The sequence below is a fragment of the Eubalaena glacialis genome, chromosome 9 (assembly GCF_028564815.1).
Source record: "Eubalaena glacialis isolate mEubGla1 chromosome 9, mEubGla1.1.hap2.+ XY, whole genome shotgun sequence".
Taxonomy (NCBI): domain Eukaryota; kingdom Metazoa; phylum Chordata; class Mammalia; order Artiodactyla; family Balaenidae; genus Eubalaena; species Eubalaena glacialis.
In genome coordinates this window covers 75,666,146-75,738,234 of record NC_083724.1, presented here as the reverse complement: position 1 = coordinate 75,738,234, position 72,089 = coordinate 75,666,146, and the positions used below count along the sequence as shown (strand labels likewise).

Below are 72,089 nucleotides of genomic sequence, written 5' to 3'. Positions count from 1 at the left end.
TTGTATACAATGGCGTAGTATTTGTGTATAACCTACGCACGCTTTCCCATGCACTTTAAATCATCTCTAGATTAAGTATAATACCTAATACAATGTAAATTCTATATACATAGTTATAAATACAGTGTAAATGCTATATGTAAATAGTTGCTGGCATGCAGCAAATTCAAGTTTCAATTTTTGGAACTTTTTGGAATTTTTATCCTCCCAATATTTTCTGTATCTGGTTGATTGAATCCACAGATGGAGAATCTGTGGATGCGGAAGACCAGCTGTACTTACCTGAGCCACTGAGCTAGTTTTGCAAAGGATAAACAAAAGGACAGTTATGACCTTAAGTTACTGTCGTGGCAACATTCTGAAGTTGAATGAGCCTTCCTCCCCACTCCAAAATTGGGTCCCGATGGCAAAACTGATGGCACGATACATATAACAAGAAGATACAAAAGATTTATTACTCACATACTGAAGCTTTCTGAGGAGGGCAGAGCAAGTTTCCCAAATAAGTCCAAACATGGCGTGAGAGAGCAAGAAATGGAGACTAGCCAGGGGTTTTTATGGGGGTTGGGCAGTGGGGATGTGGTGCGTGTTACTTGAACTTCCTGATGGTGCCAAGAGGGCAAAGGAAGGAGTGGGGCTTGAAAGCTGTCAACAGCCAAACATCAAAAATGGAGTCAGACCCTTTATGACAGTTACCAAAACACCTGGGAGTTGAGTTACTCCACTGTGCTCTGGGAGTCCTTAGGTATGGCTTTGCCAACTGTTGGCTGCACACCTCCTTAGAGCACAGTTCCTATAGACTACAGCACAAGTGGAACCCCCAGAGGTGCAGTATGGATGCCCTGTGTGTACTTCTCCCGTTTCTTCTTCCCATGTGCAGACTACGGTAAATGTCCAAATCTTGTTTTAAAAATCTGGGTCTGATATATACACTACCAAATGTAAAATAGATAACTAGTGGGAAGCAGCCGCATAGCACAGGGAGATCAGCTCGGTGCTTTGTGACCACCTAGAGGGGTGGGATAGGGAGGGTGGGAGGGAGATGCAAGAGGGAGGAGATATGGGGATATATGTATATGTATAGCTGATTCACTTTGTTATAAAGCAGAAACTAACACACCATTGTAAAGCAATTATACTTCAATAAAGATGTTTAAAAAAAAAAAAAGAAATAATTAAAAAAAAAAATCTGGGTCTGTGGTCCTTATTGCTGAAAAAACTCAAATGGTTATGAATTCAAACCTTTTACCTAGAAATGATCATTATTCTCAATCCAAACTAGTAGTACTTTATTATACTTGTGTTTATATTTTTTAGATCACTGACACTTATGATATGTTTACTTGCAAAACAGCTTTCAGTTCACAAAATAAATTTAAGTGTACATGTAACAACAACAACAATAATAATAATTGGTGTTTTTCAAATGTGTGTGGCATGCCAGGTACTGTTTTGGATACTTGATGAGTATTATCACATTTAATCCTCACAGCATCTTTATGAAGTTCATACTGTCTCACACCCATCTTACAGATGAAGCAAGTGAGATACTTAGAGGTTATGTAGATCCTTTAAGGTTACCAGGTGGTAGTAGGATTTGAACACAGGTCATCTGACTTCAGAATCTGTACCCTTAACCAGTGGGGGAAATGGGGATGGAAGCTGTTCCTTTATATTTCAGGGCAACTTGTTATTTGGACAAGTGTTATACAAAGGAAAGAAATCTCAATTTAGAATTAGAGGTCCGTTTTCTCACTTATTGTGTGATTGTGGACATTTTTAATCTCTGAAATTCAGTGTCTTCGCTTATCACAATGGACTCATAATTCTTGCTTCCTGGTCATTTTGTGAGAATGTCTTGTTCACTATTTCAGCTCTCAGAGGCTGAGAACAGGGCTAGGTGCTCATGAAGCAATAATGAATACAGATGTACTTGGTGCCTGGATCTACACATGGTAATTATTAGTTTCATATCAGTCCACTTCAAATTTGTCTTCTAAAATTCTGAAATCCTTACATATCATCTTTTACCCCTAAACTACTTCAAGAAAATCTTTTTGTGACTTTGGTGTCAGAATCTAGCAATCTTTCCTGTAGAAAAAATAGTTTTGATTGCCCAGGTTCTGGTCCCTTGTCAACATTAGTCAATGACTTTTGAATTAATTTTCTCTACAGTAGCTCAACAAACTCATTGGACTCAATCTGTTTTCTGCTTTAAAAGATTTGAAAATGCCTATCATTGAATGAGTGTGATCTTGCTTATTAATCTTATCATTTCTAAGACAGGAATGTTGAATCAAGGCTAATCTTCTTCATAATTCATAGTCTTAAAACTTCCTATCCTTTGAGGACATCTGTTCTTGTTCTTTTGCAGCTTTAGCAATATCCTTCCCATTTGTATAGTCAGGCTTAGCATGAAGTGATCGGGTCTTAGGAGTATTAAGCAGAGAGTGTTAGCTATAGGTGTGCTTTTTTGAACATTTATCTTGAATGTGAAGTCTAGAAAAAATAGACTGTGAATACTAAAGATTGAATAGAGCTTTTAAACAGACAACATATCTGGGCTTGATAACAAAGCATCAAGCAGACTGGAGAAAGATGAATTTGCTTTTAGAGAAAATAACTGTATTATTGAACAAGTTGTCAGTTTTCTATGTGTTTTCCAATCCCAGGAAATAATGATTGTGAAACGTATTCTCCTTAATAACTTTGTGATGTGAACTCATTGGATTTTATCAACTTCAAAAGATGTTGGATACAGAAGAAACATAGGATTTAGATTATATGAGGTACTTTTACAGCTGTCTTCCACTGCAATAACACTATCCAAAAGTTTGTGTCAAGTTGTTTTAGATGTTGTATAAGACAAATTTCCAGATGCAGTCTCTGTTCTTGGATACTCTACAGTGTGAGAGAGGTAATGCTGATGCAGAATGAGGAAAAGCGATCCAGGTAGAGAGGCAGAAAGGTGGTCATTGGGTGGATTATAGACCTCTTTAAGAGGTAGGAAGTGCTGTTGAAGTGTGTGTGTGTGTGTGTGTGTGTGTGTGTGTGTATAATGGAATTAGTAACTAATACTTCAGAATAGTCATGTGCTAAACACAGATGTCATCTTATTTATTTCTCACAATAAATCTAGGAAGTAGGTTCTATTTTCCCTACTTTATGAGTAAATAAATATGTTTAGAGAGTTCAAATACCTTGCCTAAATGCATGCAGACTATTTTTCTAGAGCGTGGATTTAGATAGAAGTTTATCTGTCTCCAGAGCCAATGCTATTAGCCAGTCTTCTTTATTACTCTTTAAAGGAAAGTATGTCTCGAAGTAGGGTCCAGGGTTCTCTGGGGGACCTGCCAGGATTCTCTAATAGAATTCTACAATAGAATTCTAAAAAGCAAGCACTCTCATAATTAGTGATGTTGAGCAGCTTTTCAGGTGCATTTTGGCCATCTGTGTGTCTTCTTTGGAGAAATGTCTATTTACATCTTCTGTCCGTAATTCATAAAGATACACTCACCCCAGTGTTCACAGCAGCACTATTTACAACAGCCAAGACATGGAAGCAACCTAAATGTCCATCAACAGAGGAATGGATAAAGAAGATGTGGTACATATATACAATGGAATATTACTCAGCCATATAAAAGAATGAAATAATGCCATTTGCAGCAACATGGATGGACCTAGAGATTATCATACTAAGTGAAGTAAGCCAGACAAAGACAAATATCATATGATATTGCTTATATATGGAATCTTAAAAAAAAGATAGAAATGAACTTATATACAAAACAGAAATAGACCCACAGACATAGAAAACAAACTTAAGGTTACCAAAGGGGAAAAGGGTGGGGGAATGGATAACTTAGGAGCTTGGGATTAACATATACCCACGACTATATATAAAATAGAATACCAACAAGGACCTACTGTATAGCACAGGGAACTATTCTCAATATTTTGGAATAAACTATAAGGGAATAGAATCTGAAAAAAATAGATATTTATGTATGTATAACTGAAGTATTTTGCTGTACACCCGAAACTAATGCAATATTGTAAATCAATTATACTTCAATTTAAAAAAGAGGCAAAAAAAAATTTGGCGGATCATGCAAAAAATTAAATAAAAATAAAAATCATGTCTTCTCTTTGACTTTTTCTACCTTCAAAATAGTGATATTTCAGACATAATTTTTGTGGACTACTAAGGATTATAATGTACAAAGTTGTTATAGTTGGTATTTGTGAAATAAAACAAGTATGTTTTTATAGATTGCTGGAGATTCTATTCTGTTAAGAAGATTAGCTGCTTAGATGTAATCATTTTATATGTGGTGGGGTTAGAATTTGAAACAAGTTGCTTGGCTTCTAAGCTTTTCCCTTTAATCATCTTGCTACATGTCCTGATGCTCTCTGATAAGGCACTGCATCCTTTCAGTGTTGCCTTACTTGACCTCATTTGGTCAAGAACCAAGTGAATCTGTCTAGAACTGACATGCTGCCTTAACTGGCCTAGGCAGGCAGGGGTAAGTTTGAGGCTTTCATAAATCAGATTCCAGAAGGAAGAGAGGCAAAGGACGGTTTTTGAATAGAGATGCTCACCTATTTGCACACTGCTAGAAGTCTCAAATTTCTAAATGTAAATAAAAAAATAATTTGCCTCCTTGACAATCTTATCATTCAGAAAATAGAGGAAACCATTTCAGGAATGGAGAATCTGGAATTAATTTTGACCATGAGGGAGAACTAATCAGTAATGTGAAAGTGATAAGACTCTGGGACAAAGTGACCAAGTCATCTGTTTTGTCATGGTTAAGGAAAAATAGATAAGTTACAAGATTTATTCATATCAATAGTAAACAGGATTGCAAAATCACAATCAAAACAAGGCAAGAACAATGGAGAAAAAGTGTGTGTGTGCGCCTATGCAATAATCCCCAAATTTGGTTTCATTCAAAAAGAATAGGTAGCTATTAAAAAATTTTTTTTGATCGTACTCAAAAATAAGCCCAAAGAGGAAGGGAAGAATAGGTCACCCAAATCAATCAGCACCTATATTTTCTTTATAAATCAATGCTGAGGTCACAGTTGATAAGAATGTTAAAAGGTTCTTTCACAGTTCAGAAGCTAATAGGCTAAATAGATTCTTATCAGTTAACCTGGGAATCCAACTTCCCCTTTATAAAATTAAACTGAGGATGCATCTCTTTTTAACCAAAAAGAACACATTGAAAAATGAACTTTAGTAGTAAAACATACTCTTAAGCTGGAATTTGCATTTGAGTAAGTATAAACACATAACTTCGAGCCATATAAGAAAAATGATTACGTGTATTTCATTTATGTAGAATTCCATAAATACTGAGCACAACCGTCTGTCTGACACATGCTAGACTGATGGATTTTAAGATGATGAAGCCATGATTTCTCTGTGTGTTGCTTTGGAATTGCCCTTAGAATATAAAAATAGAGATGTTTCAGAATAAAACTGTAAAATATATTTTTAAAAAGTAATTGCAGTGTGGAGGCAGAACCCAGCTTCATTCAATTACTTGTACAATAATCATGTATTGAGTGCCTACTATGCGCCAGGCAGTGTTTTAGGAACTAGGGTTATTGCGGGAAATAAAAGAGATGAGGTCTCATCTCACAGGATTTATGTACTGGGAGAAAACAGACAATAAACACATAATTCAGAATGTATCAGATAATATTAAGACCTGTTGAGAACATAAAATAGATGTGATAGAGAGTATCTCGGGCGGCTCCTCTGGCTCTCATGCGGATAGGAGGCTTTCAGAGGCAGTGTCCGTGGAGCTATGCTACCCACGTGAAGATTCGGAAGTAGAGCGTTTCATGCTGAGAGGATGGTCAGTTAAATGGCCTAATTTGACAATTAGCTGCGTGTTCCAGGATCACTGTGGCTGAGGTGCAGTGAGTAAAAGGGAATAGGGAGCAGGTGAGGTTGGAGACATGTGCAGGAACATTCTTCTTGTTAGAAATTATATCACCAAGGCCAGGAAAGGGAGTTTGAATTTAATTCTAAGTGCTGGTGCAAGACCGTTGGAGTAAGTGAATCTGGGAAAGGCCATGTTCTAATTTATGCTCTAAGAAGATCAGTCTGGCTGTTGTATGGAGAATGGATTTGAGGTGGGTGGTGCAGAGTGGAAGCAATTATTACGGGCATTAAGTTGGGGAGCAATAAAAATGCCGTGTCTAAGCAGGATAGACTCAGGCTTCACTGTCTTCATTCTAAGCAGTCAGAGAGGGCTCTGCAGAAGAGAGAGAAATCCTGATGTTTATTTGTTAATGAAGTTTCATGCACCACTGCTATATTGACAATACTGGGCAACATATTATAGAAACATGAAAAAGGAAAGTGACATGCATTTGCCCTCAAGGAATTTACAGGACAGCAGGAGACAAATATCATTTGAACAAGTCATTCTATTACAGATAGAGAAATAGGAAGTGGAAAAGAATTTCCCCTAAGATGGGCAACCAAGCGAATGGCTTTGCTGCTACTTAAATGATGGAAGAAAGAGGATGTAGGAGAGAGAGGAATGAGACAGTACCTGCCCTCAGAGTGGAGTTTAGATCCTCAGAGGGCCTTGATGACTGAACATCTAGCAGCTGAAGGAAATGGGGAAGGGAGGCAGGAGTCCTGACCTCCCGATGAGGGACTTGGACATGGAGATTGGGATCTGACCTGATAGGTTAGTACATGAGCAACACGATCCATAATTGCCATTTTAGAAAATGCATTCTGACCCACGGGCTGAATAGAGGAGGGCTTACCTGTAGTGAGGATCCATCGAGGGGAAGTTTACCCAAATCATTCAGTCCACTTCGCTACCAGTAACCAATTGTTTATGTGCTAATGTCATGTTTCCCCGTTCTTGAAAGTGTTATTAACGTTTATTTTTTAAAATATCTTCGGCAGTGTTATCTGTACTTACTTTTTAGAGAAAAAAATGGATGAAACAGTAATAATTCTTAGGTATTTGAAGGTGACTGTTTAGGCTGGATAGAAACGCACGCATAATCCTTTTACACATTTTCAAAGCACTCATAGGTAACTGTAATCCTCCAAATAGGCCATGAAGAAGGTAGAAAATCATCCCCATTCTAGAGCTGAGAAATGAGCTGTAGAAAGTTTTTCTGCCAACGAATTAGTGGTTGACAGAAGAATAGAGTTAGGACTCTTGCTCTATTTCCAAAATGCATTAGAGTTCATTATAAATGCAATTAAATTGTGGACAATATATCACATGGTTCCCTGAAATGTGGCGGATTACGTTTATGATTTTCACTGTTATATGCCATTTTGGTAATATACAAAGCTTTTAAGGATATTTGATTAAAAAAATATTTCTGTCCTTGCTATTTTCTACTAAGCTGTAATCCATAAATTTTTGCCTGTCAGTGACTTTTGCCTTTATTCTATAACTAAAATCAGTTCTGTTATTTTTCTTTTATCTCTTTTTATAAAAAGAAGGATTGAATTAAGCCCTATGGAGAGAGCCCACACAGGACTGTGTTTTAAGTGTTAAAGCATGGGGTAATATTATCCTCATCTCTGTTCTCACTAAGAAAATAGGAGTTTAGGATCTAAACCTTTATGTACTTTTTAAGGCAGAAACTCTTGTCTGATATTCTATGCTTCTGAAATGATAAGTTGCTTTCAGTGAAGCCCACATGATAAGAGAAATTTCTAACCATTTCTAACCCTCAACCCCCAACTGTCTTCTAATTTCTAAACCTGGTAATCTAAGCATCGGTTTGCCTAATATCTTCAAGGCTTCCTGTGTTTTTGCTTGCATCAACAATTCAAAGACATGCTACTTCAGAAAACTTGTCAATATTTTCAGTTTGTTTTTCCTTTACTGTAACAGACTGTGGTTCTAGATGACCATTGTAAAAGCCTCTGCTCTTTTCCCTGTGTGTGTATTTGAAACGTAGCGTGTATCGTCACCCTTCAGTATGTTTTGGAGAATGAGGAAGGTATTTCAAGCTATTAAAGCTACCATGGCTTTCCAGAAAATGGGATCAGCATGTACAATGGTGCAGAGTAATAAAAGGGCCAGTGATGTTGCATGCAATTCTGTATAACAGCCAGAATGTTCATTACTGTAGATCCTTCCAGACAGGGACCATGATATTCATCTTTGGTGTTGTAAAATCTTAAAACAACTGCTAAATTATAGGTGCTTAAAAAATCAGTTCAATTTATGAAACAGGAATTAATGTGTTTTACTTATTAAAAGATAATAAAAATGCAAATTTTTTTATATTGTTTGTTGAAACTCAGAGTTACTACAAGAAATATGACCCATGTAGAAGAGCTGCATAATCCATTTTCTGATCTAAAAATATTCATTCAAATATTTATGACACATCATCTACATATTAGGGTCTGTGATAAACACGGTGCTTGTTCCATTTAAATGGGGCAGATAAACAACAAAGAAAATAAAGAGGTTTTAGAGAGTATAGCCCAAGCCAGATGCTCTAAATTGGTGGCCTTAATATTTGAGTCCTAAAGGATGAGAAGGAGCTAATTATGTGAAGAGCATTCCAGGCTGGGAGTGTGTTATTCTGATTAGTTGGATTTTACAGTTAATAGAAAATATAAAAACATTGACATTTTGCTTTCTCTTTCCTTATTTGATTTGCAACTTCTAAAATTTTTAAATTCAAAATACAGCACTAGATCCACTATGTCCTTCTGAAAAATGTTCTTTAAGAACAAACAAACCATGTCCAGACGCTCTCCAGGATTAGAACTGTGAATGAAAGATTATATTTCCAGTACAGGTCAAAAAACCTACCTGGGGAACAGGTAGGCTTCAGACTAAGCTGGATTTGGTCTAACTTGGAGGGTGGTATTTGGTCTGGCTTCTTTATGATACAGAGCAGAAAGCTGTGTTCATTAGATTGTCTAATAGATTGGCAATAAGACACAATTCTGCTTCCTAAACAGTAGTGGGAGAAGCTTGACCCTAACCAGTTTCCCATATGAGCAGATTCAGCTTACATTTCCCAATGTTCTCCTTATTGAAGTTCTTCTCCCGTCTTTGCATTGTGGCTCCTCCTGAGACATAGAAATTCCCTTCTCACCTCTTTTCTGCTCCTGTTGCTATGCAGTCATCTTCTCCTGCCTTTACTCCCTTGTTTTTCACAGTCCTTGTATCTCCAGAGAGCAGTTCTCCTGTGGGTTTTAACAGCCTAAGGTGCTGTTATGGAAGGACATATGTTTCCACATGTTCTATGTTTCCACATCTCATGGAAGTCTAGGGGAAAGTGTGCTCACTCTAGGCATCTATGTGGGTGGATATAGCCATGCTGCTCCTGTGTTTTGCCTTCATAGTAAAGTTGCCTGAAACAATCACAACCATATAGAATTCAAATCTCAAGATGCTCAACTTGACTTTATAAACTGGAAATGCAAAAGCAAAATAATAAACTGCTGGTGGGGTCTCTTTAAAACCACACATTTTCCACAGTGCTAAAATTTATAGCAGGAGTAATGGGAACATACTAAAATCACTGAAGTTTTATCCCCCTTATTTACTGCCCTTTTCTTCAGAAGCTATTTTCTTGCTTACTTAACTTTATTTTAAAAAGACACTACATGGAGCAGTAACTTTTTCCATTGCCAACTGTAGGGGGAAAGGAAAGGAAATTCGGGCACTAGGACCAGGAGAAATCTGCCAGACCCACTGAAGTATGGACTCCTTGAGGTAACAAGGCATTCCCCTTCCTGCCCAAATACTCTTCTGTGCCTTTCCACCTAATCAGTTACGATGTGAAGCATTGGGAAGGGCAAAACTCTAGTGCCAGTTGACAACGGCGTCCCTCCATATCTCATTTTTATGTCCATCCTCTGTGGAGATGATCACAGCAAGAGTTGCAAATGGTGCAGACAGCTGCTATGACTGGGTGATTGTAAATGATAGCCAGTGGGTTAAATACAGAAGAATGGGTGTTTCTGGTATTTAAAGTACTCAGACCAGCGCCCAAATGGAAGAGTTAGACTACTTTAGAATATAGGGCACCCAAGTCACTCTGAGACTGACATTTTCCTTATTGTAGGAACAACTAAGACTCTGTTGCAGCATGTTCAATCCTGGATAACTCACAATAATGCTTTTACAGGAATTCTACTCCTTTGCAATGAATCAGTTTCTATAGACTGCGTTATTTCTCGTGTATAGATGACACTTCCTTGTTTATTTGCATATTGTAATTTTTGTTTGAAAAGTGGATATTTTAGATGATATATTGTAGCAACTATGGATTCTGATCTCTTACTTAGGGATCGTAGTTGCTGCTACTGCTGCTGCTGTTTTTTGTTGGATTACTTAATGACTTAATTGGACAAATTCTGTAGAAGAGGTCTCCCATGGATTCTGTGGCCCCTGATGTCTCTGCTAGTTCTTTTTATTCTTGACTGGCTTCTTAGCCGTTGCTTCCTTCCTAGCACAGCTTACAGGTCAGCCAATGGTTGATTAGATGTTGTACTTAGACATTTTGAGCCAGCGGCTTTCCAGCTGTTGCTGAGGGGTTCTATGTTTGGGGTGGGGAATGCATTCAAAGTTCAGACAGTTTACAAGTCTTACTCAGCTTTCGCTTTTTGCTCGTGTAGGTCTCAGATTCAACTAGGGATGAATATATAACTGGGACCTTTTCCAGTCTCTTTTGAACTTCCATGCAACTTTTCCAACCTCTTCCCCTGGGAAGCTTATCAAAGCTTATTTGGGAGCTTATCAAAGCCTGCTATGGCTATCTCATTCCCCTAGATAGCCCTGTTAATTTTTTTGGCTGGTTTGTTACTTTCCCCAACCAGTATTAAAGTCTCAGGCAGTGGTAATGTTGGCCTTCCTTGATTGTTTGCCACTGAGATTGAGATCGCTATCATTTTCAACAAATCACCCAAGCATAGGGCTTCTGTGTAGAGCTCCAAATCAGATCACACCAATACACAGTTGGGGGCGCACTTCTGGAATACTCAAGTAAGGACTTCTGAAAAAATCTCCTCCTTCATAAAAGCAACAAGAACACCAACAAAAATTGTCAAAAAGTCAACTGTTTCAGAACTCTGAAAATTAATGAAAGGCTTGAAACAGTCTGAGGGGCATTTATTCCAAAAAATGTTCAGTATGCTATTTTGAGATTATGTGATTTTGAAAATATATGAGATCTTTAGAAAAAAAATTAATTTTGCCATTATATTGTCCATCTCCGTTTAAGTGAATAGTTGAAGTTATATGACAATCAACTCACCTTAGAGGTTCAATTATTCTGTGTTTTAACTACATTTTTAGCTCTGAATCTGTGGTTCTTAAAATTCTCTTGGTCATAGACAACTTTGAAAATAGATAAGAACTATCAAACTATTCCTCAGCAAAATGTAAAATTTACAAAACTTTGTATATAATTTCCTGAACTTCATGGAGTTCTAAAAGTCCATCAATGGCCCCCCCCAGGGCTTAAGAAAACCTGTTTTAATGGCAAAGTTCATAATGTATGCTGCTTTCTATCCCTTTAAAGTTCTGGCATTAAACATTTTAAATGCTCAGTAAGTACTTAAGTATTTTTAAAAATTATTTTCAGTGTAGGTATCTGAATATTTGCAGTTAAATATTTACTCAACTGGGATGGGATAAAATGATTTTAATATTAATTAATTTCATAATAATTACTTGCTGTGTGACCTTGAAAAAATCTCTTAACCTCAGTTGAACCCTGTTTTTGCCTATCTCCCATAATCATTGTTATGATCACATGAAATGATTTTCTGAAGGAATTTTGAAAATGATACATTATGTACACATGAGGCAGCTCAACCTTTTCCTGCTTAATTAGGTTTCCTATAAATTGTGAAAGATGTACTGAAGGCTTTCTTTGCTTTAAGCCTGAAAGAATCATATCTGTCCTTGGCTACACAAGTTAAAAAAAAAAAAATTGTGAGATCTCTGACATCTGTTTGCCTCTGGATTCTTCTAACCAAAGTTCTCAATTTTAAGAAGCAAGATAAAGAGGAAACGAGTTGATAGAACTAATTTGCATAGTTTGGAAACATTTCTACAACCAGCTGGCCAGCAAGTATTTAAGTGCCTGTGATAATGTTTCAAGGAGGTAGCAGAGGAAGGACATAGGATGGGGAAGCAGGACACAAGACAGAGAGGAAACAAAACATGATGTGGCAGCGGTAAGGTATGAATAAATGTTTTTAGAAAGCAAGAGGAGGGTAGTAGCCCACCCAGACCAGGGCTAAATCTCTTTTAGAGATCTATATTACACTTTCTCTTTGTGGAAGGACAACTTAAACTAAGAAGCAGTGTGATAATACAAGAAGAATACAGGTTTTTGAGCCAGACATCAGTTTGAATACAGGTTCAGTGACTTAATAGCTACATGAACTTGGATAGGTTATTTGACCCTCTGTGCTCAGTTTCCTCATATTTAAACTTATATAAACATATAAACAAATCTTGCTAGATTTCTGTGAGGAAGAACAATGCACTGGCATTGTTCTGGATCCAAGGTTGGTGCTTCATAAATGTAAGGTATTATTTTGTACCAAAGATTGGATAAAGATGGAATTAGAAGATAAAGAGATGTTTAATTACTAGATAAGAGCAAGCATAGTCTTGGGTGGTTATGTGTTGTATATGCAATTGAGAATGCATTCATAATAATGAGTAAAAATCATTTCTGGTAAGAGTGAATATACCAGGTAATTAGAAGTTGATAAAATGAACCATCTTAATTAATTGTTACATGTTTTCATCCACTTTGAAAGTATATGTTGATTATATTACTATAATTACTTTGAAGCTTGAGAGAACCTTGGGGTCACTCACTTCATGGGACTCATTTAGCCATACTCAATTGTCCAAGAATAAATTTGAGCAATGGCATACCACTAGCTATTTGCTATCCCAGGAGATCTTAGTGTGGCCTTTAATTAAGCAATAGCACTGCGCTAAAACTGGTGTCTTGGTGAAATTTTTCACATAGGAAGAAAGACCTATATCATGGATGAATTGGGTAGCTGCACTTAGGTTATAACATGGCATTTAAATATTGTAGAAAAGGATTTAGTTGGGTCACAAAGTTTCCAAGAATTAGGAGAATGTTCAGGAAAATGACCATTGGAGAATTTAGGGTCATGCATCATAGGGATTATAAACTGATTTTCAAGTAGATGTTAAAAAATATATATATATATACTTCTTTCCTAGGCCTTACTAACCATACATATGCTCAGGGAAGCAAGCTTCATGAGTCCAGCACGCTCAGGACTGTTCCTGCAGCTTCCCTCTGGATGCAGACTAGCATGGCTCCCTATCAAGTCATCCTTTCATTCTCCTGTGGGTTTCTAAGACTGATGCTCTTGCCCATGTTTTGGTGTTGTGAGATTTGACTCTCTTAAATGAGAATCTTATCCTTTCTCCATTTGTGTCCCTTTCTGCTCTAGAGACCACGAAGCCATGCTTTCTTGGACTTTTAACATCTTTAGATTCACCTCTTTTTTTTTTTTTCTTCCTGTTTTCTTTGCCTGGCTTTTGACAAAAGTTTCCAGCAGAAAAGTTCAGGCCAGAGAACAGGTGAAACACAATGCTATCACCCAGATCACTTCTCCTCTTTTTTGTGGACTTATTCCCTGACTAGGTTTGGTCTTCTCCCTCTCAGTCTTTCAAGGTGATTTCCCTTGCAGGGAACATTTTGCTCTCTCTTGGAAAAAACACAAACAAACAAACAAAAAAATCCTTGTTGAAGGTTTCTCCTCCAGAAAACCTGATGGACCTATACATTTAAATTCTAAGATGATCAAATATTGGGCCATTTCCGTTTGGTGGTGTTTTAACAGTTTTGAGTTAAAATAGGTCTTTGCCAAATGCTATACATTAACAATAATTTTATATCAAATAAAGGTTTGATAAATCCCTTTACTAAAAAAAATTATTCTTTGTTTTAACAAATATTTTCAACTTTGAGACATATATCCCAAGTAATATTTAATGGAACCTGAGTGAGAAAGAAGAGGATCTTTCTGAAGATGCAGAAAGTAAATTAAATCTGCAAATTAAAAACGAAATGGAATAACAGCATGTTTATAAAAGTTCTTAACATATAATAAACCAAACGTTTAGCTGTGAAGTTAAGTTTGAATTACAAATTGCTTACCTTCAAACAGCAATTTCTGCATTGTGTTTTGGAAAGCTCTGGTTTGCTGCTGGCCACTTCATTAATAAATGCAATTCAGTTTTCCCTTCAATGAGAAATGAAGACATTAAACGTCTGTGGCATGCAGAGCAATGAACATGTCTCCAAATATTGATGGGAGCAATGCCATTTTTCTAGAATCATTCATTCCTTATCTTGTGGATGCATGCCTGCTAAGTAGGCCTTTGTATTTACTTCAAATTCATCAGTTTGAGACACTGCAGTATTCCATTCTTACACACAGAAAAAAAAATGGACTCTTTACTGAGAGGAAAAACACATATTTTTAGTTTTACACAATGCCACATCATTGCTGAGTAGATTTTATGTTTAGTGCTTCAACTCTTGTAAGGTAGATGATCAATCTGAAGTTTACTCAGAAATCATTGAGATGATTATGAACCCGTAAAGAACAGAGAGCTTGTTTTGTTTTTTAAGCACTGAACTTTCACATTAAAGCTGGGCTGTGATGGATGGCATCTTTTTCACAGTTTCCTCAATGTGTCTCCCAAATGGATTGGGCCAGAGGTCCCTACTTTACTAGACAGCCTTACCACTTTAGAGATACGCTGGTTAGTAATGTTAATGAAATGGGCATCAGGTTTTTTTGCCTTTCCTTGAGATACGTGTCCAGGAGAGACTGGTAATTTCTTACATTTTGTACAGTTAGAGCTGAAACAAAGATGTGTTCTTCCCTCTTCTTTAGTTTTCACCTACTCCTATCCTCTCATTTACAAAGGGATAAACAAGGCTCGGAGAATTGCCCAGGATCACATGACCACGTCGTGTCAGAGCCAGGCCTAGGACCAGATTTTCTGGCTCCCAGTTGAGAGCCATTTCATCAAGAATTCCGAAATAACTGGTTTAATATAGCCCCAGGGTAGATTAAACAATATTTAATACACTTGATGTAAAATTTAAAAAAGAATACTTACTAGTAATATGAACTAAGGTAAATAACATAATGGTGATGAGGAGCCCAATCCTGAGATAGATAAGCACTTGGAATAGATAAACTAGTATTTCCAATTAAAGGTATTTATACCACTACCGTGTATTTATAAAAGCAGCAGTTCTTGAAAGTATCCATGTGTTGAAAATGGATACTTATGCAAAATATTACTTCTCAACAACTGTAGTGATTTTGATTAATCCAAGTCTAGATTTACATATCAAGATTCTTATATCTAATGGGCACTTGGCATGGCTATGCTCTAATGCTATGAGGTGAGGGTCGAAGTCTTTTCTTGAGTTCTCCCAGTGGTATATCACAATCAGTTTTGGGTTTTTTTTGGTAATCCTAAAGTCCACCAGTTGACCCAGAGCTGCTTCTTTTGTAGATATTTTGCCTGTTTGGAAAGGTAACATAAGTCCCTTCCATCTATGATCCTGCCAGCCCATATGTCTTTTGGAGAGTCAACACAAAAGAACAGTTTTAAAAAGGAAGCCTACTACTCCATAGTACTTGGTCCATCACATACTTTATAGACTTCATGACATAACAGATGTAAGGTTTGTCCACCTACTCAGCCACCTGTGATCTCCTCCCTCAACACTTTGCAGAAAACAATGAAACAGCCTGAAGGAGGGCCACAGTTTTGTTTCCCTTGCTGTCTAACCTAGGATGATATGTCCATACGGAAGAGGCAAGACATGAAAAAGGTTGGGTTGAAGAGTGGGCTGTAATAGTCAAAACCAAACTATTTCTCAAGTAATGTTCTCAATGTTTATGCCAAATTTTCATTTTCTTTTCATTTATTGTATTTGCTTTTTATGCATAGATTTTTTTTTACTGGGGTATAGTTGCTTTACAATGTTGTGTTAGTTTCTGCTGTACAACAAAGTGATTCAGCTATGGGTATACATATATCCTCTCCCTCTTGGACCTCCCTCCCACTCACCACCCCCCCCACACCATCCCACCCATCTAGATCACCACAGAGCACGGAGCTGAGCTCCCTGCTCTATACAGCAGGTTCCCACTAGCTATATGCATAGATTTTTAGATTCAACACTTGTGTTTTTAATAGTCAAATAGTTTATTGTCTATGTTTTAATTGAGATTGAGGGGGCCAAGTCTGCCTTAGGTTGCAGTAGTGATTCAGTCCAGGGCATGCAATTCTTATTCTCCATAAGGCTGTGACTAAAATTATTAACCTTTTTTAGGTTTCAGACTCGTTAAGTATGTAACTGATATTATGTCTATAAAATCAGGTAAATAATATTACCTATTTACACAAATGATGTAAAAATCAAGTGAGATGCATATCAAAGCCGTATTGCAGTGCCTGGCACATAGTAAGCATTCAATGAATTTAACTATAATAATATTAATAGTAGTAATAATAATAACAATGTCTTTTGCAGTTAGAAGAGGATTGAGGTAATTAAGCTTGTCACTAAGCAAATCTGTGTGTAACTAGGAGGTAAAATTCAATCTGTAGAGAGTATTTTTAATACTGCTATTTTATTCTTTATCATTTTAAGTGCTGTTTCGAACTTATGTGATAAAATCATGCTCTCTTGACAAAGAATTTAAGGAGGATTATAATGAAAACAAGATATCTTGTATACAATAGGAAATCAGGACTAAGAAATAGAAAAATATGATATACCCAGCACAGGGTACTTTGCTGTTGCTCTGTTGAACTTCAGATTGGTTTTGGAACCTGATGCAGCTAGGAAAAAAGGGCTATTTAGTTCAGGCTTCATATCCATGAAAGGCCTCAAGTTTAGACTTGTAACATTATCTACTAATAGTGTACGTATAAAGCGCCATCTCCATTACAGAACTTTAGTTCTGTGTCATTTTGCTGAACCCACTGCCTAAAATGTACTAATTAATTAAATTTTATAAATCCTGCAATTATCTTGGAATAGCATAATTGAGTTTTATTGTATCTCTGTGTGTGTGCCTGAGACAAATCATTAATTTTTAAAATATAAGCATTTTAGATATGCTGCCATTTTTGTAACTCTGCTTTATTGTTTCTTTTTTTTTTTCTTTAATATAAATGGGGCCTCCCAAAGTGGATATGGGCCAGGCTTCTCCTGACCTTTGGGATTGCTTAGCCAAGAGATCCAAATGGGATTGTACTTAACAGGAGAAGAAGGAGAAAGAAACCAGAGAAATTGTGGGGTAGCCATAAAGGCTCATTAACAATTGCTGTAGAAACGAAGATGGTTAGTTCTACTCTGGATGAAGAAAACAGAGAGGCTTCTATAGAATGTAGCAGTAAATACTGCATCCCTCACCGAAAATTATTGAAGACCCTTTCCCTATAGTTTAAAGTCATTAAACCAAACATTTAACCTTCTGTCTCAATGTGCCTAGTTGAGATACACTGCTAAGAGAAAAAATACATAAAGAGAAAAGTGTAAAAATATCAAAGTGCTAGATTTGCCATTGAGATGTATAAATAACTTGAGTTATTCCAGTTTGCAACACAGACAAACAGCCCATTACCTGCCTTGAGTATGACCAGATAGGATGCATAAATAGCAGCAAAATTTATGTTAATTTTAAATATGTAAATTCTCTTTCTAAATACATTGCACTGAATGTGAAATGTGTGCTCCACCACTACAGACCCTTAATAAAAAAAGAGCAACAGAAAACCCATCTTTTATATGATGGACATAAAAATACAAATTAAAAATCTAACAGTAGGGGAAACGGAAAATTGTTAGATGCTGAAAATGAATATATTTATTCAAATATATTTGTCCTTTAGCACTGATAAATTTTGTATCTGCATCAAAGAACAGAAAATATTTTTATTATTTTGCTTTGGGTTAACATAGTCATATGTAGGGCTTGAACAAATTATTGCTAGAAATTACATTCAAATTGATTCCAGTATATTGATATGAAGTTACAAAAAAGAGGTATTACTTAAAACTTGAATTTTTATTGCATTGTTGTCCTAATCTCATGCGAGTTCATTTTAGTAATCTAGAAGTAAAACTCTAATTTATAAAGCTTTAATTTTAATAGGGGCTTATTGAAAGAACTCTTCTAGTTTAGAAGAGTGTGTGTGTGTATATGCATATGTGTATGTATATATAAATGCTGACTATTAAAATATGGGCAGTTGGTATATTTCTATTTAAACAAAGGTGACATAATCAAATGTCTTATGATAGATGGAGACAGAAATGTACTTTCTTATAACAGATACTCAATAATTACTCCTTGAATGCATGCACACCTGAAGGGAAGGATTAGGAAACTGAAGAGGCATGGCAGTACTCAGCATATGTATTGATAAGGTGCTATATGTAAAGGCACTATCATGGGTAAGAAAAAAAGAAACGAGAAGTAGTTGCCCAGGTTATAAGGAACCTGTGGATTCTGCTTCACTATTACTAGAAAAATAACATAAAGGCAAACAGTGTAATAATGCTTAATTTCAACTTTCCAAATAATTGCTAGAACTTTATTTTTCTAAAATCAATGCATTGGGTAACATTATGATTTGTCTCTGGAACAGTTTTATCTCTTAGTAAGTAAAGAAAGCAGTGACATCTTAGAAGGCACATGGACTGTATTTGAATCCTGATTCCATTATTACAACTGTGAATTCTGATCCTAGATCCCCCATCTTTAAAAGGAACCATAGTGGTGTTCAGTCTAGATGAATTTTGTGTCAATTAAACAATAATGCTTTCTTCCACCCAGCTCATAACATGGCATATAAAATTAAAGTAAATGTCAACTATTCTTCTTCCTAAATCAGAAAAAGAAAACCAGTGTGTGCTATGAATAACAGAAACCTTAGGAAAAGTGAAAATGTGACAGTATCATTTGAGATTCTGTTATGGATATATTTATACATGTACCATAGATTTTAGGAGAGTCAATAAAAATGTGCAAATGTCAGTATAATTTCATGGCAAGTGTCACTAAAATAATTGATTCTTTTGTTCTTCATCTTTGCTCTCTTTTATCTTGACAGATGGACCCAGTCAGTGCATACCTGTTGGCTTAGCTTAGAGCCAATTCTATCTCTGTGTGTCTGAGTCATTGGACTCCTTTGTTGCATTGCAGTTTTCTGTTTTATTCTCCAAGTGGCTTCTACTTTGACTTTTATGAATCCTGGTAACTGCATTTTCCATAATCTATTTTAAGTCTTCAAGTTACTGAACATTAGTTCACTTGGTCTCTACTCATTTTTAGATGTTGAGACAGTCATGTTTCTTTTCCTCACCCGACATAGATTTCTGGTATTTGTCCAACTAACTTGATTCCCTCATTGCAGATCGGCTTTCTTTACTCTTGTCCCCAGAATAATGGTGCCTTAAGCCCTTTGCCAAACATTCTTGGCATGATTTGAGTTTGCATGGACTTGACATCTCATGTGTTATAATCTGGAATTAACATTGTTGCCTGAATCCAATTATGACAGGAAGCTGAGACACCTAAGGCCTCAGACTTAGAACCAATAGCCTGAATGTGGCAGGAAATCAGTATACCAGATTTGTAGAGAGAGATCTGTAGTCAATTTTAGATGGTGGGCATCTTTACCTTCTTTGGCTCCTTTGCCTGAGATAGGATTTTCTCTGGTGACTTCCCCATATTATTACAGGAAATGGTACTTCCTTCCTATTCCTTCCAGTACTTTGTTTACTACCAAGAAATTGCTTCCTTTCCACCCTCCTTTAACCCAAGAATTTGGAAATAAAGAATAATTTTCTTTTAGAATTAAACTGAAATATTATATATTAATATGTCATGGGTCACAGTAGAAATATATAATATTACCTTGTAGCATTCAGGACTCATTATTTAATAATGAAAAAAATGTAAGCCCAAATTCAAAGTAATAACATAAAGAGGAATTATTCACTCTTTAGGCATTCCAGAGGTTGGATTGTATATTCTACTTCTAATGGTGTTTAACAAATTAGGCCAAAATTTAGCAGATTAAAACAAACATTTTTTTCCCACAGTTTCTGTGGGTCAGGGATTAGGGAATGATTTTGCTGGGTGGTTCTAGATCAGTTTCTCATGTGGTGCCAATCAAGATGTTGGCTACGGGTGCTGTTATCTCAATGCCTGCCTGGGCTTGGAAATTCTCCTTCTAAGGTAGCTCACTCATGTCATGGTTGGTAGAAGGCATCAACTCCTTCCTCATTCTTAGCAGGAGGCCTCAGTTCCATGCCATGTGGGCCATTCTATAGGCAACTTTGAGTGTCCTCTAGGCATGGCAGCTGCCTTCCCCAAGAACCAGGAGAGAGGGAGGGAGAGAGAGAACAAGGAAGATGCTGCCGTGCTGTCTATGGCCTAGTCTTGAAAGTCACTGTTACTTTTGCCACACTGATTGTTAGAGGTGAGTCACTAAGTTCAGTCAAGGTGAAAGGAGTTAACTCTAGCTATTAAAGGAAGATGTGTCAGATACTTTGTGGACATATTTTAAATCTTCCACAGTTTGATATGCTTAATCAAATCAACCCTGAAGACAGTGATGTTACCTTAGACCAATTTCTACCTTTGGGTTCTGCCTTTTGCAGGATAAGTATCATCCATGGATGGTTCCCTATGGAGTATTAAAATGACCCTAGCCTTAGTATTTGCACATTACACTTTCCAGAAAGAGAATGTGCTCGTAGTTTTCTGAAAGGAACAAGGCATCATCTTTTGCAAAGGATACCAGCACACCACACTTCACTTTTCATTTGCTTAAACTTGTTCATATGCTGTTTTATAAATCAGCTCTATGGAAATGAGGCAATCTTTTTTTAACATCTTTATTGGAATATAATTGCTTTACCATGGTGTGTTAGTTTCTGCTGTATAACAAGGTGAATCAGCTATACGTATACATACATCCCCATATCTCCTCCCTCTTGCGTCTCCCTCCCACCCTCCATATCCCACCCCTCTAGGTGGACACAAAGCACTGAGTTGATCTCCCTGTGCTATGCGGCTGCTTCCCACTAGCTATCTATTTTACATTTGGTAGTGTATATATGTCCATGCCACTCTCTCACTTCATCCCAGCTTACCCTTCCCCCTCCCCATGTCCTCAAGTCCATTCTCTATGCCTGTGTCTTTATTCCTGTCCTGCCCCAGGTTCTTCAGAACCTTTTTTTTTTTTAGATTCCATATATATGTGTTAGCATACAGTATTTGTTTTTCTCTTTCTGACTTACTTCACTCTGTAGGACAGACTCTAGGTCCATCCACCTCACTACAAATAACTCAATTTCATTTCTTTTTATGGCTGAGTAATATTCCATTGTATATATGTGCCACATCTTCTTTATCCATTCATCTGTTGATGGACACATAGGTTGCTTCCATGTCCTGACTATTGTAAATAGAGCTGCAATGAACATTGTGGTACATAACTCTTTTTGAATTATGGTTTTCGCAGGGTATATGCCCAGTAGTGGGATTGCTGGGTCGTACGGTAGTTCTGTTTTTAGTTTTTTGAGGAACCTCCATACTGTTCTCCACAGTGGCTGTATCCATTTACATTCCCACCAGCAGTGCAAGAGGGTTCCTTTTTCTCCACACCCTCTCCAGCATTTATTGTTTGTAGATTTTTTGATGATGGCCATTCTGACTGGTGTTAGGTGATACCTCATTGTAGTTTTGATTTGCATTTCTCTAATGATTAGTGATGTTGAGCATTCTTTCATGTGTTTGTCGGCAATCTGTATATCTTCTTTAGAGAAATGTCTATTTAGGTCTTCTGCCCATTTTTGGATTGGGTTTTTTGTTTTTTTGATATTGAGCTGCATGAGCTGCTTGTAAATTTTGGAGATGAATCCTTTGTCAGTTGCTTCATTAGCAAATATTTTCTCCCATTCTGAGGGTTGTCTTTTCATCTTGTTTATGGTTTCCTTTGCTGTGCAAAAGCTTTTAAGTTTCATTAGGTCCCATTTGTTTATTTTTGTTTTATTTCCATTTCTCTAGGAGGTGGGTCAAAAAGGATTTTGCTGTGATTTATGTCATGGAGTGTTCTGCCTATGTTGGGAATGAGGCATTTTGATCACTGCCTTTGGGATGGGTCATCCGCACCAATCAATATGGCAGAGGAGATGAGAGTATCCTGATTGATTTAGACATACTGTGGTCCAACCCACAACTGGACTGGGGTAATCTCTGTCTCCCCCTGCCGTATTCCTACCCAAACCGCATGGCTGCTCTATGGGGGCGTGGGGGGAGAAGAATTGAACAGATACTAATTGAGCAGAAAATTAAAAATCTCTGTCTAATGTTATAAAGAGATCAGATTCTGGGCTGGTGAGAATAGATTGAATAAAACAAATAGAACACTAAAAAAGAAAATAAGATAGGAGATATACTGAGGGTAGGCATAAGCATGTAAGTTAAGAGATCTAGCCAATGGCAATTAATCTATTATCAAGACCAAATTAGCAATACCATCCCTACTGGGAAGATAGGTATAGAAAGCTCTATCCAAAAGGTTTTTAATATTCCAATGGGAGAGACTTCTTCTATGAGGGAATAGCGTGAGGCCAATAAAATTCAATTAATATAAATCCTGTTCTGAGTCCATGCTTACCAAACACCTATCAGATGATTACTTGGCTCCGAGAATAGAGGTTAAGAATTTACTAGTCTGTATTACCTTTATATTTTTCATCATACCTTAGCAAACTGGAATTCTGTTTTACAGGTCAGATTTATGAACTAAACTAGTTAACATAAGTCTACAGGATTTTACATTCTCTTGGTGTACTGTCAAAATCTGAGCCTAACAGGCAAATTGGCTTGAGATAAATTTTGCTATAGAACATCATGCTTATTGATAATATTTCTGTGGTGGTTAAATATTAACCTTTAAAAAAATCTTAATATCTGCATTGACCATACAACTTTACTCATACTAATAAGGATCTAGAACCTCTAGCTAATACTTATTACCCAAATGCTATATCTAGTTGTTAGTAAAGAAAAATAAATGTAAGCACTTCTCATGGTTTCTTTGACATACAATGTCAAGAAATCATTTTTTTTCTCTTTTTCAAAGTAACTTTATCCATGATTTCTCATGACTTGTGGGGATTATATTTTTCTTCTTTTCCATTGGCTCCTTCACATTCAATAATGGAAGCAAGCAGTTTGACACCATGGGAAAAAAATAAAATGACTCTATCATATCATCTCATAGCTGAAATATTAAATGATTTTTACTTTCTAATGAACAGTGCATAATATATCATACTCAATAATGTTAGATGTCAAATTCTGTCCTGTTCAGATTAATGAATAATGCTAGAGAATAAATAAGTTAATATCTTGATGAAATACACGGAATCCATTTTTGGTTGTTATTTGACCAATGTCATATGATTTTGAGAAGAGGACCTGGATGACGAATTTTGTTACATGAATGACTGATTTGTTCCTAATGTGGGCTACTCTTCATGTTCAGATCTAACAAAAGGCTGTTTATGTTACTAAGGAAGTAGCATTTTAACTACTATTATTGCTACATTTCCCTTATAAAACTATAGTGTCTAAAGTTCTGCCTGAATGAAGTCCTAATATGTTTTAAGAGACATCTGATACCTGTACATAGTACCAGGAATATCAAATATGATAAATTTATATATTTTTGTATGTGTGTATGTATGTTTTGATTTTACCTATTTATAGTTAGTTTTCTATACTTAAATACCCCTAAATCCTAGATATCTCCAACCAATAAACATAGATTTCAAGATTTCTGGTTTACTATAAATACTTTAATTAAAATTTTTTCTTGTCTATAAGTCCATGCCTATGGAGGCAACATACAGGTGTATTGATATATTGATAATATTCATTGAATCAAGTAAAGAGAAAATAATTTTAATCAGTATTGCTCTTAGCTAAATATTCTGCATAAACTCACCTTTTACCCACTTCACCCTTGATCTGTGTAGACAGAGAATAAAAGTCAATGGTAAAGGTCATGTGTACAAAAAAAGTGGATTAATCCTCTTCCCTCCACACAATATAGTTAAATGGACTAGATGAAAGGTTAAACTCTGTTCTCAATAATAGAGGAGGAGAAAAATTGAAACTAATTTAGAAAAGTAAAAATTAATCAAAACATCCAAAATATTGAATAGCAAGTACAAAAGAATTGAAAATATAGCTCTACATATGAATGGAAATACTCTACTTAAAGAGGGGAAGAATCAAAATTCAAAAACTACTTGCCTTATTTTTGAACATACATATTGGGATTTATCTTTTATGCCCCTCCCCATACACATAAATAGTATTGGAAAGAAAGAACTAAATTTAAATTGAACAGCTATTACTTATCGGGCGCATACTCTTCACTAGACACTGGAGTAAGTGCTATATATGCATTATAATATTACATTCTTATCTACATAAGAATGTATCATTGAAATGCATACTGTTTTGACACCACTTTCCTAAATAGCAAACTCATGTTTAGAGAGGGTAGTAAATTGGTGTAAGTTTAAAAACGAGTAATTGTTGGATCTCTGAGGTCTGGACTCAAGCTTAATGAGGTTTTAGTGCCAGAGATCTTTACTCTGACCCCGTATCCATTGCATTTGGGTTGAATATTTTAAAATTCTTTTAAATTAAGACTTTATTTTTTAAGAGCAGTTTTAGGGTTACAGCAAAATTGAAGGGAAGGTACAGAGATTTCTTTTATACCTCCTGTCCTTACCCATGCATAGCTTCCCCCGTTATGAACATCCCCCACCAGAGTTGAACACTTGCTACAACTGATAAACCTACTTTGACACACCATAATCACCCTAAGTCCAGAGGTTATATTATTAGTTCACTCTTGGTGTTGTATATTCTATGGATTTGGACAAATGTATAATGGTGATGTGTCCATCATTATAGTATCATGCAGAGGATTTTCACTGCCCTGAAAATCCTCTGTGCTCCACCTATTCATCCCTCCCCCCACCCTTAACCTCTGGCAACCACTGACCTTTCTGTTGTCCTCACAGTTTAGCCTTCTCCAGAATGTCATTTAGGTGGCATCATATAGTATGTAGTCTTTTTAGACTGACTTCTTATACTTTTTAAAAAGCAGTAAAATTTTTAATAGTTTTGAACATTTTTAAAAAAACATTAAACTTGATTCTAGAGTTCAAATACTACAAAAGAAGACATGTTATAGGTGATTACCTGCATCTGGCAGACCTGCTGAGCATGGGCTGTATGCACCAAAGCAGCTGGTCAATAAAAAGATGTCTGCTTCCTCTTATTTCTGTACATCAGATAATTTTCTTTAACCAGTGCAATGAAGTCTTGTATTAGAAATGCCTTTGAACCTGTATGGTTGGCTGCAAAGGAAGAGAAGTAATTGTTTGGTTCTTAACATTGTTACTGGGTTGGAATTTAGATGTTTTTCTTCCGCTTTTTTCCCCTTTCTTTATTTTTTTATTTATTTATTTTTTTTTAAACATCTTTATTGAAGTATAATTGCTTTACAATGGTGTGCTAGCTTCTGCTTTACAACAAAGTGAATCAGTTACACATATACATATGTTGCCATATCTCTTCCCTCTTGCATCTCCCTCCCTCCCACCCTCCCTATCCCACCCCTCTAGGTGGTCACAAAGCACCGAGCTGATCTCCCTGTGCTATGCGGCTGCTTCCCACTAGTTATCTATTTTACATTTGGTAGTGTATATATGTCCATGACACTCTCTCACCCTGTCACATCTCACCCCTCCCCCTCCCCATATCCTCAAGTCCATTCTCTAGTAGGTCTGTGTCTTTATTCCCATCTTGCCACTAGGTTCTTCATGACCTCTTTTTTTTTTTTTTTTTTTTTTCCCTTAGATTCCATATATATGTGTTAGCATACTGTATTTGTTTTTCTCTTTCTGACTTACTTCACTCTGTATGACAGACTCTAACTCCATCCACCTCATTACAAACACCTCCATTTCATTTCTTTTTATGGCTGAGTAATATTCTATTGTATATATGTGCCACATCTTCTTTATCCATTCATCCGATGATGGACACCTAGGTTGCTTCCATGTCCTGGCTATTGTAAACAGAGCTGCAATGAATATTTTGGTACATGACTCTTTCTGAATTATGGTTTTCTCAAGGTATATGCCCAGTAGTGGGATTGCTGGGTCATATGGTAGTTCTATTTTTAGTTTTTTAAGGAACCTCCATACTGTTCTCCATAGTGGCTGTATCAATTTACATTCCCACCAACAGTGCAAGAGTGTTCCCTTTTCTCCACACCCTCTCCAGCATTTATTGTTTCTAGATTTTTTGATGATGGCCATTCTGACCGGTGTGAGATGATACCTCATTGTAGTTTTGATTTGCATTTCTCTAATGATTAATGATGTTGAGCATTCTTTCATGTGTCTGTTGGCAATCTGTATCTCTTCTTTGGAGAAATGTCTATTTAGGTCTTCTGCCCATTTTTGGATTGGGTTGTTTGTTTTTTTGTTATTGAGCTGCATGAGCTGCTTGTAAATCTTGGAGATTAATCCTTTGTCCGTTGCTTCATTTGCAAATATTTTCTCCCATTCTGAGGGTTGTCTTTTGGTCTTGTTTATGGTTTCCTTTGCTGTGCAAAAGCTTTTAAGTTTCATTAGGTCCCATTTGTTTATTTGTGTTTTTATTTCCATTTCTCTAGGACCTGGGTCAAAAAGGATCTTGCTGTGACTTATGTCATACAGTGTTCTGCCTATGTTTTCCTCTAAGAGTTTGATAGTGTCTGGCCTTACACTTAGGTCTTTAATCCATTTTGAGTTTATTTTTGTGTATGGTGTTAGGGAGTGTTCTAATTTCATACTTTTACATGTACCTGTCCAATTTTCCCAGCACCACTTATTGAAGAGGCTGTCTTTTCTCCACTGTATATGCTTGCCTCCTTTATCAAAGATAAGGTGACCATATGTGCGTGGGCTTATCTCTGGGCTTTCTATCCTGTTCCATTGATCTATATTTCTGTTTTTGTGCCAGTACCAAACTGTCTTGATTACTGTAGCTTTGTAATATAGTCTGAAGTCAGGGAGCCTGATTCCTCCAGCTCCATTTTTCGTTCTCAAGATTGCTTTGGCTATTCGGGGTCTTTTGTGTTTCCATACAAATTGTGAAATTTTTTGTTCTAGTTCTGTGAAAAATGCCAGTGGTAGTTTGATAGGGATTGCATTGAATCTGTAGATTGCTTTGGGTAGCAGAGTCATTTTCACAATGTTGATTCTTCCAATCCAAGAACATGGTATATCTCTCCATCTATTTGTATCATCTTTAATTTCTTTCATCAGTGTCCTATAATTTTCTGCATACAGGTCTTTTGTCTCCTTAGGTAGGTTTATTCCTAGGTATTTTATTCTTTTTGTTGCAATGGTAAACGGGAGTGTTTTCTTAATTTCACTTTCAGATTTTTCATCATTAGTATACAGGAATGCAAGAGATTTCTGTGCATTAATTTTGTATCCTGCTACTTTACCAAATTCATTGATTAGCTCTAGTAGTTTTCTGGTAGCATCTTTTGGATTCTCTATGTATAGTATCATGTCATCTGCAAACAGTGACAGCTTTACTTCTTCTTTTCCAATTTGGATTCCTTTTATTTCTTTTTCGTCTCTGATTGCTGTGGCTAACACTTCCAAAACTATGTTGAATAATAGTGGTGAGAGTGGGCAACCTTGTCTTGTTCCTGATCTTAGTGGAAATGGTTTCAGTTTTTCACCATTGAGGACAATGTTGGCTGTGGGTTTGTCATATACGGCCTTTATTATGTTGAGGAAAGTTCCCTCTATGCCTACTTTCTGCAGGACTTTTATCATAAATGGGTGTTGAATTTTGTCGAAAGCTTTCTCTGCATCTATTGAGATGATCATATGGTTTTTCTCCTTCAATTTGTTAATATGATGTATCACGTTGATTGATTTGCGTATATTGAAGAATCCTTGCATTCCTGGAATAAACCCCACTTGATCATGGTGTATGATCCTTTTAATGTGCTGTTGGATTCTGTTTGCTAGTATTTTGTTGAGGATTTTTGCATCTATGTTCATCAGTGATATTGGCCTGTAGTTTTCTTTCTTTGTGACATCTTTGCCTGGTTTTGGTATCAGGGTGATGGTGGCCTCGTAGAATGAGTTGGGGAGTGTTCCTCCCTCTGCAATATTTTGGAAGAGTTTGAGAAGGATAGGTGTTAGCTCTTCTCTAAATGTTTGATAGAATTCGCCTGTGAAGCCATCTGGTCCTGGGCTTTTGTGTGTTGGAAGATTTTTAATCACAGTTTCAATTTCAGTGCTTGTGATTGGTCTGTTCATATTTTCTATTTCTTCCTGGTTCAGTCTCGGCAGGTTGTGCATTTCTAAGAATCTGTCCATTTCTTCCAGGTTGTCCATTTTATTAGCATAGAGTTGCTTGTAGTAATCTCTTATGATCGTTTGTATTTCTGCAGTGTCAGTGGTTACTTCTCCTTTTTCATTTCTAATTCTATTAATTTGAGTCTTCTCCTTTTTTCTCCTGATGAGTCTGGCTAATGGTTTATCAATTTTGTTTATCTTCTCAAAGAACCAGCTTTTAGTTTCATTGATTTTTGCTATTGTTTCCTTCATTTCTTTTTCATTTATTTCTGATCTGATCTTTATGATTTCTTTCCTTCTGCTAGCTTTGGGGTTTTTTTGTTCTTCTTTCTCTAATTGCTTTAGGTGTAAGGTTAGGTTGTTTATTCGAGATGTTTCCTGTTTCTTGATGTAGGCTTGTATTGCTATAAAATTCCCTCTTAGAACTGCTTTTGCTGCATCCCATAGGTTTTGGATCGTCGTGTCTCCATTGTCATTTGTTTCTAGGTATTTTTTGATTTCCCCTTTGATTTCTTCAGTGATCACTTCATTATTAAGTAGTGTATTGTGTAGCCTCCATGTGTTTGTATTTTTTACAGATCTTTTCCTGTAATTGATATCTAGTCTCATAGCGTTGTGGTCGGAAAAGATACTTGATACGATTTCAATTTTTTTAAATTTACCAAGGCTTGATTTGTGACCCAAGATATGATCTATCCTGGAGAATGTTCCATGAGCACTTGAGAAAAATGTGTATTCTGTTGTTTTTGGGTGGAATGTCCTATAAATATCAATTAAGTCCATCTTGTTTAATGTATCATTTAAAGCTTGTGTTTCCTTATTTATTTTCATTTTGGATGATCTGTCCATTGGTGAAAGTGGGGTGTTAAAGTCCCCTACTATGATTGTGTTACTGTCGATTTCCCCTTTTATGGCTGTTAGTATTTGCCTTATGTATTGAGGTGCTCCTATGTTGGGTGCATAAATATTTACAATTGTTATACCTTCCTCTTGGATCGATCCCTTGATCATTATATAGTGTCCTTCTTTGTCTCTTGTAATAGTCTTTATTTTAAAGTCTATTTTGTCTGATATGAGAATTGCTACTCCAGCTTTCTTTTGATTTCCATTTGCATGGAATATCTTTTTCCATCCCCTCACTTTCAGTCTGTATGTGTCTCTAGGTCTGAAGTGGGTCTCTTGTAGACAGCATATATATGGGTCTTGTTTTTGTATCCATTCAGCCAGTCTGTGTCTTTTGGTGGGAGCATTTAATCCATTTACATTTAAGGTAATTATCGATATGTATGTTCCTATTCCCATTTTCTTAAATGTTTTGGGTTTGTTATTGTAGGTGTTTTCCTTCTCTTGTGTTTCTTGCCTAGAGAAGTTCCTTTAGCATTTGTTGTAAAGCTGGTTTGGTGGTGCTGAACTCTCTCAGCTTTTGCTTGTCTGTAAAGGTTTTAATTTCTCCATCAAATCTGAATGAGATCCTTGCTGGGTAGAGTAATCTTGGTTGTAGGTTTTTCTCCTTCATCACTTTAAGTATATCCTGCCACTCCCTTCTGGCTTGCAGCGTTTCTGCTGAAAGATCAGCTGTTAACCTTATGGGGATGCCCTTGTGTGTTATCTGTTGTTTTTCCCTTGCTGCTTTTAATATGTTTTCTTTGTATTTAATTTTTGATAGTTTGATTAATATGTGTCTTGGTGTGTTTCTCCTTGGATTTATCCTGTATGGGACTCTCTGTGCTTCCAGGACTTGATTAACTATTTCCTTTCCCATATTAGGGAAGTTTTCAACTATAATCTCTTCAAATATTTTCTCAGTCCCTTTCTTTTTCTCTTCTTCTTCTGGGACCCCTATAATTCGAATGTTGGTGCGTTTAATGTTGTCCCAGAGGTCTCTGAGACTGTCCTCAGTTCTTTTCATTCTTTTTTCTTTATTCTGGTCTGCAGTAGTTATTTCCACCATTTTATCTTCCAGGTCACTTATCCGTTCTTCTGCCTCAGTTATTCTGCTATTGATCCCATCTAGAGTATTTTTAATTTCATTTATTGTGCTTGTCATCGTTTCTTGGTTCCTCTTTAGTTCTTCTACGTCCTTGTTAAATGTTTCTTGCATTTTGTCTATTCTATTTCCAAGACTTTGGATCATCCTTACTATCATTATTCTGAATTCTTTTTCAGGTAGACTACCTATTTCCTCTTCATTTGTTAGGTCTGGTGTGTTTTGACCCTGCTCCTTCATCTGCTGTGTGTTTTTCTGTCTTCTCATTTTGCTTATCTTACTGTGTTTGGGGTCTCCTTTTCACAGGCTGCAGGTTCGTAGTTCCCGTTGTTTTTGGTATCTGTCCCCAGTGGCTAAGGTTGGTTCAGTGGGTTGTGTAGGTTTCCTGGTGGAGGGAACTAGTGCCTGTGTTCTGGTGGATGAGGCTGGATGTTGTCTTTCTGGTGGGTTCGTCCACGTCTGGTGGTGTGTTTTGGGGTGTCTGTGGCCTTATTATGATTTTAGGCAGCCTCTCTGTTAATGGATGGGGCTGTGTTCCTCTCTTGCTAGTTGTTTGGCATAGGGTGTCCAGCACTGTAGCTTGCTGGTCGTTGAGTGAAGCTGGGTCTTGATGTTGAGATGGAGATCTGTGAGAGATTTTCGCCGTTTGGTATTACGTGGAGCTGGGAGGTCTCTTGTGGACCAGTGTCCTGAAGTTGGCTCTCCCACCTCAGAGGCACAGCCCTGATGCCTGGCTGGAGCACCAAGAGCCTTTCATCCACACGGCTCAGAATAAAAGGGAGAAAAAATGGAAAGAAAGAAAAAAAGAGGATAAAATAAAATAAAATAAAGCAATTATAATAAAAAATAAGAAAAAAAATTATTAAGAGTAAATTTATTAAGAAAAAAAATTTTTTTTTAATTTTTAAAAATATTAATTTTTTATACTAAAAATAAGAAAAAAATTATTTAGAAAAAATTTATTAAGAAAAAAAATTTTTTAATTTTTTAAAATAAAAAATATGAAAAAACTTATTAAAAATTTTTTTTTAAAAATAGAAAATAAGGAAAAAATTATTAAGAAAACATTTATTAGGGAAAAAAAATTTTTAAGCCAAAAAAAACAAAAAAACAAAAAACAAAAAACAAAAAACAAAAAAAAAAACGGACGGACCTAACCCTAGGACTAACGGTGAGAGCAAAGCTATACAGACAAAATCTCACCCAGAAGCATACACATCTACACTCACAAAAAAAAGGAAAAGGGGAAAAGTTAATATATCCTGCTCCCAAAGTCCATCTCCTAAATTTGGAATGATTCGTTGTCTATTCAGGTATTCAACAGATGCAGGCACATCAAGTTGTTTGTGGAGCTTTAATCCGCTGCTTCTGAGGCTGCTGGGAGAGATTTCCCTTTCTCTTCTTTGTTCGTACAGCTCCCGGGGTTCAGCTTTGGATTTGGACCCGCCTCTGCATGTAGGTCCCCTGAGGGCGTCTGTTCCCCGCCCAGACAGAACGGGGTTAAAGGAGCAGCTGATTCGGGGGCTCTGGCTCAGTCAGGCCGGGGGGAGGGAGCGGTACGGAGGAGGCGGGGCGAGCCTGCGGCGGCCGAGGCCGGCGTGACGTTGCAGCAGCCTGAGGCGCGCCGTGCGCTCTCCCGGGGAAGTTGTCCCCGGATTACGGGAGCCTGGCCGTGGCGGGCTGCACAGGCTCCCGGGAGGGGCGGTGTGGAGAATGACCTGTGCTCGCCCACAGGCTGTTTGGTGGCGGCAGCAGCAGCCTTAGCGTCTCATGCCCGTCTCTGGGGTCCGCGCTGATAGCCGCGGCTCGCGCCCGTCTCTGGAGTTCGTTTAAGTGGCGCTCTGAATCCCCTCTCCTTGCACGCCGCGAAACAAAGAGGCAAGAAAAAGTCTCCTGCCTCTTCGGCAGCTGCAGACTTTTTCTCGTGCACCCTCCCGGCTAGTTGTGGTGCGCTAGACCCTTCAGGCTGTGTTCACGCAGCCAACCCCAGTCCTCTCCCTGGGATCCGACCGAAGCCCGCGCCTCAGCTCCCAGCCCCCGCCCGCCCCGGCAGGTGAGCAGACAAGCCTCTCGGGCTGGTGAGTGCTGCTCGGCGCCGAGCCTCTGTGCGGGAATCTCTCCGTTTTTCCCTCTGCGTCCCTGTTGCTGTGGGATCTGCGCTGATAGCCGCGGCTCGCGCCCGTCTCTGGAGCTCGTTTAGGCGGCGCTCTGAATCCCCTCTCCTTGCGCGCCGCGAAACAAAGAGGCAAGAAAAATTCTCTTGCCTCTTTGGCAGCTGCAGTCTTTTTCCCGGACTCCCTCCCAGCTAGCACCGAAGCCCGAGCCCCAGCTCCCAGCCCCCGCCCGCCCCGGCGGCTGAGCAGACAAGCCTCTCGGGCTGGTGAGTGCTGGTCGGCACCGCTCCTCTGTGCGGGAATCTCCGCTTTGCCCTCCGCACCAATGTGGCTGCGCTCTCCTCCGTGGCTCCGAAGCTTCCCCCCTCTGCTACCCGCAGTCTCTGCCCACGAAGGGGCTTCCTAGTGTGTGGAAACCTTTCCTCCTTCACAGCTCCCTCCCACTGGTGCAGGTCCCGTCCCTATTCTTTTGTCTCTGTTATTTCTTTTTTCTTTTGCCCTACCCAAGTACGTGGGGATTTTCTTGCCTTTTGGGAGGTCTGACGTCTTCTGCCAGCGTTCAGTGGGTGTTCTGTAGGAGCAGTTCCACGTGTAGATGTATTTCTCATGTATCTGTGGGGAGGAAGGTGATCTCCGCGTCTTACTCTTCCGCCATCTTGCCCCTCCCCCCCCTTTCTTTATTTTTATTTATTCCTCATTTTTTTACCCCTTTTTACAAACAGATATTTATTACTATAGCCCCGGAGATTCTGGTTAAAGAGCTGGCTAGCCTAGGTGGGGGCAGAGGATGGGCTTTCTTGTGGCACAGCTCAGGTCAGTGTCCAAGCTGCAGTAGGGCTGGGGTGAGGTCCTGCTCAAAGCTGGCCCCGATTCCTCTGCAGACGCCCTCACTTGATGGTGCTCCTCGGCGTCTCCTATTCCTTGGGGGTGGCACAGATGTCATAGGCGGCCGGGAAGCTGGAGGGCGTGCCGGACCCATCTGCCTGGGCTGCTGCCTTTTCCCCACCCACTCTTGGCACTTTAGCTGCTGGGCAACACCTCCTGCACAGACTGGGCCTTGTTTTTGATAGCTCCCGCACTGAGGGTGAGGAGTGAGCAGAGAGGGCACGGTGGTCCCTGATTCAGGGTCCCCTGGGATTCTCCGGGGGCGACTGCGTAGGGCGTGGATCTGGTAGAGTCCCTGCAGGCCTCGCATCAAGAGGGCCAGGTGGGCAGCCGACTCCTTAATATCCTCTGTGCCCTTCACAGCAAGGAAGCCGTGGACAACCTGAGTATTGGTGGCAGCCGAGGTGGTGCACCGAGCCGGGCTCCGCCACCAGTGCACTCGGTGGCCCAGGCTGCGGCGCTGCAGCTGGAATCATGCTCCCGGAAGTGGTCATCGGTGCCGCCGCTGCGCAGGTCACCCAATCGCCTGCGCTCCACTGTGTGGGCCTGGACCAGCTCCCTGGGCCTCCCTGCTGGGTCTCTGGGCCCGGTCTCCTGCGGCACCCACATGAAGTCCCCACGTGCTGCTTGCGCAGCCTGTGGGTCCCGTGCAGCCCATGCGGCTCCTGGAGCAGCCAGGGCCTCTGCCTAGCGGCCTTGGTCTCGCTGAGGTCCAGTCCGCACACAATAGCATCTGTGCTTCAGGCCCGGCCCAGTGGTGAGCTTTTTGTCCTAAATACAGGATGGCTTTGATTATGCATTATTTCATAACCTAGTTATATCGCATAGAGACGAATGATCTTTGAAAGGTTTTTCACAAATGAGGGCTTTAAATATATATATAGTCATGCATTGTGAACAAAATAACTAAAATAGCATATTATTTAAGGGTCAGTGTCATTGGTTATTTTGTAATTTATCCTGTAGAAGGAGGGCAAAGAACCTAGGAATTAATTAGTGTTTCTCACCAGAGCATATGATTACTACACCCAGTTAACACTGAGGTAAACTTGACTTTCTTTTCTAAATAACATTAAGTAGAAGGTGTATTTTTCCCCCTTCAAGCATGACTTTTCATCGAAAGTTTATCATCAATTTTGGACTCTATAGCCAATATCGAATACATCTGGTTGTCTAATAGATGACTCATAATTGTTGGCTCAGGATAATCTATATTTCTAATTCTACTTAGTCTGAATAAATGCTTTTGGTAATGAGTGTCCGTAGTCAGATATGGATTAACTGAACTCTGGAAAGATTACCTATGCATCTTTTGTGCTTTTTGCGTCATTTAGATGTCACTGATATATTCTCTATAGAGGAAAAAAATGATAGCATTTTGAGATGATTTCTTGTGATTTAGGACTTATGATTTTTTAGTGTAACTTGAATTTATTTCAATAATGAAGTATAGAGAATATGATTAGCCAGGAGAAACTTGAGACCAAAATGATCTTTCCTTTTTGGACCTGATGATCAAAAATCTGAGCAAGAAAGGTACAGAAGTCCTAGGAATTATTTCTGATAAAGTATTCCTGTTCATTCCAGTAGAATTACAAGTAAGGGTATCTCTCACTAGGCACACATGCTCCCAATGATTATTACAATACAAGGAAATCTCTGTAACATGCAAAAAGCTTACTTCCTAGGTTTTGGTGACTTTCTAAAACAATATGAACCAAAAAGTAGCTCCAAAAAATACTTTAGATATTCCCTAGATGTTTTCTGTATTGAAGTACAATCTATATGTCCTTAACATATATTTTATTCTATGAAAGAAAGATATATATATGTATGTATCCTCCCTTAAACTAAACTAGATGGCAAGAATCCAGAAAACCGTGAAAAACATTATAAATTTGCAATAGGAACTCAAGATTTCTTCTTTTAAATTTGGAATGGAATATATGAAGCAAGTATACAGTTTATTCATACTAGAGCTCAAACATTAGGAATTTTTGTTCTGATTTATAGACTCTGTGGTTATTGTTACTTTTTTGCACATTTCTGTAATTACTTTAGCAAAATCCCAAGAAACTTTAGTTTGGAAGTCGGTATGATACAGTGAAATTAACTTTAGTGTTACATGGATTTAACTTTAGAGTTTAACTTGGACTATACTACTCAGTAGCTGAGGGTTTTCTGGCTACACTTAACTTCTCTGAGTATCAAATTTCCAATTGTAAAATGGGAATTATAAATTCTACCTTGTTGAGTTGGAGGATCAAATGAAATCTTGTAGGTGAAACACTTAACAAACACTTGGCAATATATAAATGTTAGTTGCCCTCCTTGCTCCCCCTAATCCTATAAAGTCGTTAAAATCAATGTGGACTATTTCTGATACTAGCATATAATGAACATGTTCATGCAGAGCTAAGGAAAAACCAGAAACCATACACATCTTAATATATATTTTAAATGGAAGCATTTTTACTCTAAGAAGTTGAGGAATCTTGGTATTAGTAACAGCAAATGCTTTTTCTCAAAATGGCCTTTCTAGCGCATAGGATAAGCACCAGATTTTTGCAAATAATCTCCCAAGCCTCTGTCAGATAAGTTTTATTCGTTGTCCTTTTGGAAAACGCCGAAGGGCTACAACTTGTTCATAAATACGTTCAAAGAAAGCGCTCTTTGTTGCTTTCAAAACTTCTACAATTTTTGCCCTTAGATATATCTCATGGGTATTTCATTTCTATTTTTTATTTCCTTTTATTGTGATTTAGTTCTTATCTGGAAAAAGTCTAGTTTACATTTTCTTTTTGGTAAGTTTTTATTTAAGTGAAGCTAGTGTTAGCTCATTATATCTGAATCAGATGATTTTTTACACTTACTGATTGTCCTTAAGGATATATTTGAAAGTTTTGCCTTGAAAAGGAAAATGGGCAATATGTCTACAGATTGTACTAAAATGAGTTGACTTCTGATGAAAAAAAATAAGGTGGTAGTTTTGAACTTTCAGAGTTCAAAGTACAGCATTTCCCTCAATAATTAACTAGAATTTAAGAAAAATTTAAAAAGGAATCAACTTGCTCAAAGTATATTTTAGGGATTTTTTTCCCCCACTGGTATTTTTTTTCCTTTATGTAACAGAAGCTTGAATATCTTTGAGACAGTCTACCTCAATCATCAAATTGGTGAGAGTTCTTATCTCCAAGGCATACTGACATTGGATAAATGCTTTTTGATGAAGTTGGTATCTTAAATTTTAGGAGCAAGACACTTCTAGAATTTTCTATCATTCCTCTGCTGGGCTTCTTACATGGTAGATGATGAAGAAACAAAGTGAGAGAGGGAAATGTAAGTATGATGGCTACCAGGTCTAGTGAATACCCCAAAGCCCAACAAAAGGAAGACAGAGCTGTGGTTCTAACATAATTTAACTGAACAATATGTCTCCAAGGTGAAGGTAGATTTTAATCTGAATAAACAGTGTCAGATATATATATACACACACACACACGTATGTGTGTGTATATATATATATGTAAGTATATATACACTATTTTTGGTTCAAAAGAACTCTAGGGATGGAGAGACTTTATATCTTTTACTCAAGGACAGAAAAGAGAGGACTTAACAACATTTAATATAAAAATGGTTTATCTTAAATCTTTCTGGATTTAATATTACTCCATATGTTTTCTCCAGAAATGGAAAGAGATGGCTTAGCTCTCTTTGTAAAATCTCATATGCCTCAGTTATGAGGCCCATGGATTTCCTGCACTTCCATACAATACACGTCAAAGGTATCTTTTACTTAGCTGAAGTCTCCATATTAGCAAAGAGAGAGGAGCTTGAGTCATACTCTGCATTTAAAAAGTTCTGATAGAAATTTTACTGTTCCTTATGATGAGTTAGCCCCAGCTAAAGAAAACGTCAAGTTACTTTCCTTTTAGCTAGAAGGATATGAATTCAGTGTTGAAATGGTGCTTAATATTAATCATAATGATTAGAGGGCCCAATTGGCAGAACCCTATTAAAAAAGAGATGGACTATCTTTAATAAATAAAATGCAAAAGTGAATTTATTTAATACATACAATTACTGAATGAAATTCATGAAGGATGGACCTGTACCTGGGGCCTGATGAAGGTGAGTCTAAAAGAGTTTTGTGGGGAATAATCTGGGCTACTGACGTAGAGAAGATCCAGGAGTCATGGAATTTTTGGGGGGAAATGAAGTGTTTTATGAGTTAGAGAGTCTTCAGCTTCATGAAAGTGAAACCCCCAGTGATGTGTGGATGCAAAACTCAGATTGAGGAAGAGTTTAAAGAAGGGATGGAGTCTAGAAGGAGCTATGGGAAGATGGAGCATTTGATGGGGAGGGAGTAGTGGTAGGGTGTGAGGTCTATTATGATACACACTGGAGGAATGAACAGGAGAAATTCAGGAAGTCCTCCTGCATCATAACATTGCTCATCATTTATTCATATTGTATCTGAAGGTGGCAAAACCATTAGGTGCTTTGGGAGCCTAGGGAGAATCGACGCCAAGAAGAGTTGCCATTAAGAGAAATCAGTTTCTGTGATCAAGTCAGTAAGAACACTATTGGCACTAGTGGTTAAGGACTTACATGGAGTCTAGGAGAGTCAGATCAGGGACCCTAGCTGCAAGTAAGGACTTGGAGTTTTATGGAAGCATTGGTGAGGGTGGGAAAGTAGAGTGTACAAGTTTTCAGTAAACATAACCCCAGTGGGATCTCTCAGTCAATACACATATTGAGAACAGATAGTGGGTATTTTATACTTGTTAATAGGAATGAATATTTTCTTTTAAGAAACAGGATTGGCAGGACAGCCTCATTTCTCACAGTTGTTCACTGTCTTCTCTCACACCTTATATTCTGGCCACGTTGATCTATTTAACTTGCCGTGTTCTCTCACCACACTTGGTAATATGAAATTGCCGTACCTCTTGCCAAAAACTCTTTCCTTCTCTTCTTTGCTTCTTTCTCTTAGATCACGATGAAGACTCCTCTGAAGCAGGCCTTCCTTGAATCATCCTGGCCAAACCCCTTCTTCATACTCTCTTGATTCTCTGTGCTTCCATTCATCATAACATTGAACACATTGTCTTGTTTTAATAAACTGTGAGTGCTTTCAGAACAGAGGCTGTTTCAGTTCCGTTATTCACATTATGGTGCTTGGTCCTGAGTAGGTGTCCTCAGTAAATATTTGTTAAGTAAATGAATGAGTGAATGAATGAATGAAAATAAGCAGAACCAAGTACTTTCTGGCACTATATGTACTCATAATAGAATTCCATAGCCTTTGAACCATGAAACTAAAATTGTTGCAGATAGAATTTTTTCTGAATTCCATTGTGCAAGGGCTTTTATTCTGACTGAGCATGGGAAAGGCTTCTCTTGACTTCATGCAAATTACACAGGGATAGAACTGGTTATCTGACAGATGAATCAGTGTATCAAATGTCCCAAATTGCTGCATTTGCTTTGCTTTTCTCCCAAGTTAAACAACTAAGTCTCTAACCTAATTAGAGTCTAAGGATTTGTGGATTTTAATAAACTGAGAGTGAATTTAGACACATTATTTTAGTGTTCTATAGCCATGCCCACATTAAGATAATCATATTTCTTTTTTTGTATGCTGCCTCAGAGTCTTTTTAGAAAGAAAGATATAAATAAATTCAGTACAACTACAACATGAACGTTATTCTCTAGGGATAGTTTGGGGGAATTGTGTTTCAGTCTAACCATCTGAGGAATAAAATCCTGCCTTTGGAGTCTTCTGAAGGGAAAAAAAAAACCTGATAGATTCATGAATTATCCAGGTTTCACTGGAGAATATTGACCCATCTAGAGTGAACCCTAGTTGAGTTGTGTCTCCAGCTGTCAAAGTGTCTTCCTCTTCTCCAGTACTCCTCCTCCTCTCTGTCATTCACTTGATTAGAAGAATAGCACTTTGGCTCCTCAATATGATCTTGACCCAAGAGGGGCTAATGATATGGAATTGAGTCTAAGAGATTCTGTTGTCTAAATACATTCTAGTGACTTTGGTATGGAGGAGTTGTATGTACACTAAAGTACTGTTGACAGTAGTGGTTTTCCCTATATAAACCAGTAAACAATAGAATACAGTCTTAACTGAGGGAGAAGAATGAAACAGAAATGAATGAACATAGCAAAGAGGCATACAGAGGACTTCCTGGGTTATCTATAGCCATAAGGTGTTGGTTCATTTTTTCCTGAGGATTTCCCCAGACATTCTGTTTTCCTATAATAATTAAACCCCGATTTTGAGTTCCAGCTCAAGGACATTTCTGTTACCTGCAGCCTAAATAATCTAATTCTCAGATCATTCTTGACTCACTGATCACAGAGACACAAAACTCTGTTTCCTGTCACTGCTGTAGACACAATCCAGAGTGGTAATGACTGTTGAGACTTGAGCCCTACAATGAGGGTACTGTGGATAATGTGTCATCCTTTTCAAAATTTGCTCTTCGGAAAGAGTTGGAAATTAATTCACTATAAGTGAACATGACTGATAGTATTGTCGAACCCAGTCTGCCCCAGTTGAACATTTAAAATTTTTAAGGAATTCAAAATTTGATCTAAAGAAATGGCACTTTGTGAGAAAATTTAGGAATCATGTGTTGTTCCTTTCCTCCCTTCTTCCCTCTCTTCTAACCCTCCTCCTTTTTTCATTGAAAGAATTGGTGGAGAGAGAACGTTGGACCTCTGAACTCATGGCAATACGTAGCTTTCTATCTTGTCTGAGGGTAGAACACACTTGCGAATTCTGAGTCCGTAACTGGCAAAGCAACTTCAATCCCTGTTTCTCTGCATCTGTGAGCAGCGTGGTATAGTGGTTAAGACAGAAACTCAAGGGTCAAGCCACTGATCCATTGTATGACATTTTGCAAGTTACACTTCTGATTCTCAGAATCTTCCTCAGCAAAACAGACACAATTTTACCTATATTTAGGACTACTGTGAAATTAAATGTGATAAAGCATGTAACACGGGAAATAATTGCTCTCATGAACAGCATTGTTTCATCCTAGCACACTCTTGCTCACAGCGCCTCTCCATTCACCTTCCACTTCCAGTTTGAGACCAAATGTCTTCATTTTTACCTCAAGCAGCATAAAAGAGGTACCTCTTCCAGAAGCTCTACATTCCCTACTGCTGCCCATACAGACCATAGATTGGAGTTGAACCTTAGAAGTCTAGCCTGATCACCCTGTTTCTCTGTTGAGGAATGTGAGTGTCAGGGTGAAAACCTGGCCTAACAGCTACTAGTGCAAGGTGTCTTATAAGTAATATTTTCCTGTTGGTGTACCTGGGGAATAGAAAGTTCCAAGATAAAAACTGCCTGTCTTGTGGGGTTTCTCAAGAACGCTTTAGGCCAGTGCTTCCCCAACTTTTGCCCTGGGACACTTCTGGAGGCGATGAGAGAGAAATCATCATTAGGGGCCTGGCAGAAGAAATATCCCAACCCCTTTTCAAATAAAATTTTATTTTATATTGGAGTATAGTTGATTAACAATGTTATGTTAGTTTCAGGTGTACAGCAAAGTGATTGGGTTATAGGTATATGTGTATCTATTCTTTTTCAGTTTCTTTTCCCATTTAGGTTGTTACAGAATATTGAGCAGAGTTCCCTGTGCTATACAGTAGGTCCTTGTTGGTTATCCATTTTAAATATTTTTTGAAGTCACGTTTTATCTTTAAGATTCATATACATTTTGCATTTTTCTGCAGAATATAGCCATGTCTGTTTCAATATAAAAGAGAAGCTTTAAGTGTCATACTATTGAATAGCATTGTTCCATGTAGTGCTAAAATTATCCTGTGGCTTCTATGCTCCCAGGACACTACTGCTACTTACATTTCTACAACTTGAAAAATAAGGCATTTAGATGTCATGTTTTAATAAGATGGTTATTTTCTCCACTTCCCTCCATGTATTCAGAAGACTAGAAAGGCTGACTCTAATAGCAGCTTACCTTACCGGAATAACAGCAGTAAAACAGCTATAAATAGATTGCTGTTTATGCGGTATTTATATTTTGCAATGCTAGTGCTCTAATCTCTCATTTCTTGACTCTGGTGCTTTGGAAATATCATTGCACTAAACGAGTTACTTCCTGGCTCTAATTTATTCCTATTTTAATACCTTTAATATTTATCTATATTATAAACATAATACAGCAGAGGTTGAAAAGTGGAAACTAAATTCATAGTTATTGAACCATGGAGTTAATATGTTGGGTATTGAAAAAATTGGGGGATATTGGTTCCATAACCAGACAGAAAAGGAATAAATTTATTTATAAACTCAGTGAATTGCAAAGGGAACTTTCAGGTAGTCGTTACGGGCTTCTATGCATGGATTCTTCGTTACACAGAGAGTGAATGTAATTAGCAGAATATTTTTTTAAAGTGCACATCAACCCCAAGGATGAAATGCAGCCATGAAATAGGCTTCTCAAGTTCTGGAAGCCATAAATTACCAATGCTTTAACTTAATCTTCTGGATATTCTCCAAATAGCAACCCTGAGTTCCCCGGAGTGATATGCTCTTATTTTCTCCCCATGTGCATTTAACTCTTCTCTTTATTGAATTAAAAAAAAAAGGATTTAAAAAAACGGGCTTGGTTTATTGCCCCTAATAAAATAAATGTAATCTGAATACTCAAGGATATAATCAGATCATAGCACTTCAACTGTATTACTAACACGGCCGTAAAATAAGCTGTACACTGAAAAAAGCCCACCACGCAAGCTCTTCTTGTCACTGTGCCCCATCCATATTTTCTTGCCATTTTCAGTCTGTCAGCACTTTTTCCCCACTCTTTGGGTTGCACCTAGTGATTTTTCACTTATGTCTTGTTACCTTCTAGTTTAATATACAGAGACAGGACGAACCATTTTACCCCATTTATGCATCCTTAGGCTTTGGACTCTAAATCCGTCACCTGACTACTCTGACTGTTCATTTCTATCTATGCTCATTAAATCAGATGCTAATGCAGGAAAATGGGTATTTTTCATGTTGATGTTTCTCAACAATTAATCTTTAAACTCTTTGAACCTTGCAAAGTGAAGTTTGTTCCTGATGATGATCTCTAATAGAAAGATGAAGCAATAGCAAATGTTTTTTAACTTCCTAAGTAAAGTTTGAAATCATAGACAAAAGGTAAGAATTTCCTTATAAAGATTTTAAGTAAGTCTTCATAAGAACTAATTTAACTGGTACTTTAATTTTTAGAGGAGACAGGCTAAGTAATATTATTCTCTTAGCTTTGGAAGGTTTTTATTTATCTGGAGCAGTTTATTTTAAAATATTATAATCTTATTAGATCATCAAAATTTTGACCATTATTAAACTCAATTCTCAGATTTAGTGCAGCACAATTAATTTGAATCTATAGATCTTTACTAAGTAAAAATGTGAGGATTGTTATATAAATTCTATTAAAAGAAAGATTAAGTTCAAAAGTGGTCACAGCATTCACTGATGGTCATTCCTATTGCTCAAGTGAGAAATCTTATTTAATATTATTCAATAAAGAAATCAATATTTTAGAAAAATACATACTTTATTTTTATACTCAATTCTGGAATGATTTTTCTCCTCTCCTTCTTCCTGCCTTGTGGGCACTAGAAGGGAGCCATTTGACAACATAGTTGAGTTATAGCTCTAGTTATTGACCCCTGGGAGCAAATGAGATACACCTGGAGTTGACTGAATCATATGAAAGTCTTCCCAGCCAGAAAGATTTAGGACAAATCTTTCTTTCCTCTATTTTAGTTGAAAAACCACCAAGTTACAATAATGTCTCTAATATACCACATCATTGAGATCTTATTCTTTGAAGCAGCCTCTTTGTAATGTTCTTTTGTCCAAAAATCTTTGTGTTTCCTCTGGAATTGAGGGTGTTCTTTAGTGAAAAAAAACAACCCATGTCTGCTAAGAGCCATGGATAGAACTCTTGTTACTAAAGTATTCAATTCAGTCCAATAAATCATTGAATTGATCCCTCCTCCCCACATTAGGATTGATTTGTAGTTTGCCTGATTTGAAAAGATAGTTGTTATGGCATTATGTGGGCAAAGCCATTGCCACCATAGTGAGTACCCTTAGGAGATACGGCTGTGGTAGTCAAAAGACAAATGAGCATCTCGTATGCACAGGCCTGCTTTAAATCTCACACTGTTAACTATTCACAAATAGCTCAAATGAGCTTAAGTGGTAGAAGGTCTGAAATGGCTCACCAAAGCTGTCTTTTCTGGTGTTCCAAATAGCATGTACATGATAGATGCTTAGTTGGAGAGAGAAATGTTAACTGTCCCACAGATACTTACTCTTGTGGATTCCCTGGCTCTTCAGGTTTCCAGACTCCTCACTCTTGCCCCAGCTTCTCTCCTGAACAGCCATAATTCCCTTTGCTCAGGATTACATGGTCCTTTAGTGATTATATTATTATTATGATTATATTGTTTAGACCAGAGAATCTCTACAAAAGATAGGTGCTTTGAATGTGGGTATAACTGACCTTTGAGAAAGCAAAAAATAAAACTAAAAGCAAACAAAAACAATAAGCAAAAGGAAATTTCCTAGGAAGGAGGAAAAAAGGACAGAAAAAGATTCTGTCAAACAGTATTAAAAAATCAAAGTACGTGAATAAAGACATTGCAACATAAATTGAGAAGGTGGACACAGGAATAAAAAGAGGAGAACTAGAAGGGCTATTCATATTCTGGACTCTTTATCTGGTACTTTAGCTTGGGCATGACCTTGATCAAGATGACTTGGAAAATTAGTTGATGGGGAGGGAACCAGTAGGAAAATACATTGAGCACTAGTGAGCTTGAAACTGAATTTTGAAATCCCTTTACATGAGAGGATAGCCAACAGGCACATAAAAAGATGCTCAACATTGCTAATCAGAGAAATGCAAACCAAAACCACAATGAGATACTACCTCACAGCAATCAGAATGGCTATCATCAAGAAGACCACAAATAACAAATGTTGGAGAGATGTGGAGAAAACGGAACCCTTGTACATTTTGGCTGGGAATGTAAACTGGTGCAGACACTATGGAAAACAGTACAGAGGTACCTCATAAAACTGAAAATAGAACTACCATATAATCCAGCATTTCCACTCCTGGGTATGTATCTGAAGAAAACGAAAACACTAATTCGAAAAAAAACATGTCATGGTGTATGATTCCTCTTATAAATTGTTGGATTCAGTTTGCTAATATTTTGTTGAGGAAATTTGAGTCTGTGTTCAACAGAGATATTGGCCTGCAATTTTCTTTTTTCCTTTTTTTCTTTTTGTAGTGTCTTTGTATGGTTTTGGTATTAGGATAATTTTGGCCTAATAGAATGAATTCTGGAGTATTCCCTTCTCTTCAATTTTTTGGCATAGTTTGAGAAGATAGGTATTAGTTCAGCCAAACTTGCCTAACTCTTGGCTTCATTGATCCTTTCTATGGTTTCTTTTATTGGTCTCTATTTATTTCCTTTCTGATCTTTATTATTTCCTTCCTTCTGCTGACTTTGGGCTTTGTTTGGTCTTCCTTTTGTAATTCCTTTAGATGGTAGGTTAGGTTGGTTGTTTGAGTTTTTTTTGTTTTTTTGTTTTTATTGAAGCAGGCCTGTTTTGCATATACTTCCCTCTTAGATCTGTGTTTGCTGTGTCCTATAGATGTTGGAAAGTTGTATTTTTATTTTCATTTGTCTCAAAGTATTTTCTGATTTCCTCTTTGATTTCTTCATTGACCCAGTGGTTTTTTAGTGGAATGTTGTCAATTCTCTGCATATCTGTGGTTTTCCCATTTTCTTCCTATAATTAATTTTTATTTTCATACCATTGTGGTTGGAAAAGATGCTTGATATAATTTATACCCTCTTAAATATGTTGAGACTTATTTTGTGGCCTAGCATGTGATCTATCCTGGAGAACGTTCTGTGTGCGCTTGAAAAGAATGTGTGTTCTGTTTTTGAATAAAATGTTCTGTAGATATCCATTAAGCCAGCTGGTCTAATGTGTCATATAAGATCATTGTTTCCTTAGTGGTTTTCTGTCCAGATGATCTGTCCATTGACAGTGGGGTGTTAAACTCCCCTACTATTATTGTCTTATTGTCAATTTCTCCCTTTTTGTTAACAGTTACTTTTTATATTTAAGTGCTCCTATATTGGGGGCATATATGTTAATGAATGTTATATCCCATTCTTGTATTGATCTCTTTATCATTATATAATGTCCTTCTTGGTCTTTTGTTATAGACTTTGTTTTATAGTCTGTTATACTTTGTCTGATTTGAGTATTGCTCCCTTAGATTTCTTATTGTTTCCTTTTGCATGGAATATCATTTTTGTTCCCTCATGCTCAGTTTGTGTGTGCCTTGAGCTCTGAAATGAGTTTCTTGTAAGCAGCTTATAAATGGCTCTTTATTTAATCCAATCAGCCACCCCATGTCTTTTGATTGGAGCATTTAGTCCACTGATGTTAAAAGTTACTATATTATATATGAAAGTATTGCCATTTTCTTATTGGGTTGGCCAAAAAGTTCATTTGGGTTTTTCTGTAAGATTTTATGGAAAAACCCAAATGAACTTTTTGGCCAACCCAATACTTCTTTCCTGGTTGTTTTTGTAGTTCTCCTCTGTTCTTCTATTAGTGTCTTCTCTTGTGGTTTGATGATTTTCTTTAGAGGTATGCTTGTGTTGCTCTCTCTCTAGTTTTTGTGTATCTACTGTAGGTTTTTTTTTTTTTTTTAATTTTATTTATTTATTTATGGCTGTGTTGGGTCTTCGTCTCTCTGCGAGGGCCCCCTCCAGTTGCAGCAAGCGGGGGCCACTCTTCATCGCGGTGCGTGGGCCTGTCACTATCGTGGCCTCTCCTGTAGCGGAGCACAGGCTCCAGACGCGCAGGCCCAGCAATTGTGGCCCACAGGCCCAGCTGCTCTGCGGCACGTGGGATCCTCCCAGACCAGGGCCCGAACCCGTGTCCCCCACATTGGCAGGCAGACTCTCAACCACTGCGCCACCAGGGAAGCCCTACTGTAGGTTTTTGATTTGTGGTTACCATGGGGTTCATATATGTTGCCCTATAACTATATCTACTTCTTTTAAACTGGTAGATTTAAGTTCAAACACATTCTAAAAAATCTAAATTGTTTATTCCCCTCCCCCATGTTTTGTGTTTTTGATTTCATACTTTACATCTTCATGTTTATCCCTTAACTGTTTATTGTAGTTCTAATTGACTTGACAATTTTTTGTGTTTTATCATCATACCAGCTTATATAAGTGGTTGATCCATAGCCTTTTCTATATATTTGTCTATAATAGTGGGATTTTTTCTTTCCTATAGATTTTTACTTGTTATATTCTTTTCTTTTCTACTTAGAGAAGACACTTTAACATTTCTTTTAGGGTTGGTTTAATATTGATTGATTCTTTTAGTTTTTGTTTGTCTGAGAAGTTCTTTATCTCTCCTTCAAATCTGAATACTAATTTTACAGGGTAGAGTATGCTAGGTTGAAGGTTTTCCCTTTCAGCACTTTAAATAATCATGCCACTTTCTGGCCTGCAAATTTTCTGCAGAAAAATCAGCTGATAGTCTTATGGGGGTTCCCTTGTATGTGACTCAGTTTTTTCTTGCTGCCTTTAAAATTCTTTATTTTTCACTTTTGCCATTTTAATTATGGTATTGCTTCATGTGAGCCTGTTTAGGGTCATCTTGTTTGGGACTCTCTGCGCTTTCTGTACCTGGATATCTGTTTCCCTTATCAGGTTTGCAGTTTTCAGCCATAATTTCATCAAATATATTTTCGACCCTTTTCTTTCTCCCTCTTCATTCTGGGACCCCTCTATTGAGAATGTTGGTATGCTTGTTGTTTTCATAGAGTTCCCTTTAAACTGTTCTCATTTAACAAATGTCTTTTTGCTGTTCTGATTGGGCAGTTTCCATTTTTTTATCTTCCAGATCACTTACATCTTTTTCTATATTACCTACTCTGTTGTAAATTCCTTCTAGTGTGTTTCTTCATTTCAGTTATTATAATCCTCAGTTCTGACTGGTTCTTTTTTCATATTTTATACTTCCTCACTGAAATTATTGTTGCCTTTGTCTATTCTTTTCCCTAGTTTAGTTAGTGTTCTTATTACTGATGCTTTGAAATATTTATCAGGTAAATTATTTATCTCTGTTAAATTAGTTGTCTTTTTAGGTTTTTTTCTTATTTCATTTGAAACAAAATCCCGTCTTCTCATTTTGCTTAACTTTCACTTTCTCTATGAAGTTAGGTGAAACATTTACCTACCTTGGTCTTGAAGGGGTGTTTTTGTGTGGGAGCATCCCTGTAGAGTCTGCATGTGCACAGTGGCTTTGGTGGGAGAGCTGGACCTGAAGGAAGCATGGATCATGTCTTCCCCCACAATGTCTGGCAGCTATTACCTTGGTACCAGGTGGCGCTGGAGATGGAAGGGTTAGAGCCAGAGCCAGGTGTGAGGCAGGGCTTCTGCTGTGCTCAGTGGCTAACACCACCTTATCAGAGGTAGGCTCAGGTTCCAAATTGCTAGAGCAGAGACCCTGAGAGTTGGGTCTGATCAGGCTCACCCCCTACAAATTTGTACTCTTCTCAGCTGCACTGTGCATCAGGAAGGGCCAGAGGAGTCACTTGGTGTGGGCTGGGGCAAGTGCTGAGGTATTCCTGGCACCAGCCAGAGCTCCAGACTAGTCTTGAACTGTTGCTCTTATGAATGTCAGTAATGGCTGCCCTTGCCCCGTTTGGACGCTATGTCATGGCTGAGCTGGCTCCAGCCCCTATTATTGCACACTTTCTTTGGCCAGCAAAGCCTTTGCCCTATTTTGGATCTGCACCATAGAGCAAGAGGGGCCAGAGCAAGAATTCGGCTCAGGCTGGGTGACTCACTGGGGTGTTCATGGTAGCTGGTTCAGAGTTCCCAGCAGTCTCAGTCTGCTTCCCTTGCATTGTTTCAGTAGTAAGCAAGCATGTGCATGCTCATCATGGGTGGAGTCTAAGTTTCTTACACCCCTGCTGTCATGCCCACTGGTTTTCCAACCAGTTAAGGGCACTCATCCTCCTGGTGTGGGACTCCACAGTTTGGGCATTCAATATGTGGTTCAAACTGCTCACTCCCCAGGGAGGATCTCTGAGCAGGTTGTAATCCCCCTCCTCTTCTGTGTCCCCTCCTAACTGGGCAGGTTCCAAACTGATCTCTTCTCTTCCATTCCTACTCAATTCTGTGTGGATATTTCTTACAGCCTTGGTTGTATGGGAGTTTTTCTGCTAGTCTCCAGTTTGTTTTCAGTGAGAATTGCTCCACATGTAGATGTATCTTTGATGTGTTCGTATGGGGGGTGTGGGGAAGTGAGCTCTGCGTCCTCTTACTCTGCCATTTTGATTTCCTACCCTGTAATTCTTTTTTTTTCAATTATATTTATTTATTTATTTATTTATTTATTTATTTATTTATGGCTGTGTTGGGTCTTCGCTTCTGTGCGAGGGCTTTCTCTAGTTGCGGCAAGCGGGGGGCCACTCTTCATCGCGGTGCGCGGGCCTCTCACCATCGCGGCCTCTCTTGCTGCAGAGCACAGGCTCCAGACGCGCAGGCTCAGTAGTTGTGGCTCACGGGCCTAGTCGCTCCGCGGCATGTGGGATCCTCCCAGACCAGGGCTCGAACCCGTGTCCTCTGCATTGGCAGGCAGATTCTCAACCACTGCGCCACCAGGGAAGCCCCCCTGTAATTCTTGAACTAAAAAATACAGTGCATATTGTTTGAGCATCTAGTATGTGATAGTCTTATATTAATCCATTTATGTACCCAACAAAGTAGTGAAGATCTTAAAGGTTTGCATGAAATTCGAGTAAGCAATAACATAAAATTCTTATTTGAGTTAAAATCTTTGACCTACTTATATTTACTGGTCCCTTTGTCTTTGAAAAGTACTGTAATAAATATTTCGTTCATTTAGCTTATTTTTTGAATAAGAAGATACAGCCAATGAGACTTGCTGAATGTTTTTAGGAAGTGATTGTATAAACAGAGGCTTTAAAGGTGGGAAACCAAGAAACACTCAATTTTCTTCATAAATGACAATTCAGTGGTGTAATTAATTACTGTCAGCTACTGAATCCATATCATAGGATGGTACTGATTTCCTGTTAAGAGAGACAAACATTTGTAGCATGCACACTGTGGCTGTAGAATTTGATTTGGAAACTGTTCAGACAAAAGAGTTCCTGTTAGATTCTCTCAGAATTGACCCTGCGTCCCAAGGCTATTCTGAACAAAGTGTATCTGACTTCTTTAATCCTGAATGGTTTCTAGTCAGGAAATTGTGACTGAGTGTGACCAAGTCTCCTGGCCAAATTAGTCTAAACTCTGAATGCCCTAATTCTTGAATATTTCTGTAGGGATGCAAGGAGACCATTCTTGAGGTCAGTTGGCTTATACAAGATGTCCATAAACCAGAGTACAGCATGCCAAGACATCTGCTCAGTGTTTCACCTCTTAGTGTGTGTATGCCAAGGCAGAATTGAATTCAAAAGAGAGGGACAACAACTCTTGAAATATTTTGAGAAAAAAAGTACTGATACTTTGGCATTCATCTCAGGTAATGGCTGTTCTCCAAAACAGGCGCTGTTCCAAATCACAGACTTTGGAGGAGAAGCAGTACCTTTTTTTGTTTCCTGATGTATAACTGTATCTTATTTTTCTAGACCACATCATCAGTATTGTAAATAAGTAAATGAGTTAGCTATTTTGTATTGATCTCGTAAAGAGTAATTTTCCAATATTAATATATTATTCATGGTGCTAGTGCTTTATTTTATTGCCTAAACCGGATTCAGTTATATTTTTCATAAATTACGGGTGATAACTCTTGAGGTTCAATTGCTCACGAGCAGGTAGGAGCATCTTGTGTATCAGAGACCACCTGGTTTCCTCACAGATCAGTAATGGCTTTGTGTTTTTTCATCTCAATGTCAGAATTCTAGCCGTGGCTAGCAGTTGAAGACTTGTCAACTTTCCTGCTCATTTTCAATCCCAGTAATAGCTCAGCAATTACACAGCAGGTAGGTTGGTATTTTTCTTTCAGATGGTAGTCTCCTCCAAAGGAAAGGTGTCATTTTCAGAAGAGCTAAACACACGAGCTTCAGGATGTAAGACCTTAAATATACAAATATTTTCTTCATGTGTACTTTTACCCCTTCCCCTGAATGAAAATGGCCTGAAGAGAAATGGCGAGACAGATGATTCAGGAAAAACACAAAAACTAAAAAAACTGAAAACATATATATATATGACATTCATAACATTTCAGTTGCTTTGAAATCAAAAGGACCTATGTAAAAGAAAAACCATGTTTGTAGCTTGGCAGGAAATGGAGAAGACAAAAGAAAGGACACAGAAATAAGAGTATGGGAGAAAAGATTGTCCTGAGTAAAGGGGAGAAAAGGAGAATGAAAATATGCACTCCACACCTGTTCCTCTAACATATTTGCTATCCTGAAGCCTCTAGAATATATTAAGAAGTTTTTGCAAGTCAAGAACTAAAGCTGGCCATGATTTTAGATACCATATAGTCCAACCACCTCATCTTACAGAGAAAGTGGACAATGGGGACAGAGTAAAATAAAGTTGAAAATGAGAAGTAAAAAAAAAAAAACATAATAGAGAAGAGAGGAAGAAAAAAAGAAAGAGTCTGATAGACAATCTTCCAGTATGCTTTTCTGGAACTTCTTATTTTTTAATTCTAAAACTCAATATATAAAATTACAAGGGGTGGAAGAGAAGGAAGTTTATATTCATTTTTTTCTCTGCCAGTATGTAACATTTTGGTTTCCAGCTGTTTATTATCCAAATCATTTCCTGCACTAGATAAAGCACTACCAGCAGGACTCTAAGATGTTTTATGCTAATGAGGGGAAAAAATCTTGGACAAGTTGCAAAGCATAGATTTTTGAGTGACATGACAAAATTATCAGAATCTAAATGAAAAGAAACCTTGGGTAACAGCCATTATACTTAATATGCCAAAATAAATGATTGACATTTTAATTAGATGAGAAAATATAATTATATTTTTAACTCCTAAAGGACCCCTTGCAAGAAAGATGGACATTAAATAATAATAATAAAAAAAACTTGCCAGAACACAAAGGAGTACAAAGAATATAAAGATGCACTCAATTTTCAGTGTTCATGACATGAGTTATTAATTCCATGGATCATGAAGCAAAACTTTTAAAAAACTTAACTTGCATTTACCCTTTTGACAACAGTTTGCATCATAGTGATTGCATTTTATTAAGAGAATTGTTTGCTAGAGCTATTTGTCTTCATTTTGGCAGCTCTGGCATAAATATTTAATTTAATTTATGTTCCAAATTTTAAAAAGTCTCATAAAAACTGAGTGGCTGTACTGTACCTGCTCACTATAAAAAAATGAGGCTTACATATTGCTGCACATGATATAAAGTACTCTACTTGAAAGGCGGTTTCGTCTGACTTGAGGACATTAACCATTTCTAAGGTATGTGGAAAAGAAGAGCTTGTAAAGACCAAATATAATCGGGTGATGTTTTGAGCTACAAGTCGTGACTTCTCCAGACTAATCTTGCTTTAAAATTTTTCCGCTTGTCAGATGCTTCTGATTACTACTTAACACAGATGCTATCCTGAAAATAGTTTAGAAAATTTAGATACAGGAAAATGATAATGATTATGCATCTTCTCAAAACAGTGAACTTGCTTGCATTTTAAAACTTCTCTTTTCATTTTCAGTTACCTGTTTATTTGCATTTTCCCTTAGTCTGCATGCCAGTTGTAATTTGGATCCTCAAAGTGGGAATATGTAGAAAATACTTATGTGAGCCTTGAAGATTTTAGATGCTAATGCTGTATGTTCACTTCTAAAGTATAGGTTGTAGTTTCCATTTACAGGAAGGGGATATTGCAGCCATACAATGATTTTGTTCATTGTGCAACAGAATTCATAAGGGAGAATCTAGGCAGTGAGATATAGAAATACATAAGGGACCTGATTGTAAGACGTTACCATAGCCTTGTGTTCAAGTACTGATGTGTGTATATCTTTATATGCATATACACTTTGTAAATCATGGGAGGGTCGTGGCGGATTGTATTTCCAAAGATGGCCACCACAGTATCTCCCATCTCACACGCTCCTGTGCAATGTGATCTCCGCCAAGAGGTGGAGTCTAATTCTCTTTCCTTTGAATTTAGGTTGGTCTTTGTGACTCACTTGTTATGATTAAAATATGGTGAAGGGATACTGGGTGACTTTTGGAGCATGGTGAGGAGAAACCATACAGGTTTCTCCTTGTACTTTTGGAATGCTTGCTCTTGGGACACTCTCTCTCAGGACTCAGCTACCAGGCTGTGAAAAGCCCAAGCCACCTGGAGAGGCTCTGTGTAGATGCTCTGGTTCACAGTCTCAACTGAATCCGACCTTTTAGTCGTCCCAGTCTAGGCACTAGACATGATAGTGAAAACGTTTCCAGGATAGGGCTTGGCAAACTGCAGCCTGTGGACTAAATCTAGCCTGCAGCCTGCTCTTGTGAGACCTATGAGCTAAAATTCATTTTTACATTTAAAGAAAATTGTAAGTAGAAAAAGACAAAAATGCAACAGGCCCTGCATGTGAACCATAAAGCTGAAAATATTAACTATCTGGCCTTTGATAGAGAGAAATTTACTGACTCTTGCCTTAGATGATTCTAGTCCTAAACGTCATGGAGCCAGGATCAGGTCCTCTCTTCTGTGCTCTGTCCAAATGCCTGAACCACAGAATCTCTGAGAATAATAAATTAGTATTGTTATACTGCAGGAAGTTTGGGGTGATTTTTTTATGCATTAGTTGGTAACCACAAGAAGAATTAAGCTACTTTTTACTAAAAAGTGAAGAACTACAAGCATGGCCCCTATGCAGTAGATACTAAGACATGACTGTAATAACAAATTGTCTATGACAGATGATGCCCAAGTTACTTAGATGATACGATCTTGCTATCATAGGGCTGGATTGTTCTTAGCTGAACTTGTATTTTTAGAAGATTGTTCAGCATTAACTATTTAGTGAAAAGTAAATTTTGTATGCCATGTTGTCTTAAATGTTTTAAATGTTTAAACGGACAGTGATAAAGAAGCTCTCCTAACAGATTACTTAATTACAATAATTAAGAGTTACCTGATGCAGCAAAATCTATCTTGTTGGCTATATTATTTGTGAAGCTATACAAACTCAGTTATTGTGCACGTGCCATGAGGCCATTCTTTTCTGCATTGTCTTCATGTCCAATATTGAACTTTCAATATATGAGCTTTCCAGGTAGTAGTAGTTAAAGTATTACCATAGACCAAAAATCCTTTTTAGTAACACGTTGGCCTTCCCTTATTATCCTGGCTCTTTGAGGGGTTAGATGGACCTTCTTAGACTAATACTCTAGTTTAGCCTTTTATATTTTCATAAGAAAATGTCACCTTTGTTACTTTATGAATCAAAAATCTAAACTATATGGATATTGTTTAATCAACACCTCTGACTGGCTGCACTGCAGCCATTTGTAAGTAAATCCTTAATTGAGTTGGTTGTCCATTGCTGAAGAGGTGGCATTTTAACCATTTCTATCTTTTCAGAAACTTTTCTGCATATATAAACTTATCTGCATATTAGTATATCATCTTTTTCTCTCACACAGTTGGGGCATACTATGTATCTGTTCCTCAAATTTACAACCTTTCTAGAATATCTTTCCATATTAACACACACAGATATATTCTTTTTGATGGTTATGTAATTTTCCCGTATATAATTTTGCCAAAATGTATTTAACTAGCCCTGTATTGTTGAACATATTAGGTAGTTTCCATGAGCAGTTTTAAAAGTAACCTTGCCCAGGCCCTAATGAGATGTTTGATTATGTGCCAAAGACTCTTGGTCTGCGTTCTAAATGTCATATTTAATCATTCACATGAATTAAACAGATAAGAAATCTCCACGTGGAATAAGCAGAGTGGACCAAGTTTAAGGCAATATCTATAAAAGGCAAAATATTCAATGGTTTGACTGTTGTAGCCAAAGGTCTTAGAGAAGATCCTTAGGTCGACCAGCAATTTGATTTGATGCTGAAAATAACCCAAATGTTGCATCCTTACTTTTACCAAAACTTGGAAGCTGTTAGGAAAATGTCTTGTGCAGGTATAGACAAGAGCAGCATCAAAGTCCATTTGTTTCCAGTCATAGTGAATGACTCTAGACACATGATTCAGTTTCCATCACACACCTCTCTCCAGACTGTGCTAGTCTCATATGAACCTTTCACCAACGTGTAGCACGATGAGAAAAAGACAGTGTAGTGGGTTTTCCATGAGACTAGATTTAATTGTTCAAGTTAATTGTTCAATTTAAAGGACTTTATTCTGAGATAAAGTACATCTAACCACCAAAATTAGAAAAGACTTAATCATGAATTGATAGTAACTAGTAAGTTGTTGTAGGTCTTTTTTTCCCCAAATGTGCTTGTGAAATATAAATGCTGGGAACCAATGTTATGATCATCTCCTATTCACCTTGTTGGTGAAGGAGGATTCTTTCACCATAGTATGAGATGGCTGAATATATGACACCTGACATTTGACAGATGCTCTTGACAGTAGTTTATTAGTCACACTCATGGCCTGGGGGAAGAGGACACTGCATACCATGCAAAGCCATACAGGGAAAGCAGAAAGGGGTGTTGGAGACACTCCTTGTAGTAACAGGAGGATGGGGTACCCTCTGATTCGTGCAGGAGTATGTAATTGGATTGTTTGAATAACTCCATGGGTTGGCAGAAAATTGAAACTTATTGGTTTAAGGACCATGTGGAGTGAAGCTAATCTGGTTGATGGGTTAAGTAGCCAGGTGAGAAGGCTTTCCCACTGGGTGTGTGTTTGGGGGTGGGGGGCGGTGCATATCTGTTGAGAGTAGAGGTACTCATGGTTAAGCCTTTGTGGCCCTGTGAGGCTCAAAGATGTCAAGGCAGCACTTAAAATTTTAGGTCTTAAAATAAAACCACTCACTTTAATTATGACCAATTCAATGTGCAGTATTAAGTTGGCGGTGAGAGAATTTTTAACTTCTAACCAATTGTGTACATTTTGAGTTGTAGAGTTCACATCATTGCCTCAGGCATTGCCTCTGGAGGATGAGATAAGGAGCTTAACAAGAATCATGTGTGGGGATCAGAGCATCTCTTCAACAGGAACAGAAAGCCTAAAGTGGCTTGGTGAGAATAAGCTGCAGAGTGGTAGTGAGCAAAAGGCTAGAACAAAGTCTCCAAGGCTGTGGGCAGTGTTGGAATTGGTAATGATTTAATAACCAGTGTTCCATGAAGCTAAGGAAAATGTTTTCTTACCACATACACATAGTAAATGGACCTACTATCCACTGTCAAGCCTGGAGAATGTGAGTGGCAGGAAGAGAGATCTATAGATAGGAACACAGACACATACCCACACACACTATTGATGACAGAGTAGAAAGAAAGGGCAGTTTTGCATTTACAGCAGGAGTGTACCATAGCAAATCTGTTGTGTGTGTGCTCGTTATTGACAAGTCTCACTTAGACCAGAAAGATCATGGGCTTTAGAGGCAAGAGCAGTGACTGCACCTCTTTATGTCTTAGTTTTCTCCTGTGCAGCATAGTGATTGATGCTGCTATCAACCTCATAGGGTTGTCCTGAGGAGTGAATAAAATAGCACATGCAGAGTTCTCTACAAGATTGGTTCACAGTAGGCATTCAGTAAAAGGGAGACTTAGACAATGAGACCCAATGGCAAAGTGACACTGATTCTTGGATTTTAAAGTTGCATCCAAATTTTCAGGAATATTTCTCTTCTGAATGTAGAGGTCACAACCATAAAGCTTTTGCAAATAACCCTCTTAAAAGACTTGAATTAATGTCAAGAAGCCAACAAATATATCTGTATATATAAAACTCCTCAGATGCTCATTTCAAAGTGTGAAATGCGCACAGGGTAATTCAAAACAAATTTTAGGGTGTTTCAGCCGATAAATTCCCTTAGCCTAGATCAATGACTCCACTCCACTGCTGCTTTTTTTCACTTTAAACTGGGTTTTGCTAAAGAGGAATTTTTAAAAAATAGAACAGAGCATCCTGATCTATTTTGGAATCAACTTCACACATATTTTAATAATAATTAAATTATCAACAGGCATTTTAGTGTCGCACTCATTTTCTGTAGGTACAGGAGGGCAATGTCTACTTGGCTGTCACAGTTACACAAAATTTGCGTGAGTCATAGATTTGTTCTGATGTACTCAGAAAGATTTCAAGTTAGGGTTTAAATTTTATGGCATACGTTCAGAAGACATTGTGAATCACGTTAGTTCCCCAAACCATATTTCAAATTATTTATCTGTACGTGTCAAAAAGAGTTGGATGAAAAGGTAAAAAGAAATGGTGATTTTAATTAAAAAAATAGCCTTTAAGAAACAACTGCACACTATCATTGTGAAGTTAGTTACTATCCCGAGAAGGTATTTACTCTTTTACACATAATTGCAAAAGGGTCAAGAATCTATAGGCTGAAGAATGTAAAAACTGAGATGTAGAGACTGGGCATGTTTGGATCACCTTGCTGAGGAGAGAGGAAGGGGAACTAACCTGATACTAAGTGCCAGCCACTATATTAAAGTGCAATAAGGTTTTTATAGTCATTAATTTATTTTACCCCTCAATAGCTCTTTAAAGTAGGATTTTGTATTAGTTAGGGTAGGCTTACTGCCGTATAAATGCTCACAACATATTAGTGGTCCAACACAGTAAAATAGATTCTCACTCGTATCACAGTCCAGTATGGGTCAGTGATGGTTGGAAGGTGGAGGCCTGAACAAGCAAGTTCTGTTCATTAGAATTAATCAGAATCCAGGATTCCTCCATCTTATGGTTCTACCACCCTCTATGACCTTGAAGTCATACATTGGGAGACTGATTCGCAGGTGAAAGAAAGATGGGAAAGAATGAAAGATTATATAGGAGCTTTTAAGGAATAGGAGCCGGCTGATAAATGACTTATTTACCTTCCACCAACATTTCATTGACCAGTTGAGCCACATACCCCAAACTTACTATAAAGGAGGCTGGGAAATGTCAGCCAGTCTTCCCAAGATAAAAATGACACTGGTTTTGGTGAACACATTGCCTTGTTTTTTGCTGCAGTGTAATTAAGGCAATTTTATGTACTGAGAAAACTGAACCTTGGAGAAATTAATTTACCCAAGGTAACGTGGTAAGACTGGTTTGTCTGTCTTGAAAGCTAGTGTAGTATCATTGCATCTGAAATTCTCTTCAGAAAAATTTGAGGAAGGTAAAATTTCAAACTTAGTAACTTTAATAAAACTGTGTAAGGATGTCTTGACAGCAGAAAAAAATCAGACATTTTAGCTTTTAGTAGACAATTCTAGACAAATCTAATTTAGTGCTTGAGTTTAAAGACTGAAATATGTATGCTACGTATATATCTTAAATTATATATATCTTTATCTGGCACTCATTATTTCCCTAAATCATTGTATGGCTTTTTAGAGACGTTATGAATTAGGTTATCATGGTGTTCAGCCAACTTTCTTACAGTGTTTCCGTTTTTGTAGCAATTGGATGGATATATTATCACCATATTTTCTTCCTAATGTCTCGTGATAACTCAGGCTAGGTTGTGGTTTTTACGCTGGCATGAAATTCAGCTATTATAAATCTGAGCTATTCACTCAGTAACCTTAATGCATAGTGAAAGATGCTGACTGATCGCTTGTGTAATGATCTACTGCATTCATTCTCCATGATCCATTTGTTTCACTTCTAAAACCAAAATCTTAAAAAAAAAAAAAAATACAGGAATCATTTGACACTAGCTGTTGTAGAATTTCAGCTATGCATTTTTATGTGCCCTAAGATTATGTAAAATATAGGATGAGGACATATCAATACTAAGAATAAATCTGACATCTTAATCTGGAATACCATTTTTTCCCTTTACATCCTAACAATATGAACGGTATATTCAGACATTTACAGTCTGTTTTGATATTTAATTTGGATAAGTGGAAAGCATTGTGCAGTTGGTTTGAGAAGTCCTGAGTTTAGGTTCTGGCTTTATAAGCATTAGCTATACATTTTGATGGATTGATTGATTCATTCATTCATGCAATGTGTTTCATGCATTAATTCATTCAACACATGCCTACATGTATCAAGAGCTGTGATGTGCTGCCAGTATACAAAGAACTTAGAAACAAAGGGAAAAGAGTATTCTGTTATAGTAAATACCTTAAGACATACAAATACATAAAGGATCAGAGTAGAGCTACATACAGTTATCTTGTAGAGACAAATGAGTCCTCAAGTACATCGACTAATAGTAAGAATAAAGGATATAAATAATAAAAGGGTGTAATACAAGATTTTATATATTTATTCTTACTTTAATGATAATGGAAGAGTTACAGGGACATAATAAGCAGTTATACTAAAGCCCAAGGCTATAAAAACATATCCTTAAGATGGAGGGAATTAGAAGGTGGGGGCGGCATGGACAGATCACCTGTACCACCTCTACTGATGTCTAGATGTATTTGGACTGTCCAAAGTTGTAGTATGGGAAGGCCTAAAGGGGCAGTGGAGGTGCATGAAAATGATACACACCAACTTCTGAAGAGTGTCTCCTGCTAATTTAGGCTAGTTTGAAGGGATAATGAGTTGAAATTTAACTGTATCCTTTACTGAAAAAGGATACCTCAGTGAAAGACAGCAAATTTTTATCATCTGTTCAATACCAGTGGAGAGGACAGATGTGGTTTATTGTTTTTTTGGAACTTCTGTGAAAATCTGAAATTTTTCTTAAATTAGAAAAAGTCTTTAGTAAAGTTTCATCATAAAAGGGACTAAATTATTAAGCTCTTTTTACTATCTGTGTTAGATTTCATAATGGGTCAAAAGCATGTCTTTGCATTTAGCCAGCCTAAAACTTACTGAAAACAAGGGCATAACGTGAACAGTGTGCAGAATAAATGGTGTACAGTTGACCCTTGAACAACACAGGTTTGAACTGTGTGGGGTCACTTATATGTGGATTTTTTTCAATAAATATGTAACAGTACTGTAGGATCTGCGGTTGGTTGAATCTGTGCATGCGAGACTGTAATTACAGAGGGCGGACTGTAAAGTTAATTTCCAGTATGCATGGGTTAGGGGCACTGACACCTGCATTGTTCAAGGGTCAACTGTATTTTGAAATAACATATAAGGATTGACATTTAATGAAAACTCATAGTATTAGATTATTCAAAGATGCCAAGTGTATTTTGTTAAAATCTAGTGTTGTTTTCCTTTGTCTTGTCCTTTCTTTACCTCTCTTTCTTCTTCCAACCTGTTTCTCTTTCTATCCCATATTTGTTTTCTTCCTCATGCACCCTCTCCTTTCTTGCCTTACCCTTTTCTCGCTTTCTATAACTGTTCTTGCCCTCATCTTCACTCTCCAAGGTCCTGAAACCTATATTGACTCTACTTTTAATATTGGACTTTAGTTTTTACCTATATTCTATGGCAACTACAAAATACAGGCATGCATTGTTTTATTGCACTTTGCTTTTTTTTTTAAAAGAAATTGATGGTTCGTGGCAACCCTATGTCAAGCAAGTCCATTGGCACCATTTTTCCAATAGCATTTGCTCACTTTATGTCTGTGTGTCACACTTCGGTAATTCTTGCAATATTTCAAACATTTTCATTATTATATTTATGTTGATCTGTTGTCAATGAAATTTGATGTTACTGTTGCAAAAAAATTATGACTCTGAAGCCTCAGATGATGGTTAGCATTTTTTTTAGCTCGAAAGTATTTATAAATTAAGGTATGTACATTTTCTTTAGTCATAACACAACTGCACCCTTAATAGACTACAGTATAGTGTAAGTGTAACTCTTATATGCATTGGAAAACCAAAAAATTTTTGTGGCTCACTTTACTGCAATATTCACTTTATTGCTGTGAGCTGAAACCAAACCTGCAATATCTCCGAGGTATGCCTGTACTGTAGACTGTGCTATGAGAGCAGGAGAAGTTAATATTTTCACTGAGAAAGAAAAAAAATTATGATATAGCTTGGTCTCTTTTACCTGTGAAACATTCAGACACTTTTCATTTTTCTTAAATTTCAAATCAGAGAGAAACTCTGTTATTTCTCTTCCCCATATTAAGCCATCCTAGGAGAATGAAGTGTGGGTGTCAAAGAAATGTTATCTAAATAACTTTCCATGTCGGCTGTATTCAGTGCTAAGCCCTATTAAAACTCCAGGTAGGAAAAGAGTTTCTTAAGGCAGCTGTGTCATAAATGCACCACAATGCAGTATGTGAAAACTGGTTTAGTTCTGTAATGATTTTTTTTTTGAAGATTTAAAGATTATGTCCATTGTGACCTTCTAAAGAAACAATGTAAATTCTTTCTTTAGAATTTCAAACTTCTCCCTTCCCCGCCCCCCATAGTCAAGTACAGTCAGTATATAAGGGGGTATTGATTCCAGGACCTGCCACCAATACCAAAATCCATGAATGTTCAGGTCCCACAGTTGGTCCTCTGTACCCATGGGTTCCACATCCTTGGATTCAGCCAACCCCCATCATAAACATAGCATGCGATCAAAGGTTGCTTGAATCCTTGGATGTGGAAACTGTGGATACAGAGGGCCGGCTGTAAATGGATCATTATACTATACTTAATTAAAATTAAGAACTTTTCATCAAAAGACACTTGAATAGAGTAAAAAGGCACTTTTTAGAGTCAGATAAAATGTTTGAAGTGCACATAACCAATAAAATACTGATATTCAGAATGTTTACAGTTTCTGTGAATCAATAAGAAAAAATGATACCCCCTTTTTTAGTGGGCAAAATATTGAACAAGACTTTCAGAAAAGAGGAAGTCCAATTGGCTGATTAGCTTATGCAAAGATGCTCAATCTCATTAGTATTACGAAAACTCCAGTATAGTTCAACACACACTAGAGTGTCTTAAATGAAAATGACTTAGAACATTATTTCAGGCTGAGGTTTATCCTCCTAATTGCACAGGAGGAAGAAGCTAGCAGGTGTGGAAGGAGAACAACCGAGGAAAGGAGAGCATATTTGACTGTCACCCACTGTTGCAAATGTGGAGCAACTGGAACTCCCATACAGTACTGGCAGGAGTATAAATTGGTACAGCCACTCTGAAAAACTATTTGTCAGGGTCTAGCACAATGGAACATATGTATTCTCCCATTTAGTATTTGCTGTGTAACAAACCACCACAAAGCATAGTGAGGTAAGATTCTTGTCTTTTTGTGACTGGCTTATTTCACTTAGGAAAAGGGGAGTTGTTGTCTAATGGTTACAGAGTTTGAGATTTGCAAGATGAAAAAATTCTGGAGACCTGTTTCACAAGAATGTAAATATACTTAACACTACTGAACTGTACACTTAAAATGATTAAGATGGTAAATTTTATGTTATGTGTATTTTACCACAATAAAAAATATTTCTTGCTGTGTCACCGGTTTGCCTTAGGGTTGGCTGATCTAAGCTGAGTTCAGCATGACTCTGCTTTAAGCAACATGTCTCTTGGGTTTGGCGCCTTTGAGTAGGTTGGGATCAGGTCTGTACTAGCTATTTTCATTCTAGAGCCCAAGTTTAAAAGGACGTTAGCTACTTAGGGAGAGCTTATTTCATGGTGATAGCAGAAAATCTGCAATGCTTCTGTGGCCAGGGCTCGGAACTGGCAAACTATCACTTCTGCCCGCATTTCATTCACAAACATAAATTCCAATACCAAACTCAAAGTTTAAGCGTGGGGAATTATATTCTGCCTTTAATGTGAGTGACTACAAAGTCTCATAGGCAGAGGAGACAGAAAGGGATAAAGAGCTTTGGCTGAAAATTCAATCTACAACAGTAAGCTGTGACCAAGCAATTCCACTGCTAGTGTAGACCAGATAAAAAGTCATATGTTACTAGAAGGCATGTACAAGTTTGTTCTTAGCACGACTTGTCATTATAGCCCAAATAACCTAAATATCCAACAGTAGTAGAACAAACAAATAAATTGAAGTGTATCCATATAATTTAATGTAAAAGAGCAGTGAAAATTTACCACTACAATTAACACCATGGGTACATCTCATAAACATAACTTGAGTGAAAGAAGCCCAAAACAAAAACAATATACACTCTATAATTCCATTCATACATTTTAAAAACTGGCCAAGTTAATACATGGTGACCGAAGTTAGAATAATGGCTCCTCACACAAGGAAGTGAACAATGTTTCCCTTATAAATATGGTTGTGGATACATGGGTGTGTCACATTTTAAATTCAGGTATATGTATTCACTTGCTTAATAGTATATCTTTTGCAATTTTGTCCTTTTCTCATCTTGGGAAGAGGTAGGAGATAGAAGGAAAAGAGATGTGCAGAAAAGGAAGATGAAAGGAAATGTAAGATGATCTTTCCACATAGAAAGCTATTTGATATAGTGAGAGAAGCGTGGTGACTAGAGTCAGAAAACTTGGATTCAAACCTCTTCTCCAGCCATTTGAGATTGTACAAGTTGCTTGTTGTTCCTTATCTTATTTTCTTTATATCCGTATGTAGAGGTAGTTAATAATCCCCATCTCTTGCATTGCAGTGAAAATTAAATAAGAAGATATATAAAGCACCTATCATAGGTATTGGTTCATTGTAGTGGTTAAACTATGCTGGTGTTTCTTCCTCCTTTTCCTTTTCAAAATTTCAGTTTAGCCCCGGTATTGTTATTGTCAATGGAGGTTTACAAAAAAAATCCATATTTTAGAAACTCATTTTTGGACTGTGTGTTGCATTGTCTTCAGTCGCATTTTTTTCATAGGACCAATAATGGTGTTGGTACTTATTCATTTGGCCACTTATTGTAGTAAGCAATAAGAATTTTACATGGATTTCTGATTTACAAAGCCCCCAGTAATAAACTATACATCATGGTATATTAAGAGTTATAAGAAATATTAGACATCATCCATTCAACCATCTCATCTTGAAATTGAAAAAGTTGAGTCCTAAAACTTATAAATCACACTTAAGGTAACACAGCTAGTTAGGAAAGAGTTGAGGTATGAACTCAGTTCTGAAACGCTGGCTTTCCATCACATCATACTACCTGCTTGAAATAGGACCTTGAGCATCAAATACTTTTGATGCTTCTCCATGAGGGTATGGATCCTTGTACTTCCAGTGCCTAATATGGTGAATGACACTCTGTAGACATTAAATGAATTTAGAATAAGTGAAAAATGTAATGGTATAAAGTTATTTTATATACCTTGACTGGATAGAATATTGCAAGTCATGTTTATTATGCTGGATAAGATATGAATATAGATTCCAGTAGATAACATCTCCAGTTCCATCCCTATGGTCAATCTCATCTCTGACTCTTACTCCCATAAATGATCTGGGTTTTCACTTTCTCTGAAGATCTAGATCAAATTAGGTTACATACCTCCCATCAATTCCATGGTTTAGAAAGGTACAAAGCCCTCTAAAATATTTCTGCAAATTCAAGGGGACATTTTCATGGCTACCTTGGTCTCTTGGCTCCTGTTTCTATTCATGCAAACTTTACTCTTCATTCTATCGATCCTGATGGAAAATTTCATGTTTGCTTTGATTTATACACAAACACACAAACCTTAATCATAAAAAAATTATACATGAAGTATAAATTTATACATGTATATGTGAAATAGACTTATTTAAAATTTGGAAAGAAAGAAATATCTCAATAATTCAAATAACTTTAAAAATCTTGGCCTCATTGTTCTTAAAAATCTTTTATTCACCCTATACCATGGAATTTCATTGGCCCTCCTTGCCAATCTGTTTAGCCACTGTTCATCTTGGTGAGCTTACCTGTCACTTCTGGCTTTTCTGTCCTCTCTCTACTTTGTTTCTAGAGTCAAAAATATCAATGCTCTTCTTGTCTCATGCAAAGCAGATTTTTTCTTTCAATTGATATCTTGAGTAGACTACAGTCCCAATCCTGGGGGTGTAGAAAGGACTGAGAAAGTTGAGGTGTGGAGGTGCTACATCTATCTTCCACCTCAAGTCTTAGACTTTTCCCCTTGTCATGTTTGTTTATGAAAGGACTTTTCTGGAGTAGCACCTCCAGCCTCTGTGTCAGCTCTGTTCATTTTACCTCTTTGAAAAGGAGTGACTTACCTGATTGATAAAATATCTGTGTGAAACATAAACTGAGTGTGATTGGCTCAGTTTATTTCTTCTGAATGTCTTAGACCTGTCTGCACAGAGAGCACATATTTAAACATAATTATGAGTATATCTCACACTGCTTAATATCCTACTTTTTTCACTTAACATTAGATGGAGGACATTTTAAAAATAGTTCCTTTAAACGTTGAGCTTTTTAAAAGCAGCAAAGCATGAATTGTGAGGAACTAATAGTACATCAAACATCACCGTACCTGCTAAATGTTCTGTTAGCTTCTCTATAGGATTTAGCAAGTTTTCTTTCCTATTCTATGTTGATGACAGAATCATATGTATAAAGTGATATACACTCATTTCCTTCTTTGAAAAGGAAATAAATATATTTACTATATACCTATTGATATCTTTTAAAATGTCTACCATTTCTAGTCTTATTTCTCTTAGTTTTGCCTTCTTCCTCTAATGTGATGTTTCTGTGAAGTCAGACAAAGAATGCACAAAGATAGACAGGTGTTTGCCTTGGGTTGGGGAAAAGTATCCAACCTCAAAATGATTGACATACCAAGGATCGGGAACCAAGCAAAACCAAGAGTAGGGCATCAAATAATCTAGTGTATCATGACGTAGACAAGCTTTGCCCACAGGCACATTGGGGAGCTCAGCAAGGAATAAGCAATGGGAGTGGCAGGCAAGAGTACCTGCAAAGCCAGCTCTGTACAAGACCAAGGCCAGAGAACTCATTGGATTATAGAGCTGGCCACAGGAAGGATAGTCAGCAGTTCAGACTACACTGTGGGAAGAAAGTGGGGAGCTCAGAATTGATCTAGATCTGTCTCTTATCCAGAGGTGTCCAATAGGAAGAGTCATAGTTAGGAGTCTCCAGATGGTGATAACTGAAGCCAGAAGGTGATAAGGGTCTTTATGGTCTACCAGGATTGAGACTACTTGCTGGCTAGTAAAGAGGAATATGGGATCAAGATCTAGTTTCTAAGAATTCCAGGCTGAGACAGGTTAAGAGGGTTGTCAAAATTCCTGTTGAGAGGGCTAAGCTCCATTTAGCCAGGGCACAAATCAAAAACTGAGGTTGAGGTCTGGGTGCCTCCTGTGAGCACCTACTTTACCCCATGAAGTGTAGGGGCGAGGCTAAGGCTCAGAGACCTTGACATACACACCTAGGATTCACCCCAGGCACATGACATTTTGTGATTGAAGAAATATTTTTCTTCGAAGTTTAACTTGTTTGCTTATCTCCATACATATTAGTATTTCTTTCTGTTTCATTCCTCCTTAATTTATCTTGGATATTGACTACTTTTCTTTCAGCTTAAATTTTTAAAAGTTGGGTGTGAAGGTGTAAATAAGTCCTTTGGGTATGTTAAAGGTAAAAGTTCAAATGTACCCAGACAAAGATAAGCCATCTTCAAAGAAAAGCACCCAAGGTCCAAAGAACCAGGTTGTATAACAATGAAATGGACTCTTGTTCTGATCACATTAGTAGAAAGAGGCCTACAGTGAAGTAGCTTTTTGTGTTAGTCTTAGCTACAGATGTCATGTTCAAACTGTAAATAGTCTGAACACTATTTGAGGAAAAAAACACATATTGGGCTAATTTTTAAATATTTCGTGCCCATCAGAATAAATATTCATTAATTTTTTCCTACATCTTTGAGGAATATGCCATTTGACCATTACAACCATCTGTAGATCTTTTGGCCATTGCCACTCATTCCTTGAGAATTTTAACAACTGGCTCGCTGTCTCTCACCAACATTTCTCCTGTCATAAATCTTGAACATTTCAGTATTCACAGAAAAGGTGCTTCCAATAAGCTATTCTCTGAGCTTTTGGAGCAGCTCATTTCCAAGGATTTTCTCTTGCACTCCACCCTAGCTACCCAACTCCACCTCTTCCATAACCCCTATTTCAAACACACTTTCCAGCTACAACCCCCAGCTTTCCATCTTACTTCCTTTAATGTCCTCATAGTCAAAAATTCTTCAACCTCTCTGCTTTTTCCAACCCATTTGACTATTTTCATCTTTTACTCTCTTGACCACTCCTTAGCCTCACTTCCCTCCTAGCCTGGCTAACATCATAAGGCCCATCATTACGATCACTTTCTTGCATACACTCTCAATTCCTCAGTCCCTCCCTCTCTCCCTCTGTTATCCTCACCTGGCTACATTTAAATTCCAGTCTTTTTTCGGCTGTACTGACACAGATAATATGAAAAAAAAAAAAAGCACACAACCATGCTGTCTGGTCTCACTTTAAATTCATGGCAGATGTATGTTGTCCAGTTATCCAATTACATTTCCCTAGTTTCATCCTCTCTTGGGCAAATGTTTTGAAACTTCTTCTATGTCTTCAAATCACCAATACCTCCTTCTCCCGCCTCATTCTTTTTTCTTGATTATTTAATGTTTGACTAAGAATATAGAGACATATCCAAGAAAACTTATATGTTTCTACAACCAATATACCAGTTTATCTGAATTTCAATCTGTGTTTTGCCTTTCTTTTTGTAACATTGTTTGTATTCTTTTTCATGGCCGATGCTTCTCTTTGCACTGGGATCCATCCTGTCTTCTAAAGTTATGACATCTGCTTTTTCCCTCTTTCCCATGTTATCAAATTTTCTTTTTCCTGGATCATTACCTTTAATATGCATGTGCAGTAATATCTCTCATTAAAATATTCTCTTGGCCTTATATCTGCATGCCCTCCCCCTTTCTCAGGTCTCTTGTTTAGCAGAACATCCTTTCTTCACTTCACATCACTCAAAAAGGCATTTGCTTTGATAGCTCCCTGGCACATGGTCTTAATAAGGCATTAATGGCATTACCTTTGCCAAATTTGATCAAGTCTCAGTCTTCATCTTACTCTTCCTGTGAGCAGCAGTGAGCAGAGCTGAGGACAATTTTTCTTGAAATACTTCTTTACTTGATCTCTTAATACTTCTAATACTCCTCCTCTAAGTTTACTGATCTTTAAAGTTTCCTTTTCTGATTCTTCATCTTTGGGAGCATGGGAATGCTCCAGGCTCCAACTTTCTTCTTCTCTATTTTCACTCACTCTGTGGTTGATCACATCCAATACCATGGCTATAAATACTTTACGTACTTTACCATTATATCTTCTGACTCAACCTTTCCTCTGAATTCTAGACTCATATATATAATTGTCTATTTATATCCCCACATGGCTATCTAATGGACAAACTTAAAACGTCTGGAAATGGACTCTTGATTCTCATCCATCTCCTAAAATACCTGTTCCTTCTATAATCTATTTATCTCTGCAAGTAGGAACTCAAATCTCCTGGTTTCTTAGGACAAAAAAATGAGTCATCTTCTCTCTCATTCCCTACATCTGATGCTCAACCAAGTAGCAAATGCTATTGGCTCTAGATTTGAAATAAATCTGAAACCTGGCTTCTTGCATTACCTTTATTAATATTACCCTAAGGCAAATTCCTAATAAACACAGATATACTCACACACATATTCTCTATCTGTCTCTCTATCTACACAACTTGAATTTACACACACTTTCAGTGGCTTCAAAATATACAGCTAATTTTAAGAAAATATTTAATTTATTGAGTGGTTAGAATCTATACTGGTATAAGTCAATAATCATAGATTGCCTATTATTCATACTTAAAGAATAGGTATTTTTTCCCCCTTGGGCTTACACATTGCACTATTAGGTCAAAAATAGAAGATTTCCCAGACTGGGAATCAGAATAATTATCTGAAGCAATGCTATTCAGAAGTTGTGTAATACAGATATATTTGCTTTACTCCTTTGCTTCAGTTTCCTCAGCCACAAAGTGGGGCCTGAAATACATTCATCTTTTGCCTTTAAAAACATTTGGCTCCTTGTAATAACAAGAGGAAAATATTTTGAGAAACTAAAAGAAAATGAAAATCAAGATACAGTATAAAATATTATACATCCGCTGGGGATCTTAAAGGAATGCAATTCCATGTCTCACCTCTTTTACCCCAGCTCTGCTTCCCTGTGATTGCACAATTTAACACCACAATCTGATGCCCAGGAAGTAAACTAGTACAGTATCTATTCATCCTGCCAATCAAAAGCAGAGTAAAATGCAATCCTACCCAGTAAATGAGACCAAAAAAAAAAAAAAAAAAAAAAAAAAAAGACTTGGGTTGGAGAATTGGGGGAGGAAGAGAACTATTTGAAGATTATTAATATCAAAGACTTAATTTTGTCATTTTACAGAGTTGAGTTAATGGATTGAACTTGTGGCTGTTTAATGTAGTTTTGTCAGAAAATGATGCGTCAGAATTTTTACATCTGAAATACTTGCTCTTTTAAGCTGACTGGAAGCATCAATCATAGGTAAAATTTTCCTGCTGATAGTTCTCTTTTCTCTCGTTATCAAAAAAAAGAGGAATTTATATGCAGTTTTTCAATGGAAACAGAAGAAAGTCGGTTCGTTTCAAAGACACTTTAAAGCCCCCTGAATTTCTATTTAACTTTGAAAACAAACTTAAACTGATATTATGAATTCTATTAGCAATCATGACCACACAAGTCCCCATTATCATTCCTTACACCTTGACTTAGGTGTTCTAACATGAAGCCTTCAAAGTAGGATGCTATACTTATTTTGGGGTTTGAGTCTGCAGACTCTGGGAGAAAGAAAGGAAGTTAACCTTTTTATGGACTTAGTAGGTTCTGAGCACTATTCTAATTTGGCTCTTTGCATTCAGAGTTTATCTCATATATAATCATCACGGTAATTATTTGAGATAGGTGTTAATTTCCCGTTTAACAAATGAGGTTACAAAGGCTCCGAGAAATTGAATGACTTGCCCAAGGTTATTCAGCTGATAAATAACAGATTCAAGAGTCAAGCTCAGATCTTTTTCTTTCAAAGTCTGAACTCTTTGGAATAATCTATTTGTAGTTAGGATTCCTTTCTGAAAATTATTAAGTGAATTTAGCCCAAATTTAGATATACATTTACAGTCATTCGCAAACAGAAAAAATAGAAAAGAAATCTACGCAAATTAGTGTGATTTAGTACAAAATGGCTTAATGTGGGAATCACAAGACATTCTTTTTGGTCTCAACTGTCACACTAACTAGCTTTGTGACCTGGGGCACCACCTGGGACCTTAGATTTCTCATATGTAAAATGAGGGTGTTGAACTCAATGATCTTTACATCCTTTCCAGCATAAAAATATTCTGTGTTTCTGAGTGGGAACTAGTTGAAGTGCATTTTCCTTTTTTCAAAGTCATATTAGTAAAACAACTGAAGGGAAACAAATGAAAAGGGGAACAAAACCACCTGCCATACTTCTATGCCATGCCATAATCTCATTAAATTCCCACAACCAACCTGTGTGTCTGGTGTTATTAACCCCCTTTTAACTGAAGGGAAAAGACTCAGAAGTGAAGCAGTTCACCCAAGTTCACTAGCAAGATACAATTTTGAAGGCGTGTTTGAAAAGTTTAGCTGGAGGAAAAAAACCACTATTATCATTCTGTAAAACACAGTGCTTTGAAAGTCTTATTTACTTGAACTAGACTCATATGATCATATAAAGTTAAGTAAATATGGGCTCTAACGCACATAGCACCTCTTTATAGTTTCCACATGAATAGAGCATGTTCATGGTATACTCATGCAATGAGGGAAAGAAGTTTTGATCTAGCATGTTTTCCAATGTTGATGAGTGCCCAAGTCTTAGTTCTTAACCTCGTGAACTATATTTATTATTTTGAATATTTCTTCAAAATATGTACCTAAATTAGCTCTTTGCAAAGTAATATAGAGGAGAGAACCTATTGTACAGTACAGTTTAAGCATCCGTTCTTGTTGACATCAGTACAGAAAGGTAGGAGGAGAATAAAGTCCAGTGGAGTTTGGAGAGGTAGGGAGATAGGCAGGGAGAGGACCTTGCAGGGCCTATCGGCCAGGCTGAGGACGTTTGCTTTTCCCTAAGGGAAATAGGACATGCTTAAAGGTCACATGATCCAGATTGAAATCCGAAAAGATAATCTGAGCTGCACCAAGAAAAATGGATTATTACAGACTCTCTAGAGAGGGGCAGATGAACTAGTTATGATGGTATTGCTATAAACCAGGTAAGAGAAAAGGTGACAGACATTCAGGTTGTAGGTATGGAGATAGAGTGATATGGATTGACTTGACAAATGTATAGGAGATGAAACTGGCAGAACTTGAATATTGATGGTGAGGCAAGAAAGATGTGAGGAATAACTCCTACATTTCTCTCACAAGCAACTGGGTGGTAGTTTTGGAAATGCACCAGGTTGGGAGGTTGATAGTAGTGGGAAGGAGATATTCCAATAAATATATTACAGAGTGTGGTGCTTTGCAACAGAAGTTTCTTCTAAAGAATGCTTTCTGATATATCCTCTTGTTAATGCCACTCTCCTCCTTAGAACACAAAATTCTCAAAAAGAATGAGTATAATAAACATAATGATGTATGTTTGAGAGAAAAAGTCTTGATAACTTATTATTCTCTGTTTCAGACTAGCGTTTGCACTTTCCCCTTAATAAGCTTGTCACAAAATGTGAAATCCCATTTATTGTGGATAACTAACAGCTGGCGTTTCTGAGGAATGAGAGCACTACAGGTGCCTTTGGCTTGATGAGAAGCATTAAACATACATGATTATCAACTAGGTTTTTTGATCAAAGTAGTTAGGTATTTGGGGGCTTAAATGTATTCAGGGTTATTGACTCTTTAGTTTCTAAATGGCCAAGAAGATGTGTCCTCTTCAACATGTCTATATTGCTTAACCAATGATGTCTTTTGAATGGAATGCTCATCTGACATTTTTTGCAGTGGGCCTTAGAGGGTATTCATTTAATTCTGGCATGGTCCTGCATTGTCTCTCAGCAATTTCCTTTTGAAATTGGGACTCCAAGGAATTGACCTAAACTTGTGGAAGCTCCTACTGGAAACACATCCAAACTCATTTAACACGTTCTAAGTGCATTATTAGCACAGCGAATATTTTCTAAGCTCTATTACGTATCAGATCTTAGGCTATGTGCCTTTCAAGTGTTTACCCTATTTAGTTCCTACATGAATGCTCTGAGGCAGGTACTATTTTTCTAGCCATTTGACGCAAGAAGCAAAAATGA

General features: G+C 37.4%; 1 pseudogene; it reads right to left on the bottom strand.

Moving 5' to 3' along the window:
* Positions 1-33,423: 33,423 nt before the first annotated feature.
* On the bottom strand, positions 33,424-68,031 carry LOC133097345 (crossover junction endonuclease MUS81-like; annotated as a pseudogene).
* Positions 68,032-72,089: the final 4,058 nt, after the last annotated feature.